General features: G+C 38.8%; 4 long non-coding RNA genes across 4 annotated transcripts; 3 read left to right on the forward strand and 1 right to left on the reverse strand.

Annotated features, from left to right (window-relative positions):
* Positions 1–15,816: 15,816 nt before the first annotated feature.
* Positions 15,817–17,611, forward strand: LOC121896437. Its single transcript, XR_006096000.1, has 4 exons — positions 15,817–15,845; positions 16,689–16,732; positions 17,010–17,163; positions 17,400–17,611. It is a non-coding gene; the product is annotated as an uncharacterized LOC121896437 (long non-coding RNA).
* A 16,804-nt stretch (positions 17,612–34,415) lies between these two features.
* On the forward strand, positions 34,416–35,859 carry LOC121896440. Its single transcript, XR_006096003.1, has 3 exons — positions 34,416–34,609; positions 35,138–35,184; positions 35,544–35,859. It is a non-coding gene; the product is annotated as an uncharacterized LOC121896440 (long non-coding RNA).
* Positions 35,860–39,190: 3,331 nt separating this feature from the next.
* Positions 39,191–46,529, reverse strand: LOC121896439. Its single transcript, XR_006096002.1, has 3 exons — positions 46,364–46,529; positions 44,014–44,139; positions 39,191–39,300 (listed from the first exon to the last, which is right to left on the reverse strand). It is a non-coding gene; the product is annotated as an uncharacterized LOC121896439 (long non-coding RNA).
* Positions 46,530–47,431: 902 nt separating this feature from the next.
* On the forward strand, positions 47,432–49,819 carry LOC121896438. Its single transcript, XR_006096001.1, has 3 exons — positions 47,432–47,524; positions 47,999–48,032; positions 49,451–49,819. It is a non-coding gene; the product is annotated as an uncharacterized LOC121896438 (long non-coding RNA).
* Positions 49,820–72,089: the final 22,270 nt, after the last annotated feature.

Below are 72,089 nucleotides of genomic sequence, written 5' to 3' on the forward strand. Positions count from 1 at the left end.
AAGTATGGAAACATGTCACCATTGTCCCTGTGGCAAAAAGTAAAAGCCCCAAAGTCCTGAATGATTTTACACCAGTAGCTCTCATCTCCCTGGTAACGAAAAACTTTGAGAGGTTAGTCAAAGAGGAGATACTGAAGTAGGTGGAAGGTCAGTTAGACCCACTTCAGTATGCAGGACCATGAAGTAAGGGCAGGCAGAGGTGTTGAGGACACAACTCTAACCCTGTTACATTCTTTAATCCAACATCTGGAGGCCCCTAAAACTCGATACTCAATACTATCCAGCCCTACCTCCTTGCAGAGAAACTCCTCTCTCATTTCAACATTAACTTAAATCTCGTTGGCTGGATAGTGGATTTCTTGACAGATAGATCACAGTGTGTCAGGGTCAAAGGTGTTTTATCCTCCTCATCATTCTCATCCACAGCTTCCCCTCAGGGATGCATACTTTCACCGTTGCTTTCTATCTTGAACACAAATGACTGCAGAAGTAATTATGAAAATAGGAATGTCATAGTGAGTCTTCTAAACAATGATGATGATGATAATGATGATACTGTGCACAGCCTGGTAGTATTATTCACACTACCATCCAGGATAAGGACGCTGAGATTGTGCCTGAGTATAAATACTTGGGAACTATTATTGATAACAGTTTTGAATTCGACACTAATGCTGTCTGCGATGGGGTCCATCAGCGTTTGTTCTTTTTAAGAAAGATGAATTCATTTAAGGTGTATAATGTTAATTATACTGTAATTTAATGACTGTTTTATCAGTGTTTTATTGAATCTGTTCTTACCTATTGCTTTGTTTCCTGGTTTGCTTGCCTCAGTCCTGTCCAGTAAAAACAGGCTGGCAAAGCTTGTTAAAGTGGCCAGTAAGATGATCAAGGTGCAGCAAGCAGAGCTCCAGGACATTTACAGTGAGTGTGTTATCAATAAGGCCCAAAGTATTCTTAACTGTCCTGTCCATCCACTTTATAAGGAGTTCAACCTCCTTCAGAGTGCCTAAAACAAGGACACGGCATGCCAGAGTTTCCTTTAGCCCTGTTGTTATTGACAAGCTTAATTTGCTCAATTGATTTTGTAATTTATTTTGCACTTGCAGTGCATAATACTGGATCTTGTACTGTTGCCACCTTTGTCGGCTGAGGTTTTTCAGTCTCTGGTTCAATATGGTAGGCGTGTCTTTACTTGAGCTGTTGGTTTACTCCAGGATTATTATTTATTATGCTTGTTATTGTCAATGCTTATATGTCTCTGTGTCACCTGATGTGTTTGCCTGCTGTAAACCAAATTTCCTTCAGGATAATAATTTTAAGTTGAAGTTGAGACTGTTGCTCCAGTCACTATTTTTGCTGGGAAGTCTGACAAAATCAACATCAATGAAGATTAATGTCAACAGCATTTATCCTCTTTGTTAACTTTAAAACACACATTGGTAACTTCCTAACTATGGCAAAGATTAACAGCTGGAAGTAGAAGTAATAGTTTTATATGGGGGGTTGTGGCTCAGGAGGTAGAGGGGGTCGTCCACTAATCAGAAGATCAGTGGTTCCATTCCCGGCTCCTCCAGTCTGCATGTCGAAGTGTCCTTGGGCAAGATATTGAACCCCAAACTGCTCCCGAAGGCTGTGCCATCAGTGCATGAGTGTGTGTGTGTGTGAATGAGCATTAGAATTTAGAACAAGCAGGTTGGCACTTTGCATGGCAACCTCTTTCATCAGTGTGTGAATGGGTGAATGTTGGTGTGTAATGTAAAGGTGTTTTGAGTGGCCTGAAGACTAGAAAGGTGCTGTATAAATGCAGTCCATATATATTTTCCTTTCTTTTATCATTTCTTAGACTTTGTTTAGTAACTGTTTTGCCTTTAGTCTTTCGGAGACATCTATAAGCTTTCACCTTCTCACTTACACAGGCTTTTGTTTATTTTGTAATTCATATATGTTAGTGTATCTGCATATATATGTGTGAATGACCATATCATATTTTTATCATTGTACATTATACTGTATGTGCAAAAAAAAACAAAAAACAAACAACAACAAACAAAGAAACAAAAAAAAAACAAAACATAAACATTATTGCGTGGTGGGCTATACTGGCACTCAATGAAAGATAATGAAAATGGTGCTTTTACAGATTTTGGTTCTCTTCAGAACAAACAAAAGGCAGAAAAGGAGTCCTGCACTTTCTTTAAAATCAAAGGTAGGAAAGTCATTTTTCATTAGTATTGAACAATGCATACTATCCCTCTCTTTCCCTCCACATGTACAACGAACGAGACATCGCATAGACACTATGTTTTGCTGGGAGGAACACAGCTTGGACAGAACAGAGCAACCACAAGGTCTGAACAGTGTTGTAGGTTATGAAACAAAGGACTACAACTAATACAGGAGCAAGCAGATCCTATAGCATCAGCATTAGAATATGATACTGTAGTTATACTAAGGACATTCACCTATGTCTCTCATGTAAAACCAGAAACCACGCTGTCATATGCATGTGTATATTTTGCACAGCTGCCATTTAAATACTGTTGGAATCTTATCTGCACTGTTCACTCTATAACCATTTTTACTCCTCTACCATTTTGCTCTTATCAGCAGTTCTACATTTTGTATATTTTGCAGAACTGCTATTTATATGCGGTTTTCAGCTTATCTACTGTTCATCTTACGACCACGTTTACACTTTTGCTCTTTATCAATAGCTTTATTTTTCTTTTATTGTTGTCTCTTGACGTAGATTTTGTAAATTATTAGCTTTTATAATTTCTTATACTTGTGCACTGCCTGGGAGTTTGACATAACATTTCACTATACGTACTCATATGCATATGTGACAAATGAAAATCTCTTGATCTCTTATAAACAGATACAACAAATAAACAGACAAACATTCAAGCAGGAACAGAAAGTCATTTGCAGCACCTTCTCCTCATAATTCAAACACCAGCTCAGTACATCTGACATCTACTGCCAACTGTTATCCTCTGGCCAGCATTGCATTACAGGCTCAAGCTGCACCAGGAGCCCCACCAGCCCTCATCCCTACAGCAGGCAATTTGATTTTAAAGGATAATTCATGTTTATCACCAAGTGGGACTCATTTATATTCATTATCATAACACTGTGTTTACCAAAGAAACGGCAGATCTTGCAACATGGCAGATCAGACTTGTTGTAAACAGTTTATTCAGATGTTACTAATAATCCCTCATTGCCCAGGAAAACTGTGCGCATATAACTATAGTAAGTACAAGTTAATCCTAGCAGTCAGTCCGTAAACTGTGATGGAGGTTTAAAATGTTCAGTTTAATATTTAATCGTTTTAATTTATGATTTGAATAATTGTATTTTTGTGTTGTATTTTTATTTATTTGATCAGTTTTCTAGTGAATTTATGCTGTGGCAGGAGAAGTACTCAAATCTTTCAGTTAAGTAAAAGTAACGATGCTGTGTAAAGCAGTGTAGAAATACTATAAAAGTAAATAAAAGTCCTGCATCAGAAATTTAAAAGTACACAAGTATTAGCATCAAAATATACTCAAAGTACCAAAGGTTAAAGTACCCATTATGTAGAATCATATATATTACTGTATATTATTTGATCCTAATTATGGATGCCTCATGTGTAAACATTTCTTTCATTGCAGCTGGTAAGGGTGGGTCTAATCGTAACTACTTAATATACTGCTGGATAGCTTAATCTATAATATAACTTAATAATTTATCAGTTGATTATATTTTTTATACATAATATGAATCTACAAAGGAATTAAAACTCATATAAATGTAATGGAGTGAAAACTATTTGAAATCTATCTGAAATGTAGTAGAGTAGACGTATAAACGTAGAGTAGAGTAGACGTAGAAATGTAGTAGAGTAGATGTATAAAATAGCATAAAATGAAATGTCGAAAGGCTCACAGAAACCACCTGACTTCCTGTCAACCCTTCAGCAAATGGCTGTGCATTATTGTGCTGCACAGCTGGGCGAGATTATTTAGACAGGTGTCTGTCATGTCCGCTGATCAGTTCAACAAACCAAACCTACCTGAAACATCTCGACCTCGCTGCTCTGCAAACTCCAAGACTGTGTGCATCCAAGAATACAACCACACACAATCAACTTTCAGAAAAATAGCACATAGTGGTTCAACTTAATCCCTGTCTCCACCTCCTTCATCAGTAAGCCTGACCTGTGACCTTTACCTCCTCACCTTGTCATTCACCTCACCTGATCCAGAGCCTACCCTAAACCTTTTTCATGAAATTACTCTAGTAAAGTACAAATACCTCAAAATTGTACTTCAGTACAGTACTTGACTAATGTACTTAGTTACTTTCCTGTTTCCACTGATTTATGTCTTACTGACACTGGTGTGTCAAGAAGGGAGAGAAGTGAAGCTCTGTATTTAAAGCTAGCGTTGCTTTGCTAATATAAGGTCATCAATTACATTAGACTCTTGCAAGCACTTTAAAGATATTAGGGGAAACAAAGGTTTTGCAATAGAGTAGATTGTATTGCAGTTTTTGAGGATTATGACAGGATTGTGTTGTGATGGGGCCAGCAGCCAAGTGCACATTTTTCTGCAGTATATAAATATTTAGATTTTAAATTCCCCCAACACAGGACAAACATATGGCTTTTTATTCTGCTGAGTTACACAAGTCTTTGTCCATTCACTGTAAAAAAGTAAAAAATATACTATTTGTGATACCGGCATGGTCTGTAATTATGTTTCACTAATCAAATATTCATACCAATACACTATGAATCTGCAGATGTGACCATCATCCAAAAGTGAACACCATTGTACGAATCATCACTGTCTGACAGTGTGGACAGGGACTGAACTCATATCCCATCTCCCAACACAACATCAAAACCACAGTCTGGAGAAAAAAAGCCTGTGGTGGTATCTCTATGTTACGACTCACAGTATCCGAAAAGCAAGTCAAAGCACCTACTAGCCTTGAGCCATGAGCCAACAGGGCTTCATCTCCCCATAACTATCGTCTTCGTTTTCTCTTCCAAATATTTGTTCTTCTGATTGTGTATTTTTACCTGTCGGACTTCTTTTTTAGCACTGTCACCATGTTCCCAGATCCCAGTTAACATGGTGAGTACAATGTTATTAGTACTGCTAAGAAAGATGGCCAAAATTACATCTTGAAGACTTGACATGAAGCCACTTTAACTCTTAAATGCACAGTAACAGATTAATGTAAACATAGTTTATGAATTTCATCAAATCATTCCTGTTTATTATTTTTGCTCTATTGGGTCTGTATCTCCTATCTCTGTGTTATTTGTAGTTAATGTGTGTGCATATATTCAGCATGTGCGCGCACACACATGCATCAGAACTTTTTCCGATGGACAAGGAGGTGGGCTGTGTCAACTCCCTGATAAACTTTTTTTTTAAAAATTCATTGGATGTGATACTAATTTGATCTAATGGTTGTATCTTTTATGTTCTGAAAGTTTACAAGCAATATTATTTTAATATGTAGCTCAATCTGCATTATATATGTAATAGGTCACTAACAACCCATGGTATGAAGGAACGTTTGAAAAAACACTGCATTTAAGGGTTAAACCCTTTTAGTCGATTAGTTAACCCCATCACTTCATTGATAATCCCAGCATTTTGTACCATGAAGTAAGCTGTCGTACTACTGTATGTGTAAGATAAAACTGCAGAATAATGTTATGACATGGCTTCATTCACAGCTTTTGTTATATTAATATTCCATTAAGTTAATCTTTACTATGTTTACAAGATCCATCATCTCTAATAACAAACCAAAAATGCAGGACTTGTGAAATCACCTCCAGCCTGCTTACACATACACATGGTTTATGGTCATTTGTGTCTAGTTTGTCTTCAGCGTGTTGGTTGCTGTTAAAGATGTTGCCTTATCCTTCAGCCATTGATGGAGGCTGGAGGATGAGGCAAGGTCTTCACTGTTTGTACAGACCCCATATTCCTTACATTAATATTATCCATGTAAGAGGGTATTCCCTGCAGTGCTGATGTTGAAATGAAAACACACAGATTTGATATTAATGTGCAACAAAACACATGCACTAAGTAAAATATTCAGCACTGCGTTTGATTCCAACCATGTTGGATTATGTAGCATTAGGCTGGGCATGCAAACATTTCCATGGCAGAAAGAAGAAAAGCAAATTCTTTTTTTCCTTCCATGCTTTGTCTCCACTTCCAAAAGAAGGACTGTTAAATTACAGTGCACCCTCCCCACCAACCGCTCTGTGGCCCAGTGCATTGTGGGAAGGAAAAACATCCACAGAGAAAGCTCTGGACAAGGCACTGAGTGGAAGGGTTACCAAATTAACATCCAGTACAAGGCTACTTAAAAGGACAGGGTCCATATGTTCTCCTCACTGCAGTTCCCTACACTCCTACTGCTTCTGCTCTGTCCCCATATGTATTCTCAGTCTGCCTTTTAGGTTCTGGATGGAGCGAAAAGGAAAGACAGAGAATGAATTGTTGTTGGACAGTGGAGTCTGTTATTCCAGCTCACTCTGTTGAAATGTCCCCCCTCCCAGGTTCAGCTGGAGAGAAGCATATATCTACAGTATGTGATTACACCATCTTTTCTACCTTTAACTTTGCACTCGCCGATTTCATTTTTGTTGGATGTGAGACATTGCTCTCGGGGGTACCAAAGAATGCTGGGAGAAAAGATGGATATTATGCTTGAAGGAAACAGTACCTGGTCTCACGCTCCTGCCCTCCAGGGCCGTTTTCATTGGGTTGCCAGTCAAAAGGGACCCCATGCTTGGCCTGAAAAGAAAAGAGGTGTGAGAAAATAGGTGTAAGAGAGAGCAAAGATGGATACTGTATGTGAGGGAGGTAGAATTTTCAAGAGAGGATGTATTTTTCTGCATGCATGAGGCATTGCTGTGCATTCATATCACCAAATCTAGTGAGACATAAATGCTTGAATATTTGAAGGATTATGGTGTGAGTATGTTTCAAACTAAGTGCTTGTCGGGTCGTTGAACAGCATCCAAAACCCCCTCCCCCCCCCACACCTTTCTGATGATGGAGTTGGAGGATGAAGGACGTGTCCAATTTTTAGAACGTTCTGAAACCAACAATGATCAGCCAGATGTGTGGAGGTGTGGTGTGGAAACTAGGCAGAGTTTGAATATCTCTGTCACTTTTTGTGTGCACCAACACACTGCGAGGAGAGACTGTCTGAAAATGTGGGCTGTTCAGGCTATTAAATATTTCCTCACATACAGCCTTCCTCTCACAGGATGAATACATACTTGCACCTCTAAAAGTGTCTTCTATCACTTCAACCAATATCGCAAGTTCAACAGCAAAATACATTCTGTTTTGTGCTCCATTGCAAAACATCAAAACAGCCCGCCATCAGATCTTATTTAGCGGAAAACTCCACTGATCTTCAGTTTGTTTCCAGATGTTGGGGAATACTACTGCATATTTAACAAAAGTTGTATAAAGCCTTTTGTGGCACCAGATGAAGCTGTGAGAAATACAATAAATTGCCTCAAGTGATGTGACTTGAGTCAGCATGAAGAGCAGAAGTGAGGTTATCAGTCCGCTCTTCATCTCCGCAGGAGGCTAGCAGCTCCAGGCTACATTAGCCACTACTAGCACAACACAAAACGTTCAAGTGTCGACAGGCGAGTTGCATCATGGGTAATGTAGGTGTCAGGTTTCGACAAGAATGAAGAATGTATGGAATAAAATATATGATATTTTATATTGATTTTAATTTTTCAACTATCAATTGTGAGTCTGACAATATTATAGGTGTGCAATACTAAATCTGCGGAGTACCCTTTTACGCAAATCAAATGAACTGTGGCAAGGCTCATATACATCTTTGGTCTTAAACATATCAAACAAAACTGGAGGATAACCATATCAAATGAAAGTTGTTGAATACAGAGACAAGTTCAGCATAGAGCTGAGAGATATAAACAATATAAACACTGATCCTCAACAAGAAAATTATAAACTTCAATTAACCCAATCCAAACACAGAGACAACAGTTTTTTCAAACACTAATCATGTTGCAATCTTTTAGAAACAGACAACCCATTTCCTAGAATAGGTACAGTGGGGTGGGCTGAGTTAGCTAAACACACCACATACTGTTGTTTTGATATCAGAAGTCAGATAATGACATGGAAGTTACAAGCACTCCCTTTAAGGAAACTTTTTTTGTGTTGGCACACACAGCGACAGCTCAACAGTCAAAACAGTTAAATGTAAAGAGCTTTGGTGGGTATATACAGTGACATGACATCAGATAGGCAGTGATTACATTTGACAACACAACATAATAAAACACAAATAGCATAATATTTATGTTTTGTATAACTAATAAATTTAAATAGATTTTTTTCTGTTTGCAGCAAACACTACTCTTCAGGTTCTAGTTAAAGGGAATCTTTAAACTCAGTAGATATAGTGACATAATTATATATTGTGATAAATGCAATTGTAAGTTGCATACTGGACCACGACTGGCTCCAACAAGTTGCGATGTCACAAAATCCTGCAGGTACATCCAGATGTTAAACTGAGATTTAAGGTGAGCACAGAGAAACTTTCCCCTCTCAGCAGATGAATGTGAAAACAACATTCTGCACAGAGAAGCTCAAACATCCAACTGAAGGAACAAAAAGAAAAATGTGTTTTTGAGCAGGGGGGGGACTTTAATATCAAGGGTTTGGAGAACGATTGGGTGAGTCAACCTTTATTTTCAGTGTGAGTGTAGAAGGTTTTCAGGCTTCACAACACAAGGATCTAGGGACAAGCATGGTGAGACACATAAAGAGTGAGAATACAGGGTTAAAGATTGACACATGAAGTTGATTCTGCAGCCACTACAAAGTTCCCATCAAATACACCAACTCATTAAACCAGCCCCATGTACTCTCATCTTTTAATTGAACTTCCATATTTCATGAAAATCTTTGAACACTGGCGAATGTGGCATATCCACTGCATGTTTCATGTTTTGGGACTAATCAATACAAGCGTGATTAAAGCTAATGCGCTATATGGAAATTTAGCTTTCAGGGCATTGCAGTCTTGTTATCTCTTACTCTTTCTATACATTCATGCATATGAATTCAGAGAAGGATCAAAGATCTTGAGTCGACCAGAAGACAGGATTATGATGCCAATGTCTTTGGCAATCTTATCAGTAAACTGTCTCCTAATCCTGCTGGGAGTGAAAAGAAACACCCATCCTTTTTACTGTCCCTGCTATCACATGCAGGCTCCTTGTTATGCTAAGGGGAGACTGAAATGTCTCAAGACAGACGCAGTCTAAAAGGCATCCAAAGACAGTCACAAATGATTTCTAAAAAGCTCAATATTATCTGTGAAAAGTCTTTGAATTTCTAAGTAGTCACTGTGGAAACAGCAGTTTTTAATCCTGTGAAATCTCTTCTTTGCCATTATTCTCAACAAACAAAATAGATAATAGTCCACATCCATCTCAACCAAGTGGGAAGGCTGCTCAACTTTGACCATAATGCATTTCACACATGCTTAGTTCTCTCAAGGGGGGAGAAAATGAGACGATTTGTCTACTTTGTTTTCGTTGCCCAGACCATTCGCAAAACCAAACTTGAAATGTCAGCTGTACTTTCAAGACATGCATCAAGACCAATACCGTCATACATATAAATGATATCTGGGTCTGGGCCATTTGCAAAGCTGTCAGCTTGTCCAGGTTTTTGGAGAAAGCCACCTCAGAATGAAGTGTGTGAGGGATAAGGGATTATTATTGTAGAGGAAGGGCTGCAGCCAGGATCCAGCACACTGTTTGGCTCTGGGATGTGGATTCTCTGGACGGACTGAGGAAAGGCGTAGGGTTGCATTCATAGCCAACAGTGATGTCAGCTCATGTTCTGATTTTTCACTCCTATTAGCAAAGAGTTTTCACTGTGGGAGACACACTTGGAATTTTTCTGCTTTGTTGTTTTTGTGCTTAACCTAAATGGCTTAAAAGAACATAACCTTTTGAGCAGTGCTGGGCAAGTTACTTAAAAATTGTAATCAATCAGTCTTATTACTACTTATTAAAAGGTAATTACACTCCAGCAATAGAGGAGTAATTAAATTACTCATTACATTACCTTTTTGCAACCTCAGTTTATAATGAGAATCGTGAAACATTTTTATATTTGACACTGTTGCAGAATGACAGACAAGGGGGACAGGGGTAATATTCATGACTGATGTTCGCAATGCAATTAAGGTGAAATATTTGAATATTACAAGACAGATGTGGCCTTCCTCCTCTCTCAGACCATGTCCACACCTAGCTGGCTAAATTTCTAAACACAGCTTCTCTCAGTTTTGGCCCTTTGTCCAGACATATGGGGAAAAAGCTTTGTAGAAACACTGTCATATCACTGACAAAAGAGATGGTGGCAGTAGTGCGGCATTTCATTGGAAGAGGAAGAAACACAGGGATAATAACAACAATAGTAGATGGCTTCATGCGAGTGTTGTTTTCTTTATCGTCCACTGTGACAGTTTGTTTAGAGTCAAACGTGGCTATCCACCACCTTTCTCTGCTGAAAGTGTTGTAATATGCTTGCAATAAAGTAAATAAACTGTCAGGAAACCGCCATGGAAATGGAAATAGTATACCTTTCTTCTTTGCTGATTTTCTGGCTGACTTGTTTGTCTGTCCTCTGCACATGCCCTGTAGGAGGAGAATTCCCTGTTTTGGCATTTTAATGTGGACGGAGGTATTTGCAGAAAAGAGCTGAAACTCCTGTTTTGGACACATGTTGTTGTTGCTCAAAAATGGCATTTTAGAATTTAGCCGACTTAATGCAGATGTAGTCTCAAACTCAGACTGTCAATGATTTAGTTTTTCATTTATATTAGCCACATTCAGCAGTAATAGGAACACAGCAAACACTGTCCACTGTGGTTGGGACTAGGGTTTAATTTGGAGACTGTCCTCCCATGGAAAACAACAGGATCAGTCATTTCAGCAAGTGCTCCAAAATGCAATATGTTTACATTCAAGTGACAGCGCCCTCTAGCAGCTGTGGTAATAATGACAGGAGCAAAGAAGGAAATCAGGTGACGTTATTATAGAGCGACAAGGTCCACATAGGGAGGAAGTTGGGGTGGTCAACAAAACATCATACTTTAACACGAGAGATCACTGTTTGTTTCCAGTTTTTAACTGCAAGTCAACATTGTTTTTTAATAAACCATGACCACCATTGCCCCCTAACCTTAATCATGTGGTTATTATTGTAACCATGATGACAAAGGTCTCCTAACCTTAAAGTCCCCGTCTACTCAAAAATATGTTTTTCTTCTTGTTCCTACAGTTGGATGTTTGAGCTTCAGTGTGCATAATGATGTATGTGCAGAGTTTGACACTAGAAGTCTGTTTTCACATTCATCTGCTAAAAGTGGAAAGAGAACTGTTCGTCCGATCTACTTCATACCTGGCAGGTGGACTTCTGGATCAAGGACGTGCAATGTCAATGTGTTAAGCTGTTTGGACGAGTGGTTCTCAAGAAATATATAAAAAAAATCCTCATAAACAACATTGATTTGCGTCTTCTTCTGCCTGTGGAATCAATAGAAATACGGACAGCCATTGCAACCCACATTGTGGTCAGAGGGGGGTTACATCCATAGTGATAATGACTTGAAAAAGTTTAAGACCAAAGCTCTATTATTGAACTGTGTACTGTGAATGAAACTTGGCATTTATGTTCAAGACATAGTGCAGGATGTCTCAGGCATGTTTTGAATGGGAACTACAGTTCATCCAATCAACTTCAGCTCAACTCAAAACTGTAGTCTCCAGGTATTCTGCGTGTAGAGAGCATTGGTAAATTGTAGCATCTACCGATAGCCTGCTTGAGAGGCATTTAGGGAACATTGGTAAATTGTAGCGTCTACTGATAGCCTACATATGAGGTGTTTAAGGAACATTGATAAAGTGTAGCGTCTACCAATGAGAGGCGTTTAGGGGATGGGCATTGTTCTCTCTAGGTATTGAGAAATCATCCTGATCTGAACAGGCACGTTTTGAACGGGCTCTGCACTAGTACGCTGGAAATGGACTTTGCAGTGAAGTAGAAGACATCTTGTATCCAACAGTTCAACTTCTGAAATGAAATATGATTGCATATTTCCCTAAACCTAACCAGACCTTCCCACAGTTTTGTCACATCATAAAACATATTTATTTCTCTCCAGAAGGCTCAGACAAATTATTTGGCCCTGCTGAGAGGGGCATCAGATCAGAAAAAGCTTCTATGTGTCATCTGGAGTGCACAGACCAATAACCTATTTTGTCATTTAATTTTGAGGACTTGCTGGTAATTTAGGTTAAATCAGGTCATGGTTAAGCATCACAGAGATGACTGGTTGGAGTTAGGATGATGGCTGAGTTAAGGTTAAATTCTGTGTGAAAGTTATTATAGTGGGGACAGAGGTTGAATCTTATGTTTTACTTTATAAAACACAAGGTTTTGAGTGACAAGCATGTAAAAGCAAAGTTTGGTATGGCTTTCCTCAAAGAACAATTATGGTTACATTTTAAGTAAGTTAGAGGTTATTAGACATCATATGAACTTTATAATGACATTGTGATAATTAGGATACAAAGTCTATATACTTTATTAAAACTTACATAACTGAAAAATAAACACATTTACTAATGAAAAAAGTGTTTTTGTACCTTGTCTATAATGACTCATATTTCAATAACAATAACTAGGACATGCTTTATGCCAGAACTATGCAAATCGCCACATACCTTCTACTTGTCAACCACACTTGTACAAAATTCCAGACTTCAAGGCCTAATCTTATGGGAGCTACGGAGTTTTTAGTTTGTGGTGTCACTGGTGTCCCTGCACCTCTCGACAACGTCTCCAAGTGGCCTAATTGTGTCAATTGCTTTTACTCATTACTTTGTGATGCTAATCCACATACAACTGTCTTAAGCATGGTTGCCGGCAACTCAGTGGATGTTAAGAGGTTAGGGATATTTGTCTGACGATTGTAATGACAAAGTGTTACACCACTTTATAATCTACCTGTAAGCACAAAGCATATTTATCAGCATTTTATAGAAATCTTAAGTTGAAATATTTCATGTTGTTAGCCAGTTCTAGCTCCATTGTACAGTTTCAGATGATTTCAATGTCTCCTTGTACATTCACATGCTCAGATGATATGAGATGAATGTTGTAGAACTTTGAAAACCATAGCAGAGACAGAGATCCATGATGATGATAATTTCATTAAAATTAGGTTAGTATATAACTGAGCTGAACTATGGATCATTTCAGTCATCAGTGGGACTATCCTTCACAGTCTGCAAAGAATGAAGGTTACGATACTGTAGCCCTAGTTCTCTAAGTACAGGAGGAACCCTCTACTGGACGCTATGGGTAATACTCTCTTCCAGTCACATACACGCAATTGCCCACTGAAATTTGCACGTATGTAGCAGGCCAATCAGGACGCGCCTATCGATTTTGTGTGTCCCACACAGTGCAAAAGGCAGCGCCTCGCTGCACTTTCCATCCCGAAACCACTTCAGCAGATGGCGTGGGAGGAGCAGGGTCCCTCGAGGGCTCTCTGTTAGTTGCCGCCCCTCCTACTACTTTATCATCCCAGCCATTTAGGGGAGCATTAGTGGGCCCAACCCAGACCAGTTAACATGGACATGAACTAGGTGAAACCATGGCCTAACCTTGCAGGGGTCACAGTTTATACAACAGACACTCTGCACAACCCATTCCCTGAGTCATCTTAGAACACGGCATTTCACAAGTCTTGAGTCACACCTGCAAGCATAGACCTTGAAAAGTAGCCTGTCTTGTCTAAGACCTAGATCCTCTTGAAAAGGGGTAGACCAAGAAGCTGCCGTGCATATGTTTTTGACACTCAACCCACTGAACAAGGCCCTAGAATACATAGATACTTGGGTACCACATTACTGACAATCCTGTGAACAACACTCATTTTGATATATGATACTCTCTCCTCCACTCTGAGCAACTTGAGGCTAATAAAATGAGCAGGGAGAATATGTGTTTGGGCATGGAGTTTGAGAATCAACCTAACTAGTTTGTTTTGAGAGGTCTGTATCTTCTTTTTAAGGATCTTAGGGATGCTAGTGCAGGCATAATCAAATGGCATTATACAAGTGCCCCCTTAGAAGTAAGATCAGTGACCTGATTTGGCCTTCGCTGAAGTGAGAGGGATGGGAAGTACAGCAAGATGCTGTTTTTTATACTGTGTGGGACACAAGGAATCAGTAGGTTCGTCCTCATTGGCTGGCTACGTACATGCAAATTTCAGTGGGCAAATTTCACACGGATGCAACTAAAATTTGCATCCGTGTGATTGGAGGAGAGTATTACTCATAGAGTCCAGCAGAGGGCGGAGCCTGTGTGAGATAAAACAGAAACAAGTATGATGGATCCAAGTAGTTATATAACATGTTGCTATTCAAAGGGAAAGAAATGAGTAGTATGTGACAGATAGGTTAGCCAGAGTTTTTAGTTGCCAAAAACAGACAATCCCTTAATTTCTTCGGCTCCTGTTTTGTATTTTTGCTTTATCTGTAACCTGAACTTAACAGTAAGGATCTGAATGCCAGCAGAAGTCTGCAGGGGAGGTGTCAGAGGATATGGGACTCTGAGGGTTAGAGGGAGGAGCAACAAAGACACTCCCTGTTCCTAAAGGTTACACAGTCATCATAAAAGGCATTCATGATAGTTGGACCTGTGTGTTATTGCACTGTACACTATAAATCAGATGGAACCTTTAGAATATTAGCACAGGGCATTTCACTCCAACATTGTCTGTATTCTGTAACTGTAACTCTTTATTGTATATTCAATATTAAAGGACTCTAAAGACAGACACATGCAAGACTTAGACAACAGTACTGTGCCTGAATGCATCCTATGTAGACACTGACAGATGACTGAAGCTGCCGTTGCTGCACTAGTCAAGTCAAGTCGATTTTATTTACATACCACCAAATCACAACATTAGTTATCTCAGTGCACTTTTCACATAGAGCAGGTCTAGACCGTATTCTTTATTTTACAGAGACCCAACATTCCCCCTTGAGCAGCACTTGGCAACAGTGGCAAGGAAAAACTCTCCTTTAATGGGAAGAAACCTCAAGCTGGCTGAATTACGTTTTCTAATGTATGACGTATTTGGCAATACATATACTGAACATATGCATTGTAAAAAAATGGCCGTGAAATCCACAGTAATTTACTGTGTTTCTGCAAAGTTAATTACTGTGAATATTTTTACAGTATAGTACTGTGTATTAGGCCTAAAAACACAGTAATCATAATGATACTGTAGAAATCACAGTAGTGAACATACTACTGTAGAAAATCACAGTAGTATTGATACAACTGCAGACACCATTATGTTACTCTATTTAAGGTAGCAGCTTTCCCTTTTGTAAAGAAAGTCACTAATTTGAGGATTATTTTGTAAAACCTTCAAATAAAACCCTCAAATTCATGGTGCAGGTTAAATAATTTAAACATCATTCTTTTCATATGAATTCAAATACTTCAAGATGACCTTGTTTGTTCATGATTCTGCAGGCTGTTACTTTCAGTTTTTAAATTTGTCTCAACGTTTAGCAAGTCATGACAAGCTGTCAGTGAAGTCGTGAGCTGATTGGCTGAGCCAAAGAAAAACATCAGGTAATCTCAAATTTGAACAGTGTCACTGAGTCAGTTTGGGCGCCAAAGGAATTTACTTCACTGCAGACGGTTTGGGATTTAACAGCTCTTTGGTTCACTACATTATTTTTTTTTTACTTTAAAGGATTTTCTTTTTAAGAGTACTCATGTTCTTGTCTGTTTTTGCTGGTGTAAAGTTGTCAGACGGTATCATAGATGGACTTTCTGACCTCCTACAGCTTGCTAACTTTACCAGCTAACATTTAACGTTAACTGCTGAGTCCTCTGAAGTAAAGGACGCAACAAACTCGGAATATTTATAAAGACATTACACCAAGCTAGTTTTTGTAGTTAAATTATTCACATCAATTTCTGGCTGCTCAGAAATGTGCTGTGCTAACATTATTATGTTAGCTAGTGGTCTGTTAGCTCACAGAAATCCATAGTTAACCTGCCTGCATTGTGTTAAACTGAAACAGCTTCATGTTACAAATCTAACTTGTCAACACGCCTTAACATTACAGATGTTAGCTTTATAAATTCTGCCTTCATAGCACATGTGAGAAAACTGTGAAGTCTGTTTAGCCTGTATCACCCCCTGGCTAACTCAACACTGTTACACTAGTTCACTGTGAAAACATCACCCTGTTTTTTTCATCTTTGTAACTTAATAGTTAATTATTCTAACGTTAGGTCTGATAGAGAAGGCAAAATGGTCTGATAGTCTACCGTCTACTACCAAACTGTGTGAAATTACTGTGTTCCAAGTTGTATATGTATTTATGTATGTTTGTGTGTGTGTATATATATATATATATATATATATATATATATATATATATATATATATATATATATATATATATATATCCCAAAGTCATGCACAGCTCTTAATCTTGATGCCTTTCTTCATCTTATTTCTACTCCTCATAGCTGACGATCACTCCTGCTGATCATCCCAGGTCTCACTGTGTAAGGTAAGATTTAAAATCCACAAAGCCAAGTTAGTCAGCGCTTGTGGCAGTTGTTCTTGTTATACTATGTGCCTGTTTTTAGATATTTTATATTTATATTTTATATTTATTTTGGCTTAACCACAAGCACCTCAGCAGTCATCTGCTTAGATCTGTTCTCATGTACTAACTCAAAAACAGTATTTTCTCTGTTGTATAAGTTTCTTAGTTTTCACAGAGAAAACAGTATTTTAAGGTGATAGAATTGTTGTTAATTCAGTGTTTGATTATTACTCATCAGGAGAACCTGAACCTGAGATCCTGTGTATGACTAAATGGATGCTGCTGATGGAGACCTGACTTCACCACCACCTTGGCTGCCATCTTCACATCTTGCTATACATTCACAGTTGAATCAGGAGGAAACAATGACATCGCTGCAGTCTGTTCAGAAGGTATTGCTCATCAACATTTTTACATCACATCCTATTTCTTTTAGATTCATTTTACTTGCATTTTCCCTGTGATTGTTAAGATGTATTTAAAAGTTTGTTACAAAAGGTAATTAAAATCTTGTTAGGTGTAGCCTATTCCACAAAAGCTTACTTTAAGAGTCTTAAAAACATGTGTTTTGATCATAGCTTGGCTATTACACTGACAGTAATGGTAAAACATTGTTTGTCATCTACAGTAGCTGTCATCCAATTTGCTGAAGAGCACAAAGCAGCAGTGGAGGATCAAAGTGAAATCACCCGGCGGCTCCAGACCTGCATCCATTGTAAATAATTGTCATTTAAAGAGTTGGTTCTGTACTCATTTATTGAAATTTAAATGTGGTTTGAAAGTTTACAGCATTATATGAATAACTGTAATCTAATTTACTGCAAAATGTCTGGTGCTGTAATCCATACACAGTAGCATAAAAGTACTGTATTTTATTTTACCGTTATATACAGCTACTGTAAAAGTAGATACAGTACCATTAAATTACTGTTTCATTTTACAATTGCTACTGTAAATAAAATCACAGTAGACTTACTGTAATTTATTTTACAGTAAATAACTGGCAGCAATTGACAAGTAACTTACTGTAAAATGAATTACAGTAAGTTACTTGTCAATTGCTGCCAGTTATTTACTGTAAAAATCACAGTGTTTTACAGTGTGCGTGAAATGTTCAGTGACAATGTAGTTCTTTTTATTTACATCAAAATATCTAATCTTGCAGTACAGTATCCTTGAGTAGAAACTACTACATTAAACTTTTTATTGCAACACTTGAGTAGTACTTGCAAGTCAAGGAAAGATCATGGGCTTGGTTTAATACAGAAAAGATCTGCAAGGACTTGAAGCATAACTTGTCTATTTACATGTACATGAAACAACAATCTTTCAATAACCATAACCAAAGTGATTTTGTTGCCTAAACCTAACCACACGCAGGACTCAGGATGTGAACCCAGATATTTTGTACGTCCACTATCCACCCCGACCTCCTCCCTCTGACTTCAGAGTGATATATAAACGGACCACATCATTCACTCAAAAAAGTGTTACCTGTGAACATTATCCTGGCAGTGGTTATGTTTGCTAATGCAGTGTACTTAGAAAAACAATTTAGTTGTATATAAACAGAATTTCAGTCTACAGCCACACTAGCAACTGTACTTTACTAAGGCACAGCGGTGTTTTAATAAAAATGCAGGTAATATTTGGTAACAAACCAAATTTTTAGGCGACTTGGAATTTTGACCTGATGACAAAATTCAAACACCGAAGTGAGAATTTTAGCTGAATCAACCTGCGTTATACACTAACAAGAGGTGTCACTTCCCTTTAGAAACAATTAATCAATAATATTTAAAATCTCAGCAAAGCTCCTGTGAAAAACAAAGAAAATGGAAAGTATTAAGCGCTGGCTTTAGAATCATGGATTACGTGGGTTACCCAAAGTGCTCAAGAGAGGCCTACTTTTGGAAGAAGGGATATACAGGATTGGTAAGTGCGGGGGTGTTTTCTATATGTGTAATTTTATTTTATTTTTCTGCCTGTGAAACCCAGTCTCGCAGGCTTTGTGCGGCTGTCACATAATGGGGTTTCCTGTCACAAGGCTGTCTGATGCCATTAATTTGCTTCTCCCACAATGTTCTCCGGGGCTACCACATATACACCAAATGCTGTGCTTTTCAATGCTGGCATGTCTCTCTCTCTCTCTCTTTTTCGCTCTCTCTCTCTGTCTCTCTGAAGCATCATCTTTTCAAAGAGCCGGGGCACTGCTGGAGAGCCTTTTAAGAAACCCAGAGCAATGTGGGGGGTGGACGGAGGGTTTCAACCTGCACAGTCTTTCTAAACATACAAGAGGAACAAGGCCTGAGCGTGAATAAATACAGCACAGCCCGGGTTGCTTTCTGAAGAAACTTACCCCTTAGACCTGTCTTGGGAGAAAAAAGGAAAAAAATAGGACTTGGGGAAAAAAAAGGCAAAAGAAAGACAAAGGGTGAGGAGGTATTAGGAGCGCCCCCCGTCAGCCACCTGGAGTTCCTGCAGCCTCTGAGTGCATTCCAAGGATCATGAAAACCAGTGAGAGGGGGTGGAAGAAAGAGAAAGATTTTCATAAAAGAGGAGGCCCAGGAGATACAGTCAACCCCCCGCTGGCCCTACTCTTTTCACTGAATACACAAGACGACAGGGACGGCCTCTCCATCTGAAACAACCCCTGGAGGGTAAAGAAGGAGCACTCCTCTCTTCTTCACAGGTTCTATTGGACATGCGGGCCCGGAGGAGATTGGGAGCGCAGCTACACAGACAGAGAGAGACAAAACAGCGCTATGACTGAAACAAGATAGAAAGAAAAAAAAAAACAGAGGGGCTGTGGAAGAGAGGAGAGATAGTCAAAGAGCTGATCGCTTGCATATAAACATGATATAGGAGGAAGAGACGAGGCTGAGCGGGGGGGGGCAAATGTCACTCATCTTACTGGCTCGACCTTTGTGTGCGCTACCATGTCTCACAAACACACAATACAGTATATACATACGAAAGAGGCCTTCACTGCCACACTGTGCGCTGTTTACTGCTGTTTCAAATAAGCAGCCCACACATGAAACTACAACTTTTCTCTGGCACTTGGCATTGTGGAGGTATTTAATGTTGGTATACTGAAAAAAAACAAAAAAACACATAGCTTAGCTTGCTTGCCTTTGTTTTTTACTCATTGGCTACACTCATTTCCAACAGTATTCAGGTTCAAATGTACTGCATTTATTGTATTATTTTAGACTATTCTTACTAGCATTGATGTACTGAAGTAAGCAGGATTTAGATTCATTTGTAACAGAGTTAGGCGACGGTTGGCTTTCATCTAAATAAAGAACAAAACTAGCACCTATGACCTATGACACCTATGATGTGGATTCTCAGTTGAGGTTTTACTAAGGCTCAGTCCACAAGACCAGAGGATGTACATTTGAATTGTGCCGTTTTGTCCATCCAATGCATGTTGGGACAGGCTCCGGTCTCCTGCATCTAGCAACCCAAAGACCCAAAAAAACGTTCTTAAAGATCCCCTCCGGACATGTTATAAGACTCTGCTAGGAATAATAATTTGTCTGATCTACTCCGTCTCTCTCATGTAAAAATCCAGAATTTTATTTCAAAAGTAAGCTGTTTACTGGACCAAAGCACTGTTGAACCAAAGCGGGGCTAAAACTCTTGTAAATATTGGACTTCAGATTCATCAGGTGGTCAACCTCATGTTCATGTTGCTCTGTGTCTGGATGTGGAAGCTGGTTTTCTAAAACACGACTATAAGAAACTTTGTATGCGGATAGCATCAGGACTGTATTTCTCTAAGGTTGTTTTGTGGTCATTCTGCCCTCTAGTGGCAATAAATTGGATAATAATTAGCTTTAACATGGACATGTACTGCAGCGAAGATCTGCAAATAACCTCATAAATTTTTAAATAATGATGCATTTCTGTGATGCAACAGAATAAAGACGTGTTTTTCAGTGCCTTTAAAAGTGCTTTATAAATAAAATATATTATTATTATTTATTAAGAAACATACAATTTATAGACTTTGATATTTTAAGAGATGTATCAAATTATATTAAAATCACGTTGTTGGTGATTCAAAATTTTAAAATCTATAGTTTCTATAGTATCGCTTCAGAAGAAGGACTTCTGTACATCGTTCTTGAAGACAAGCTATTGAGCCATATCTGTTAACAGTTACACAAGTTCTGACTATCTTCCCTCTCGAGCCTCAGATTAATATTTATATCAGACAGGAGGGAAACCTTTCTTCAGTCCCCTCATCCATCCGTTCTCCTCTTCTTTTTCCTCTGAATAACATACACATGTGTGTATCATCTGCATGTCATTTCAACAAATGTAGAAAACCTTTTGTGGTCTAAGTCCACAATGTGTTCTATGTGTGTGTGTGTTTGCATATGCTCACACACGCTTCATTTCAAGTACACTCTTACATGCTCACACAGTGCTGGAGGACCCTCACACACACTCCACCAGCCTATACAAGAACCCTTTTTTTTGTCTGAATGGTCTAAGTCCCCTTACAGAGCTATGCAATCCCCTCCATATGTTTGCATCCTCCAACTGCACCACACACACACATACACACAATCCCCCATTACGTCACGGTGGAGGTATTCCAGTTGGACCGATGGGGATTAGGAAGTGGAGAGAGCTGAAACTTCTCCAGTAAAACCTCTGCACATCCCGGATCCAGCTTCTTTCACTCCCCCTTCTCATCCCTGCACCTGCTTCTAGTTATTACCACCCCATTCCACCCCCACCCTCCTTTTTGCCAATGTAGGGCCTAAGCTTTTCAAACTTCCAGGACCTATTCAGTAGGTACATCAGTGGTGTGAGGGGGGGGCAGGGTGAACAGCTTACTACCTCTGCTAGTATGCAAGGCTGCATGAGTCATCTTGCTCATGCCATTGTGTGCTTTTATGTTTTGACTTGGTCAGGTATGTTTGCGTGTGAAAAAGATAGCAGAGGCTTTGCTTACTGGTTTACCTCACTGCAAGAGCTGCCTTTGCTTCACTGAGCCCACCTCCAGGAGCAGAGTCTTCCAGTAAGCTACTGAGAATAAAAAGAAGACAACAAAAAAAAAAAAAACAATAACACTTTTACAGTGAAGTGTGGATTGGGCTTACCGGAGCACTCCTGTAAATGAGTCCTATTTTTCTATCTTTGGCCATCAGCAATCAATAGAGCATATCAGTAACTCAGACTGAGCATTGAAGTTGGTTGACATTTGTTATTTCATTCATGCTTCACCATCAGGTCCTGGTTCATCTTGACTACCAGCTGATTACTAACACCACTCAGCACATCCATTATAACCTATTCTGCTGATACACTCATGCCTATGCTGCAGGCTCCCTCCACCATCCCAATCTCCTCCATATGTCCAACTTCATAAGGTTTACTTGATTGAACTGAGGATTACTGAACATGTTGGTGACAACCCGTAATTGCACAGGAAAACTGTGTCTGCACAACTACAGCAAGCAAAGAGGGTCAAAATTGAACCAGAAAGTCATTTTTATAAACTCTAAGTCTGTTTCCTTCCACCTGTTTTTATGTGCATTTTTAATTTGTGCATAAATAAAATGAGTAGAAACACCAGAAATTAAAAAAAGAGTAAAAAGTGTGGCTAACAAGTTTTTACAGTTGGCTGAGGTGATAAAGTGATAAAAAGGAAATGCAACAAAGTGCAATGCAAACAGACTTAAAAAAAACAGAAAATAAAAAATATACACTCAAGATTCCACTGAAGAGATGAAAACATCTGGGGCCAGATGCATAAATGATGCATATGCACAAAAAACATGCATATACCATTTCTGAGGGTGATGTAATGAGGTAAAACATTGTTTATGTTGACTGTGTGATTTAAAAAAAAAAAAAGTTTTACATTTACACAGAGATTTGTAAAACGCCAATCAAAGGCACATATCTAAATGTAACATTGATTAATTACTTTTGTGTGATTAATTTTATCATTATTTTAAATTACATAAGAGTCAACATTTTATTTTCTTTTAATATTCTTTTTATTTTATTCTTAGTTGTGTCATACTTTATAAAGTCAGTTTAGAAATGAGCACTACAAACTACTCATTGGTTACATTTCTGAGATGTCACTGCTGACGACGGCTTACAAGTCTATGTGATGTATTAACGATATGCATGTTATAAAGAGCTGCACAGCCTTGTGTAATGGTTGCAATGGTTGCCCTGGAGGCAACCATTGTTTGGTGATACTGTGGTCATCTCTATAGTTGACTTTCTGGGACTTTGGCAGTTTTAGTGACCTTGGGAAGTTTTTCTACAGTTAAAATTTTTTTCAGGGTGATTCCAACATTATTATAACCTGTACTTTATCACCAGGACACAGTTTTTCTCCACCAGAATTGTATTCTTGATAGTGTGGAGAGACCACTGAGCATTTATACCTTCAGTTTGAGAAATTAAATGGTAATGCTTTATTTTACAGGCCCCTAATTTGCTGGGACTAGAACTTCTACAAAACATAACTGAATGAATGAAAAATCCTACATCCAAGTTATCCAAGTATGTGGCTACTTCTGGTGCCTCATCTGAGCCATGAGGAGGCTGTTGATTATGCTTGCTTTATGTCTTAAAGCAACAGTCAGGAGCCCAAATGAACACTGAAATAGGTTTTCCTTGCCATAATCATTCCTCCTGTTCATACTGACCATTAGAAGATCCCTTCATGATGCTCTTACAATGGAAGTGATGGGGGACAAAATCCACAGTCCTCCTTCTGTGCAAAAAATGTATTTAAAAGTTAATCTGAAGCTAATATGAAGCTTCAGTGTCCAAATGAGTCAAATCAAGTAGATATATTTCAAAGCTACAGTATTTTTAGTGCCAAAGTTCCTCTTTTTGTTACTATACTTCCACCACAGCTCAACAGGCAAACACTGTCCGAGGAAACACAAAGAGGGAATTTGATGCTAAAAAAAAACTGTAAATGTGTCAGATATCCACTTGATATGACTAACTCAGACTGCTGAAGCCTTATATAAGCTCCACATCAACTTTTAACTACATTTTTGCACAAAATTACTGTGTGGACACATTTTGTCCCCCATCATTTACACTGAAAGCACATTCAAAGGGGATCTTTTAATAGTCAGTATGAACAGGAGGAATGATTACAGTGAGGAAAACCTCTCTTACTGTTTTTATTGACACCTGACTGTTGTTTTAAGACACACTTAAAAAATTGTGAACCTTTCCTTTACGAGTAGCTTGAGAAGTTTCTGTGGATGTTTTGGTATGTTTTGGCACATTTTTGCTGTGACTCTGGATTCTATCCATTGTAAATGCTGTGAATTCAGTCAGACCAGTTGCTAATTGTCCATGAATAGCCTGGTTCCAGACCTCTGAATCACTGCCCGCATTTCCAATTTCCACAATTTTTCTCTTCTGGTGTTTTCTACCTTCCTAGAGCTTTTTAAGTGGGATTTAGAATTAACATTCATGAGTAGTCATTGTTCTACTTAGCTACCTAGCTAGATTCATGAAAAACATTATCAGAAAAGTGGCCACAAAAATGACAACAAGCGTGGATGAGATGGACACAGCTGGTCAGAATATGTTTTCTGATTGTCATGGACAGTCTTAAATTAGCTGTTCCCAACAACTGCTTCCCCAGCTTCCATGTCAACTGAAAATAATGTTGGTGGAAGGAATACAGAACTTGCTATTGATTGATTAGGGGAAAAAAACATGACTTTCTCAGACGGAGTGCAGATGGAATCAATTATAATGAATAGAGTCCATGCATAATCTGCATAATTTCTATTAAATTCTTCCAAAAAGCATGTTTAAACAGGATGGCTTTGTATCAGGCCATTGGTGGGTAATGGTTTTGTTGTCTCTTGATAGTCAAGAATTGCATGACTTTGTGCACCCTATGAACTTCTATCTAAACTCTTTTTGTTAGTTCTTAGCCATTAGATCTTTCTCAATAAAGAGTATGTTAGAACTTTTTTCCTTGAGAACTCACTAGTGTAAACTCTTACGAACGGGAGAATGCAGTATACAGTAAATATACTAAAGATCTCAAGGCAAAACTCTGTGACACAACAAAGGTTGTAAAACAAAAATTGTAACAGTTAGGAGACATGCTCATATCCTCCACTACTGACACAGCCTGATGCAAAATACGTGCTGGGATACAAGCACATTCTCATTCCCTTAGAATCTGATTAAAACACAAAGTACCCTTTGGTGTCGCTATGAGACGCACCAGTCTTTCAACTAACTCCAGTGTAAACCCATCCGCGTTATCATTAGACGCCATGAAACTCATGACATCTATATAATGTGAAATTTTCCTTCTTAGTAGGAGGCAGGTTGGTTCAATGGCTAGATAGTTAGATGGCAAAAAGTGGACTTTGCTGCAGCAGACCACTGTTCATCTCCCGTTTCCAACCAAGAGTGTCATGTTTTCAACCGTGACACGGGACAGTTTTTTGTCGTGTTTACTGTTGCCATAACAGCGTTTCAAGTGATCATTTTAACCCAAACCACGATCTTTCCCTAACCCTAACCAAGTGTTTTTTGTTCCTAAACCTAACCAGACCACACCAGCTCTGAGCATATAATATTGCAGATGGGTCTACATTGGATTTAGTTGAAAGCCTGATACAGATGCCAAAGGGTACCTTGGGCCAGATGCAATTGTGTGTGCACAAAGACAAAAATATGCATATGCATTCTTTTCATCAGATTTATTAAGCCGTGCGTAAGCATGGTTCTGCCTTATAAATCTCAGTCATTGAGGAACTGGGCACACGTTCATGAGCCTCATTTCCACTCCCACAATGAGCCACGAATGGATGAAGACGCCCTGAACTGTTTTCATATCAACATGATGCCTGCTCCACCAGTCTGTACAGCTGTCAATGAAACAAACGGAAAATAAAAAGTGCTGTTTCACTGACTCTGTTGCACCGGTGAGATTCTCCAACATCCAGAACAGCTGTCATTACGTGTGACCGTTGCGCACTGCTGTGTGGCTCTTTATAGCGTCCATATTGTTAATTCATTGAATAGACCTGTAAACCACTGTCAGCAGTTATATCACAGAAATGTAATCTATGATTAGTTTATAGCGCTCATATCTAAACCAACTTTACAAAGTATGTCACAACTTAAAAAGGATCAAATTAAAAGAATATTATAATATGTGATATGTGCGGGAATCATTTCATCATTTGTGCATCTGGTCCCTTGTGCATCAGTATCAAACCCGAAGGGGCAATGACAAAGCGGTATTTGACACGCCGGGATGAGAACATGTTGGGGACACCAATTGCGCCAAATTCCACAGAAGTCAGCACACTTTCGACCGTAATTGGCTAAATGAGGACGTTGAATTAGGACAGTATCGGTCCGTGACTGATGACAAAATCCATGAAAACACAAGTACAAGCAAGAATGCTGATTAAGATAGTCTTACTGCTTTTCTTATCAAGTCTGTCTTTTTTTTAATGCAGCTGTTACATTTTCTAATTCTTTGCATGTCAGTCACAAGGACATCCATCATATTTACCATCAAAGGTATTTACAATGTCCTTGATACTAGTGCTATACAAGCTAGGTCTATCTATCTTTGAGTTTCCAGTCACATAAATAAAAAAAATATTTCTACTGCCTTTACAAAATAATACCAGGCAAAGAATGTCACAATTCAGCTTCTTTTTGTAAATCAATATTGCCAAGCAACACAAGTCAATCAAAACTGTCTCTCTGTCCACATCGGGTGAGTTAAAGTCTGGACCTCCTTGAAGACCTCACACCGATAGGCCTCCCTCCCTTTCTTCTGCCTTCTATTCTTCATTATCTAATTCAAGTGTCAATTTTCAGCCGGCGCCTGCGTTGGCCCATTCTTCTGCCATTGTCTCTGCTCGGTGGGGCGGGATGCCTCCCACTTAATCGTTGATCCAATTAATTTAGGGAACCTTTCTTTGCTTCTTTACAAGAATGAAGGCCACTGAATAAAAATGTGCAACAAAAGAAGTAAGTTAACACAGAGCAGTGTCACTGATTGACACCGGTGCCAAAACGCCTGTGTGTTGCCTTTATGCCAGATCGAGTTATGGAAACTTTGCAGAGAAAGGTGGTCTTGATGAAAGAGATGAACATGTCTAATTAACTTGTGTCAAATAAAAGTTTCCAGCTCGACACAAGTGACTCAACCTCCCCACAGCTTTTTATGGTTTTGCCTCCTGGTAGGGCTTTTCAAATGGCAGGAGCTTATTAAACTGATGTCATTTTATCTTTTTTTTTCCTGCAGCACACACCTGGCATCTCTATGCACCATTCTCTATTCTGGGTGAAACACTGGGCTGCACTACAGTAGGTTTGAAACTGCCACACACTGTAGGGGGTGGTAACAAACTTTGCAAGAAAAGGTATTCCAGCACTCGTCAGAATGTAACTATGCACTACTTTGTTAAACTTGGATTGACTTAACCTTCTTGCCTAATTGGTCATATTCCCAATGGTTCATAAAATCTGTGCAGTGTGAGTGGTTGTTGTGAAAAGACTAAATCCATAATAATTAGGATAAGCTCATAATTAGCTGCCAGTAAAGTTACACAGCTGTATACACAGAAAAGTGGAGTGAAGAATCATAGACAGAGCGTTCTCTCTGTAATTCCCGGCTTCATTATTTGATGGAGCAGGCTAATTGGGCGCCAGGGTTGAATTCCTCACAGGGGCAGAAACACATATGAGCAGACTAGACTGAATCAATGGCGGGCCATATCTTCCAGTTCTTCTAAAGGATTAACAAATGGTGTGTGTTTTAATAAATCATGCATCTGGACATGAATAAATCATCGGGCGCTCAGCCTCAGGAGAGATGCCTTCATATCAGTCAAAGGGGAATCAGGACTGAGATGACATGGCTCTCACATGGATGCAGGTGTTACTGATAGGAAGCAAGAAGTGCATACATGATGAAGAAATGGTGAATGTGACTCGGTGTGTGAATGTGGATGAAGGGAAATCATGATATTGACACAACCTTACATTCATGGAAACAATCAGGGCTTCCAGTGTGACTTTCTCTGTTATGTCATGATCAAAACATCCTGGTATGTTTCTGAATATCTCATGTGTGATTGTATATTCTTGTGTGTGAAGCAATATTGTAGGGATGGACAGTATGTTGATGTTATGGTAGCTTTTGAAGGTGCTGTGTGGAGTATTTTACATCAATAAATCATTGCTACATTCTCTTTGAGGGACTACTACAATTACCATAAACAATGGAATCCATGGCCAAAAAGATTGGCATGCTCTGCTGTCCACTGCTTTCATTTTACACATTTACCATGTGTGGGAATCAGGATTTGGGATTTGTAGTTATTTATTTATTTATTTCTGTTAATTCTAGTATTTTTTTTCCAATTAGTGTTGGCAGGTCTGAATAGCCACATTTGAACACTGTATCCAGTTCTCATTGTACATTCATGGATTGAACATGTTTCCCTTTAAATAACTGCGGCTGATCAACAGCAACATAAGCAACTAATTTTTCTAAATCAATTTTTAAGTTAAACTGTTCATTCTGCTTTGAGATTAACCAGAAATTTGCTGAGCAACATGCAAAAACCACGTACATTTCAAAAGCATGAATGACATAATTAGCCAAAGTAGGAATCCAATGTTTGTATAGTCTGTGAATTTATAAATGTACAAAATCTATAGTATATTTACACAGAATATATATAATCATCACTGGGGACTGCCCCAGACAGACTAGTGGCTCTGATTCTGTCAATAACAGTGGACGAACATTATCAAGCAGCCACATTTCACAGGTTTACCTGCTATGGAACAGAATGTAGACCATTATTAAACAAATTTATAAATACAGAAAATATTGTAATTATTTTTTTAAACTCAATTCATTATTATTTCATTTTTTTTTTTTTTTCACAGTGAATGTTTTATTTGAGTTGACTTTTGTTTCATTGTAACAAAATTTACTGTAATATGCCCCAGTGAAAAAAATAGATTCACATAAGAATCGCAATTCTAATCTTTTATGATTCTGAATCGCTTCAAAATGTCAAAAATGAATTTTCTAAATGTTAGTTAATAACGTTATGTTGACGGAATGAAAAAGGCCGAATTCAACTGTGAGGGCAGTGCAGCACCTGGACTGTCTACAGCACGCATATGCTAGACTCAATAAAAACCTTTGTGAGACAAATGTGAAATATATTGTGAATATTTTCTATGCCTTCACTCAGAGACTAATATTAGCAGCGAAACTGCAGAAATAAATGAAATCGTCTGACCAATACAACTTAAACCAACTGTGGGGCGAAGAAAATAATTTGGTGCTCAGTCTGTTTCACCTTAAAAAGCCTGTGTCCATTCAGCATCTTGGACAACGATGGCTGTCTCTGGAACGAACAGTGCAGCAGAGAGGCTGCTCTCCACTGCTGGACATTCAACATTGACCCCCCAGCCCCCTTACTCCAGAGCAAACATACCAACATATGTTTTTACAAAAGACATTTAATCAGTTATGTTGGTCAAAAAAATAAATTGCAGTTACCACTTTTCTGACAGCGACCTTCATCAAGACCATTCATCTTATATTTCATATTGTATTTCAGTGAACTAAGGACACCAATGAATGGTTTGGCACACAGTATACTGGAGTAAGAGACTAAAAATTCATTCCTATTCATTCAACTGACAATCTATTTTGAATTGAGAATCGATTCTGAATTGAATCGGACCCCAAGAATCTGAATCAAATCAAATTGTGGGATTCCCACCCCTAAAAAGTAAAATGAACGATGGCTGATTACCATTTAGCTGCTTCAGTTTAAAGGACCTGGTATCATACTTGCCAGCTCACTGTCACATTGTCATGACTTACTGGGAGACTTGTATTGAACAGAGCCATGTCGTTAATAGTAGGAACACGTGCTATGCTCATGCTATGACAAGTCAAAATGTCTGCTGTGAAACAGGCCTAACAACTCTAGTCAACTTATCATAAATGAAAACAGGCAAATAAACAAAACATCCAGGCCTCCATATTACAAACAGAAAACATCAAGATAATACTATTAAACGACTAATCAATATTTTTTTATATTAACAACAAATTAAAGGAATCTGTATATATGAAATGGGTTGCCCTTAGTGATGAACCCACAGAGAATTATCACCAACCCTGCAGTTTCCTTCAGCTCTAAAGACCTTTTCAGCCTCTTTCAGCTCATTGTTTTGGTTTTCCTGCCCACTACTTTACTGTTTTGGTTCACTCTCACCGCTCTCATCAACCTGGTTTCCAGCAGTATCAGGAAAATCCCTGATAAATCCACTGTTCACTAACTGCCCAAATGTGTATTTTTTAGCTTGTTGTGGAGTTCTGCCCCCAAGTGGCCAAAAAATTATTAATACAGCCTTAATCCACAGACAGCCAAGGTAATCAAATATAATTATACTATTCATGAGAACATTCATTATACAGATTGTACATAGTCAACCTGTATGTTCCTTAGAAATACAGAATTGTGTAGTAAGCATATACTGTTTTCTGCAAAATCTCTGGATGGGAAAGAGTTTGCCAATATGTGATACTGAAGCAATGCTAAATATCAGAAAGTAATGGTAAAATAGGTTCATTTGCAGGAGAACTGACATGTCTCCAGCCTGAGCAAACGTTCAAGCTGGGTTGCTATTTTGTGACCCTTGTGAATGTAATATTTTCAAAGTGATCATTTTGGCCTTTTGCTCATTGGTTGCGCATTGCAAAATGTTGCAATGTCTGTCTGGATAAGTGCCTGTGTATATTTGCGTATATTACGATGCAATTAAAGACATGATTGTAAGTATTTCAGCATGATAACAGCAGCAGTGAAATCCAGAGGAAACCGGACACAGGATTCATCTAATAATGAGTGCAGCCTCTCTCCCCTCTACTGGCAATGTGTCCCTGTGGCTTCCCTATAAGTGGCTGCAGGTGAGTGTGCACAATTACTCCCGTCTTTGCCATTTTGGGGTGAGTGGGCGGATAAACAAGCAGCGTACAGCGCAACTAATTGTTCCATTACATGAAATGGAAAGTGCAGGAGGGGCAATCAAGCAGCTTTGTTGCAAATAACATGCCACAGAAATGTCTCTGTTCCGCCTGATGATGTTTTGAGTTTTGATGGCTGAAAGCCTGCCACCCCACCGATGGTCCACCTGCAGTCTTTGGGAGGAATAGAAAAACATGGATGACGCTTATGCACATATATATATATATATATATATATATATATATATATATGTGTGTGTGTGTGTGTGTGTGTGTGTGTGTGTGCGCATGTGTATGTATGTATATGTATATATACATACGTACATACTCACACACACACACACACACATACATATACATATTTCCCTCTAAATAGGCCAGTAGTGTGACTGCTGCCACTGTACAGTCTAATGGATGCTGCACTCCAGGGGCAGCACTCAATTAGTCTGCCCCTTGTTGTTGGGGCAAACTTGACTGCCACTACAGGTGGCGTGGTCAGCACACCGGCCTCTGCCCCTTCTGCAGAAGAAGCCAGCCATGCAGGAAGAAGCCCAGGGAGAGAGGGAGGAAGAGAGGGAGAGAGAGGCGGTGGCAAGAGGAGAGGGAAAGGGCAGATTAAATTCTAAATAAATATTCTTTGAAATTCAACCCAGCCAATTCATTCTTGAAAGCAACACACCTATCTATTTATCTATCTATCTATACTGGTGAACATGACTACACCTGGAAAGGTTTACTGTCTAAATGAAGTCATGTTCACCCAGACATGCATGCAGTTCTTCAGGAGCAGAAAGCTAGGCAGAAAGCCTTCCTCACACACTGTTAACCGACAGCTCCCTCTCATCGACTTCTGCGTTGCACGTGTCATCCTCGCTATCATGTTGGCCCGGGCCTTCCTCCTCTTCCTCCTCCTCCTCCTCCTCCTCCAGGATATCACCTGCTGCCACAATGTTGTGGAGGATGCAGCAGGCAGCAATCATCTTCAGGGCGAATAGAGGCCGGATCTCCGGGGCCCTCAAGAAGATGGAGTGCCGATGCATTTTCAAGATCCCAAAGGTGCGATCAATAATGTTCCTTGGTTTGCGTGGTACCTGTTGTACCAGGCTTCAACTTGGCCTGTTAATCAAAATTCACGTAGAAAATGTATGGAGTATTTCAAAGTCACCAAAGTAAAAATTTACTGTGTCTCCTGTGTGTATAATTAGACAAAGAGAATGCTCTTACTTGCTACAGGCTGGTGGTATGGTAACATAATAGCAACAGGACACTCCACGATGTTGTGAACAGTCCTGCAAATTGTGGCTAGTCGCATGGCAAAAATGCAGTTACCCTGTACGAGGCTCCACAGGACAGCCAGTAGACTGTGACCAGCACCCCAATTTCATGGCTCTATCCATGGACTTTTTGTGAGGGCAGCAACAGGTCCAGCATGTGGATGCTGCTCCTGGATAGCCTGAAGGTTGGTTTAAAGTCAGCTCCATAAAAGAACAGGGCGAGGATAGACGCATGGTAATGCATTTGTGCGTACCATTATAAGAGACTTTGGTCCTGTTAAAAAAAAGAAATCTCTTTTGAGAAGGTTTTAACATTGTTTATTAATTGTTATTTTTATTATGTATTATATGTATTACTTATTTATGTGGTTTTACTATTTATTTTTTTATTGAACTGTAAATAACTCTAAATATGTCTTATCTGATATGAATTGTTGAAGTCCACCAGAATTAAATTTCCCTCTAACATCTGATCTGTTTGATCAGGTACTTGCTTATGCTTGAGAAGGTTTCTGTTTCTTTCATTACTTGATAGGTAGTGTAAGAGCACACCTATCTTCCCAGATTCTGAGTCAAAAAGTGACTGTAATCTACATCATCACTGTATCATGGACATGGAATGTCCTGTTTGTGTTGAAGTCTGTCCTGGTTAATGTCTAATGATGTACGTGACACAGATGAGGTACAGGTACTTCTTGCATTGATGTTTAGTGATGTTTGTGCACATAACTGTAGAAGGACTGTCACACTGAGTGTAAAACTCTTTATGTTTGAGTACCAAGAAGACAAACAACAGGAATGTATGTGGCTAATCCATTTCAATATTATTAAACTATTAAAAGTATTAAACCTCCCCTGTACTTGCCAGTTTATTAGGTAGGCCCAGATAAAGCTAATGTAGTCTAACATAAAAACCCTGCAATAAATGTTAACGTCAGCAAGGTTTATAATAAGTTTTTTGTGTAATCTGTTTTTGAAAGATGTTTGTCTATCCCATTTATATGAATAAGGATAGACTAAATATTAGAAACACCTCTCAGTATAACCCAGTACAGTTTAACAGCACCACAAACTACAGCTCACACAAAAAATAAATCAACACCTCTCTAATAACGACTTAATACAATATTAAACTGCATTAGTTTTTATGTAGGTGCACCAAGTAAACTGTCAAGTCTACATATAAATGGGTAGACTGTAGGGGTGCAACAGATCACAAAACTCATGGTTTGGATTGGATCACGGATTGGATCATTTTTCAGATCAGCAAAAAAAAAAAACAAAAACAAATATAACTTTGTTTATTCTGCAAAACACTTCAAGCAAGGAACTTTTGCCCATGGTCTTAAATGAAAACAATATTCAAGATGTCCAATGTTTAAATAAAATCTTAAAATATATAAAATATTCAATACTCAATTGTTAAATTAGAGTGCAATATGACGTCTGATACCTTCCTCCTTTAAACATGGTAGTGAATGAAACAACAGTCTGTGTCCACATCATCAAAACTTGATGATAACTTAACAAACATGAACACACGTCTTGTCCTGCAGCTTGTTGAACGAGCCACCAAACATTCATCTGAAAAAAGTGCTGACATCAGTTAGCAGCTAGATGCTAATTAGCTGCTCATCTACAGCACATTGAAGAGCGTGTAAACATACCTGTAGACGTCACTTCAGACCTGTTAGATGCTGGTTTGGTCGTTGCTCTTCAAAATCTGTCTGTCCATGACTTGTAACTTACAGCAGTTTGTTTGCTTTGTCTCCAATAAGACATCAGATTTTGCAGTTAATCTGCGGTTCAAATGTGTGCCAACCCATGGGGGGCGATCTGTATGGATCACGGATCAACTAAGTTCCCTCACACCACAAGTAGACTGGTTAACAAAAAGGCATAATGATTAGACAAACGTACAAAACTAGAGACATGCTAATATGGCATGTCTCAGCTCGATCCTCCACTGCATCCTGGCTCTTTGTCGGATTCATCTCCTCAGTCAGGTAGCCTCCTCTTCAGTTTCTTTATAAAGTGTACCGATGAGAACAGCAACCAGCGCCTGATCCATTTCTACATTATATTTCTATACCACAAAGCAAGTTTAGACTCTTAGCCAGATAACTAAAATATCTTGAAATTTTGTTTATTATTAGCTGAGATTGGTGCTAACAGCTAACTACTTAGAAACATCTCTGTTAACGCAATGCTGTCTCGAGTTCACTTTCATAGTGACTATTTTGCCCTGTGTACCTGCCTGATCACTAACTTTCCTGTCATTACAGATCTTGTCACCCCCATCTGCCCTGCAATCACCTTATTCCCCTCACCTGAGTGCCCCACCCATCTCCTCAACTGGTTCCCATTATCCTCATCAGTCACCCTTCATATACTGGCCTGGTTCCACCTACACCTTACCAGATTGTCTTGTGTTTCTTGCCTAGTCATCCAGCATTCCCCTGCCTGTTTCCTGGCTGAAGATTTTGCTTGTTATCTTTGGTTAGTCTGCCTGGTTTGTGACCCTTGCTTGTTTTTTCTAGACTTGAATTAAAAGACATTGGACTCTGCTACTGTATCTGAGTTTGTGCATATGGGTTCTGAAGTCTGAGTCATTACAGATGCTGTTCAACAAAAACACCAATTACAGCCCCCAAAACAACAAGACTTAAAGATTTGTCACCTATTAATATTTGTAATGTGTGTAGTGTAATGCAGGGGTGGAGTTCATCATCCTGATGGTCTGAATGATGTGTTAGTCCCTCTGTGTTGACATAAAGTTGAATGAAACAGTGTTGGCAAAAACTGAACATTACAACCCTCATGAAGGAAGGATTTATTGAAAGGTTTCTGTATTAGACAGCATCAGGTTTGGTTTGGTCTAGCTAAACTGGCAACTGAAAGTAGTATTTTGACTATATCCACACTAAATCTGTAAACTCAATTTATATGCTAAGATAAATTATGTCCCTTTTGTTTTTCAGAATCATAAAGTCTTATACTTATGCACTATTGATATGTCTTTAACAGGAGCAGGGCAAGGAGCTTCTGTTCAACATGGGACAGATTGGCTTGAGGTACAGTTTGAAATAAAAATGCTGGTAGATTTGGTTTTCATAAAGAGGTTAATATATCATTAACTGATACAAAAATTAGTAGTTGTAGTTAGTAGTTGTAGTTTTTGGAAACAACAAAATAACAAAATGGACCATTTTTCATTTTTTGGCAATATTTATGGAGATTATTAAACACATTTTCAGCTTGTTTTTAGTAATAATACTGAGTCCTGGCACTAAGTGGATGGTGTTATGTGATTCACAAGGTAACCGAGACAAAGAAAGAGCAATATATTTCCTTCTACCTGTATGCAGCCTGCCCATTGAGACATACAGTAAGTTGAGCTATCCCCTTGATAATTTTTCTTCTCTTTGTACAGCTCTGCATAAGAGACACAAAGAGTTCTGGAAATACATCAGATGTCTGAACACCAGACCAGACCCAGACACAGCATCCACTGGAAAGAAGTCACATCATCGACCAGGAGTCTATGGACAGCCAGAGAAAGATCAAGGAGGGTAATGCCAGATCATGTTTGAACTCCACCGTATACAACTAGGTGTTATCATGTAAGAGAAATTGGTCACATGATAAAAAAACTGTTCCATTAAGAAGTGAGCAACTCTTTCCACTGAGAAAGGCCACAAGATGTGGCTGAAAGCTTCAGAAACAACAATTCGGACCTTGTGTTCAGATTTTCGGTTTGTTCTTATTTTTTTGTCTAGTATTTAACATTGAGGTTCCTCATAAGGTTGAGATCTCCCTTCCCTTTCTTCCTTGGCTTCAAAGACAACAGCCAAAGCTCTCAAGCAATTGTTTTTGTCAGACAGGCACTCAAGCAAACCCACTCTTCTTGGTTCGGTGGACACGTGTAAAGTTTTAATATACTGGAACAAAATTTACTTCAATAAGGCTGTTGTGTCTGTTTCAGCAGTATTTGAGCCACATGTGACAGTATGTGACCCTAACCCATTAACTGCCACGACTATTCAGAGTTGAATTAACTGTGTCAATGTTTCAAGACTTGAATAGAGATTGCTTACATGGATAATGCTGAACTGTTTGCATTGAAAAAGAAAATAGTAAGTTTAGAAATTCTGTTATGAGTTATAGCACATAGTCCTGTGCTACATAGAAATGAATGGAAAGCAACTGCTGCCTAGAAGGTAGGAAAAAGTCAAAATACGAGAGACACTGTGGTGTTTGGTAGGCAGTAATGTAACATGAGTTCTAATAGCAGAGAAAAAGTGCAGAAACATTAGTAGTCTTCTAAAGTACACACCCTCCCTGGAGTTTTTTTGCCCTTAATATCTTGTAATCATTTTAACAGAAACCACGATCTTTCCTTGACCCTAACCAAGTGGTTTTTGTGCCTAAACCTGACCAGACCTTAACCACAGCATTGTCACTTCATGAAACATCATTATTTTCAGGGGTGAAAGTAATGAATTACATTCACTCTCATAACTGTGACAACGTTTTTTTGTGTACTTGTACTTTGCTACATTTCAAGTCACATCCATTGAAGAGTAAAACCAAGTCACATGAAAAAGTCCTGAACCCATAAAAAGGCTACAGGCATTTTAATGTGACATGTGAGCTGCTGTTTTTGTGGAGAGAGAGAGGGAGAGAGGCAAAAAACACAGTTCAAAGATATGACTCACGTGCATAAAAGCGGTAACTTTAGACAGTCCTTAACAAACTAATATCCAACCAGGATTTAGATTCTGAAACAAAAGCAAACAACGGCCCTGTTTACACTCACCATTAACTTGTGTCTTCGGTGATCTAATAACAAGTGGACAGCTCGAAGTACAGGTGTGAGCACCCAAGATGCATTAAGAACACATTGAGATCCGATTGTTCAGACCACATTCTGAGTAGGTCTGGGCTGCATGTGGTCACATTCATTTAGCAGTGTGAACGCAGTTTGTCCTGGGCCACATTAAAGGACCACCTACCAAACTGATGTTGTCTATTTGCTGGCAGACGGTACGGGAAGGACATTACTGCCTGCCAGTCTGTGTACCCTCCATCCAAAGCTGTGTTCAACTTATTTGATAACAGGATAAACAAATGCATTATTTTTTTCTGTTTTTTGTGTGAATTTTAAAAAGCTGACATTCACTTCCCATTTTTTCCGTTTTTTCCTGACCCACTGTCGTCTTCAAATTGGCAATTGGATTAGAAATTAAATCAAAACCAGAAAATAACTTGTTTTTCGCTTGTCTGTCTAAGAAAATTTCTCTCAATGGGGAGACGCGTCAAACTCTATATTTATGATATATAAATATAATGTTATATATATGTTCAGATCCGGTGCTAAAGCAAATCAATAGGACAGGCATTTGATTTTTGTGAGGGGGTACACAATGTGTTGTATATTTCTTTATCCTGTCATCAAACAAGTACAGCTTTGGACGGACGGACCCTGACCTCCCACCACTTATTTATGCACATGTCACATTTAATTTTTGCTCGTCAGCTTTATATATTTCATACACTTAATTTCTTTGTCCATAGCACAGACCATATTTCCTTTGTACAGTCAGTATTTCATTACAAGTTTTATATCCCATTTCAAAACTATGACTGTTCCATTCTGTAAATAGATTTAAAAATGTCAATTTAATTTTAATATCACTATTTTTTTTTGTCTAGCTTTGCTCTTCTGTGATGAGTTTCTTGGGAGCAAATGCCAACCACATTCTTTGTATACTTGCATTGGTTAATGAATCAGAATCTAACTGAATGGGCTATGTCATGCTGACATAAAAACCCAAAGAATCATGAAGATACATAAAATCTCCAGGGTTGTGTAAATAGTAGCCTATGAATGAGAACAGCTTGGTCTTTTCAGTCCTAACCCTAACCATCGCACTTCAGGTCTTCCTCCAAGCCTGTAGTAATGCTCTAGACTCTCAGCAGTATTGTAATCTCTTAAGATGACTCATTTTGGTCATAATTTCCACTAAATAAGAAAAACCAACCAAACGAACAAAAAGCTTCATTTTATATATTAAGCCCTCAAAGTGCTCTCTGAAACTAAGCCTGGGATGTCTTCTGTCCATGAAATGGAAAAAATGAAAACTGTTTTGTAGAGATAAACTAAATACATTGTTGGAAAGGTCTCGACCTGGAGAATAACATATGCCAGTGAAGATTCTATATGGCTCTTGCTTTGAAATACTGACATTTGAGCCTTGACCTTGGTACATGTTTGAAGGCTTACAATTCCGCAACAAAAGGGACTACAGACGTGGGACCAACTGTTATCAAGAGCTGTGGACCTCAGCTACCATGTGAGAACAGTCGAGAGGTCAGAGGTTTGCTTCTCTGCTTTTATGAGATCAAAATATAAAAAAGAATAATTGGTTGAAATAAACTATTACCAAATCTCAGTATCATTTATAAAATAATTTTTCTCTCTACTTGGTACAAATCCATTATTGAAATTCTGATTAAAATGCTTCAACAGTGACACCTGCAGGGCAGGCGAGAGGGAAAGGGGCAGTCTGTGTGAAGCGGTGAGAGGAGAACATACTGTAGCATATTAGAAATGTTCATACAGTGGCATATTAGAAAAATTGTTGTAGCAGCCCTGAAGGACTGTTAAGGACTGTTAAGCTTACGGCAAGAATGGATTTCAGTTGTCCAGGCTGGACACACCGCGGACTACGGTGGCATGCGGTGCACTGACATGCTGCTGCTCCGAAGTGAACTCCTCAACAATAGAAAGTTAACAACATAACTTAAATGAAACAACAGGAATTATTATTATTATTATTGTTATTGTGCTTCTCTGTGTCTCTCTCTCCGCTCTCGCCCTCCCTCTTTCTCTCTCAACCCAACCAGTCAAGGTAGATGGGAGAAGGAAGTTTTTCCTCGCTGCTGTCGCCAAGTGCTTGCTCATGGGGAAAGTTGGGTCTCTGTAAAATTAAGAGTATGGTCTAAGATGCCCCATGTGAAACGTGCCCTGAGATAACTTCTGTTGTGATTTGACACTATATAAATAAATAAATTGCTAATGACATCAGACTGTTTAATCAGCAGCTACAAAGTTCTGTTAACAAACAAATAGGATGATCAACTGCCACAAATGCTGTGGGACATCATAACATGGATACTTCATCTCCCTGAAAAAAAGAAGACATCAGATTACGTGAGTGTTGGGCCTTGGCTACAAGTTTGGCTATAAGCAATAATTAATGATTATCAAAGATGGCACATGGCATGCAGACAATATGGCCGACAAAGAGAACCACATAGACAAAGGCCAGACCACGCGGTGTCTTTTAACCACGTGTTGCCAGAAGCAAAGTGTGCTACCATGATTTTAAACCTCTTAACTGTTCAAGGCCAATTGATGTAGGATAAAGGTGTCTGGTTAGGAAGAGGTTAGCTGCATGCAAGGCCTAGTTAATGGGTGTAACATGTGTTAAGCATGCTAACGTTAACTTAGCGGTTTGGCTATTCAATAACCTGAGCATGAACAAGACATCACAACAATACAGTTCAATGAATAACGTTAACCAAATCAATACAAGTACAGTACATTGATTGAGTTAAACAGTCTTGCTTAGCTGTGCTATGCTACACTATATGTTGTGAGGCTATGCCCAGTTATTACCAAGTCCATGGAGGGAGAGAGATGCTTTGTGGCTCCTGCGCTTGTTAAATCAGCCAGCAGACTTGTGTGGTAGTTGCTGGCACTAGATAACTTAGTTACTGAGTCTTAGGCAGGATCTTCTGCCGTAAAGAAAAGAGTTCTGTGTGTGTCTGCTGTGAGCAGGCCACACCAGAGAGCAGAGAGCTGCTCTGTAGCAGCCGTGAAGGGAGACAGAGAGAGGAGAGGGGAACCTCTAGTTTTGTTAACCATGGAAAGAGCCTGATTCATTTGAAATTGATCCACTTTTTAATTGGGTGGTTGTTCAGTCATCTGTTGATGGTTTGTGATTTGCTACTAAGTGTGCAGGTGGTCTACACATCAAGGCAAATTAATGGTTTCCAAACTCTAAGCCAAAAAAAGGTCTTTTGATCTTTGCAACACCACATGTACAAGAAATGACTTTATGACATTATGTAATGTCATTCCTAATTATGCACAACCCAGTTTTTAAGTGTTGCATTCAAATAATGTTAAATGCGGTACATCATTTTCAACTGAAGGATGCTGATCATAAGGAAGCCCTTACCCTTACCCACTGTGGGTACCGGGCATTTTCTCCTGTGTGTAAGTACATAATACTCATTAAAATATAAAGAGCATAACTTTGTATGCAGCATATGACATCCACAGTAGTACATTGTAAAGACATTTATTTAACCTTCATTACTCAAGCCATTTGCTTGTGAGTTTGTTGAGGCCATTTTATTACCCCTGAAGTGTCCTTTTTTATTGTCCAGGCTGCATATTTCCTGTAGATAATGAGGCCACTTTAGAAAGAAATTTTCTTTCTGGATCCGCAATATTTCGGAAGAACAGGGGGTTTCCCCAGTGAGCCCTGCAGCAATCTATTAAGATTACCGAGGATGTGTGTTCTGGCAGTCACGTTACCCTGACCTGCCTATAATGTTATAACCTTTTCTCAAGACTCAGTTCAGTTAGGAGGCACTGTGGCAATACATGCATTATGTACTGAAGGATTGTTTTAGAGTCAGAAAAGATTGGCATCCTGAAAGTTGAAGTACACCAAAATAGCCTAATTTCCAACACAATCAAAAGGAAAGTGAGACAGAAATCCTTCTCATTGAACTTTTGCCAATAAGCATGATTTACCTGTTTGCATGGTCTGAACAGGTTCTTGGCTGTGTTCCTTTCTATAGCTGTGTTCCCTGTTTAGTGGACTACAGTTTATGTTATGTTTGCAATGTTATAATCATATTGTGTCATAATTAGCTGCTATGCTCTAACTGTAACTTTTCTTCATACAGGGGCTTCATAGTCACCACCACTTAGACCTGACAGACATTCCCTGGGAATCCAAAGGTTGTCTCACTAATATGTGCATTTGCAAATAAAAAGGTGTGCAATAAAAGGTATTAAGGAGCATGAAAGTGTGCAAGCCTCTCATATCACTTTCTTATGGTGTTATCAGCCCTGCACATTTCACTGGATGTATGTGTCTACTTTCTCACCTCACTGAGTTATAAGCTAGCACATGTTAATTAATTGTATCTTACATGTATCTTTTTCATTCTCATTACAGTACGCCTGATATTTTACTGTGGAGCTTTGACTTCAACATTGAAAGAAAAATAGAAGACATTATATCAATATGCTATAAGAAACTGAATGCAAATTGAGAAAAACAAAAATAGTAATAAAGCAAATCATTTTTAAAATATTTGTATGAAACAAACATTTGTAAAAAAAAAACAAAACAAAACACTATCTTTGCTTTGCCAAATAACGTATTTGTATTCAGGCACACCCCCACTATCCACCATTCAGAGCTCTACACTCACACTCATTATTTTGTGTGCATCCATTTAGGAAAGTGATGGAAAAGTGACATCTTTCAAGAGGCTTGAGGAGAGTAAAGAAGTGAAAAAGATCACTTATGGTGATCATGGTTACAGTGATCAACTGCTTATATGGATCAAAAGGCTGGGACAGAATCATTCCTATACAAATGCTGTTTAAATGTGGCACCATTATCAGGCCTTGCAGTGCACCTCTGCAGGGTTGTGTGGAGGTGCGGGGTATGGGTGTGTCTATTTGTAACCGCTGTGAAACAATCAGAAAATAACGTTTTATTCTTCTCATTCACCAGCTTTCTCACCACCACTTTTCGCTTCTGTCATCCACTCTCTAGCTCGGTCGACCACTGCTTCTCTGTCTCTCTCTTTCTCTCATCTTTTTTAAAATGAGTCAGGAAACCTCATGCACATTGAAATCACGACAGGAAAAAGAAAGTAATTTTCTCTCAGTGAAAAACATAGTTTCCTGAAGCTTATGACAGTTTTCATAATGACTTCTTTATACCGTTTTATCTTATCAGTGAGAAACAACTATTTTCCCATTACCTGAGAGAAAATTTGAGTGAAGAAGCACAAGAGAAGCTGAAGGACTTCAAGGACAAACTCAGAAGAGCTTTGGAGTCAGAGGAGTTTTTAAAAAGGCTTTGTCTTCACTGACTTGGTCACAGACTCTCCACCTTCTGTATATTGTATCGCAGATCAAACCTGCCTGTTTCATCCTCCCGTTGGAAAGTTTTTTACAAACCTTGTTGACTTTTCTGCTAGTTTTATTTTAATGTTAATATTTTAAAGGTTTGGGTATTGGAATTTTGTTTTTTATTCATAGGGTTGTTCTGTAAGTGTATGTAAAAGATATTGATCCTATTTCAAGTTGTATTTTATACTGTGTGCAATATGTGTTGTTAAAATATTTGGCTTTTAAAAGCTTAAAAATCTTTTCCATTGCAAAGGTTGTTTGATGCAATAAAAATATCGCTGGCTCAGCTGGCCACGCTATTCACCATTCAAAAAAAGTTAAATAATCTCCAGCATTTCCGTTTTTAATATTTGAGTTTTATTGTCCAATTGCAAAAGCATATTCTTAGATACACACATACATACATAAATGGATAGATTGCAGGGTTCTCATGGGTGTTTTCCCCATTTATCAATGATGTTTATGTTTATTATTACTTTTAAAACTAAAAATTACCCATTTGTTAAACTCTCTCCCAATTAACCTCAAAAAGGGAGCTTTAATTCCTTGAGTTATTAAGAGAGAGAGCGTGCTGGTAATTGACAGGTTTTTTTTGTTCCTGAAACAAATAATTTTTAAAATATTTGTATCAATCAAATATTCATTAAAAAACCCCACTACTTGTGCTTTGCCAAATAACATATTTGTATTCAGGCACACCCGTACTATCTATCTATCTATCTATCTATCTATCTATCTATAGCAAGCATAGCCAATGACTATGTTTTTGTAGAGCTGCAGTAGGGGCAGGTAATATAGATATATAAAAGGGAAAAACAAGTTGTTTTCTGGTTGTGGTTTAATTTCTATTCCAACTGCAGATTTAAAGACGAAAACAGGAAAAGCATGTGGATTTCTGTTTTTTAATTCACACAAAAAACAGAAAAAAAGAAAAAAGCATTGTATATTTGTTTATCCTGTTATCAAACAAGTTGAACACAACTTTAGACGGAGGGTACATGGGCCACTTTCTTCTATGTTAAATCTGTTTGGCTACAAAATGAGATTATAGTATGATATAACAGGGTCTGATAGCTGGACTGGTAGCCACATTGGCAAAGTTGCACATTACTGCTGCCAACTGAAATTACAGAACACCAATGTTGCATGGCAGCAGACACAGCAGTAACCACTCACGATCTGAAATCACCTTTAGTCTTATTATTATCATCCAGAAAACCCATAAAAAAATCCCAAAACCATTAATGGATTTATCCTGTGTGTGTGCGTGTGTAAGTTACTCCTCTGTGCTTGTCACACATCCATGAGCATGCTCAGTGAAATCTGCCTGAGATCAAGACTGATTGAGACTATAATAGTTTTCGGATGACTATGCGGTTTTATGGTACAGCGTGCATGATAATAAAGCAGTAACAAAATGTATTTTACAACATAAGATAGCCTAAAGTTGAAACTGAAACAGTGAAATTAGTAAAGCTGATAACATTTTGACAGGCAAATACCTGTTTGATGGCTTATGTAAGTGCATACAAAAGAAATGGAGTTGAATTGATTAGGCATAATATAGCACAGCAGTGGGCTAATTTGAACTTCAGCAACAGTATGTTGCATTTGATCCCAGCAGTGTACTTTGCAGTGGTCTGTGAGTGTCATGACTGGGAGCTTTTACCTGAATTTGCCCAGATGTTCACTTCATTCATTTCATCCATTTGAAAGGAGACGAAAGCAACAAATCCTGGAACTTGGCTTCTCTTTCCTCTCCACACCTATTGGCTGGAGAGCTTCAGTCCCGCTCCTGTGATTGGGAGACATGACAGTTGTGTATTGTCGGTGACATGAACAGGCATAGTGAAAATTCACTGAATCCAAATGTATCCCCCATGAGAGGTATAGTATTAATATTTCACATCATCATGTTGCACTTATTCCCTCTATTTCCTGGGCCTAGGTTTCCTGCAGTGACACTGTGCGAGATTGTTAAAGAAGGTGCTAGAGCCCCGGCACACAGGGCTCTCTCACCTAGTCTAGCACCTCATTTACTTAATGCACACCCCTGGAAGATGTGATTACATTTCCGTGCTGCATTGCACTGCAGGTGTGGACTGTGCAACAAGGCAGAAAATAGCGAGAATGAGTGCTTTTTAGAAATTACGCAATCTGATGAAGGCCGATGGGGTGCCACTTAAAAATAAAGTCATACTTCTGGCTGTTATCTTTCACTCCCTCAATAAGTTGCTTTTCCCTTGATGTTTAGTAGGAGTTTAGGATCCAGTGTTGTTGACTGAGACATGTTGAGCAATATACAGTAAGTGGTAAATGTCATCCATGCTGTCTTTGAATACGAAATATCATAATTCATTCATTTCTTGGGTTGTAATGAAGAGTCTAAAGGACAGATTTCGAGTTTTTCCAATTCTGTCTTAAAACATCAGTCAAGACCCCAAATGAACATTGAAACATGTTTTTCTTGCTGAAATCATTCCTCCTGTTCATACTGACCATTAGAAGATCCCTTCATAATGACCTTACAATGTAATTGATGGGGGACAAAATCCACAGTCCCTCTTTTTGTTACTATACTTTTCAACAGGGAAACACTGTCCGAGGAAACACAAAGAGGGAATTTGATGCTAACAAGACTGTAAATGTGTCAGATATCCACTTGATATGACTAACTCAGACTGCTGAAGACTCATATAAGCTTCACATCAACTTTTAAATGCATTTTTGCATAAAATGTCTGTGTGGAAACACTGAACTTTGGCCCCCATCACTTACACTGAAATCACATTTGAAGGTGATCTTTTAATAGCCAGTATGATTAGCGAGGAAAACCTCTTTCACTGTTCATGTGGGCACCTGACTTCTGTTTTAAGACACACTTGAAAATTTGTGAACCTTGCCTTTAAGTTATAATTAGGTATTTGGGATTGTTTTGTCGAACCACTTTTTGCAAGGATGACCTGTTGTCAAGAATGAACTTTCATGCTTCACTTTCAAGCCAACATGATCAAGATCATGAATGAAATCATACAAGCTTAGGATGGACAATACCTGGGTGGGTATTTTACTGATAGTGATACCAATACCCTCATTAACAGCAACAACGTGAATTACACACTAATATAATCTAGCAGTCTTAAACTAAAACATATTTATGAGTTACCAATGGTAAAATTTCAAAAACCTTCATAGATCAGTGCAAACTTGAGTGTATCAATGATGATTATTACCATCAAAGGAGATTCTCCCTCCTTTCATTGTTCTTGCAGCTTTGTATGCTCTTTCTTGTGATGAATTTGGTGATATTTTTATTACATAAGAAAGAAAAATGATTCAATTAAAACTATGTTTGTGGGTGCTTTACTGTGGCCTGCTGAATGTGGATGTGTTTGTGAGTACATGACTGTGTTGTGTTGCTAGGGGAAACTAATCCAAAGTGGAGTACCACAGGTAGGTCGTTGAGAGAAACAAGATACATTGTTGCCTTTTAACGCTGGTCAGATCTGTGTTCACACTGACTTTTTACAATCAAACTACGAACTGAGAGCATGAAGTCTAATGAACTGACAGGTGGTAACTCATTCACTGAGTGGCAGCAGGTCATGCCTCACGTTATCGAACCTGCTGTGTTTATTTACCCTCTCTGGTGTCACATGGAGTCTACAAAGGATAACTTATTGTGAGCATTATTAGCTGTGAAAAATGATGACCAGGAGGACACAGGACGAGGCATGTTGTACTGTAATATTATGTTTCACTAACTTTTAGATGAAGAACTGCCCAAATACACAGAATAGGACACGAGCACAACACATCTCTGATTCAACTGCTTTTCATTCTGATTTATCAGGGAAAACCAGCTGGCACTGATGTTTACTAGTGTGCCCAAATACAAATACATTACTCGGAAAAGCACAAATAGTGTTTTTTTTTTTTTTTTTTTTACGAATATTTGCTTCATACAAATATTGTAAAAATGATTTCTTTTCAGGAAGAAAAAATAAAACGTCAAATACCAGCGTGCAGGTCTGTTACATCGTTATCTCAGACTCTCCTCTGCTCTGCTGTTACGTGTATCAGCAGGTCACGATTGCGGAGATCTTTTGTTCTTTGGTGTTTCCACCTCCTTCCTCCTCTTACTAGTCATGCACATACACGCTCCTACACACACACACATGTGGTGAGCAGATAACTCGTTAACAGAGCTCAGCTCTGTCCCCAAGTTCACCTTTGGTTAGAGACACGTGTTAAGCTGGCAGATACCTACATGTGCCGTATACCTGCTTGTTGTTTATAGTTGCTTGCTGTGTTTAGTTACTTAAGCAATATTACACGAGAGAGTGTGCTTTACCGTCATTTTGGGCACGACGCTTGCGCTGAGTGCCGTAAAGTGATGAACGGCTTATATGGATCAAAAAGCTTGGGACAGAATCATTCCTATGATGTGATGTGGGGGGGTGTGGATGTATTTATATGTAACCACTGTGAAACAATCAGAAAATAACGTTTTATTCCTCTCATTCACTCTCTCGTTACCACTGCTCGCTCTCCTCATCCACTCTAGGCTCGGTCGACCGCTGCTTCTCTCCTTCTCGCTCTCGTCTTTTTTAAACTGAGTTGGGAAGCCGTGTGCACATTGAAATCATGACGGGAAAAGGAAAGTCATTTTCTCTCAGTGAAAAACAGCTTCCTGAAGCTTATGACAAACTAGATGCAGCAGCGAAACAACAAGCTACAAATGGCGATTAGATGATAAATAAAGAAATTGAGAAAAAGAAAAAAGTTGGCTGACACGTTAACTAACCGCGACCACTTTGTGCTTAATTGTGTAAAATAGCTGAGCTAAAGTCTGTTCATTTGTTCGGAAATATCACTTCAGCATCTCGTTTCATTCATTTCTTTCGATACGGAGTGTAAAATCAGCCCTCCTGTCCGTAAAGCTCAAGTCTAACATTCTCGTGATTGTGTGTTTTTTTCACACCCTGCCAGACTGAGTGACTCCGTAATTGCAGATGGGTGTGGTTATCCACGGGTCTGTAACGCCCAGTTAAAACTGAAAGGTCTGTTTCTTTGTCCGTCTCCTAACCAAGTACATGCACAGTAAAGACAACAGATAACTTTTTCCAGGAGAAGCCAAAAGAATGAATCTTTCATGTTTTGGCTCCTCCAGATTAAAAGTAAGTTTAATTATGTCTCTCTCTCTCTTTCCCAAAGCACTTTCCTCCTCTCGGTCGTTGGCTCTCTCTTTATAAAACTGCGTTGAAATCCAGCTGTTACTGATGTCATTTTCCCTGCTACACTTTGTTTGCACTCTCAGTTAGTGCAATGCAATTCAATATGTGTAGTGTAAAGTGGGGAGTTCATCATCCTGATGGTCTGAATGATGAGACTTTTTTTTAGTCCCTCTGTGTTGACATAAAATTGAGTGAAACAGTTTCAGCAAAAACTGAACATTACAACCCTCATGAATGAAGGATTTATTGAAAGGTTTCTGTATTAGATTATATCAGGTTTAGTGAGGTCTACCTAATAAATTGGCAACTGAAATTGCATCTGTAAACTCAATTTATATGCTAAAATAAATTATGTCCCTTTTGTTTTTCAGAATCATAAATTCTTATACTAATGCACTATTGATGTGTCTTTAACAGGAGCTTCTGTTCAACATGGACAGATTGGCTTGAGGTACAGTTTGAAATAAAAATGCTGATAGATTTGGTTTTTTATAAAGAGTTAATATATCATTAACTGACATATGCATCCTAGGAGGAGCACTGAGTGTAACATTTTTAAAACCTGATGTTTCTGATGACAATAAAATGCAGACTTGTAGTTTTTGGAAACAACAAAATAACAAAATGAACCATTTTTCATTTTTTGGCAATATTTATGGAGATTATTAAACACATTTTCAGCTTGTTTTTAGTAATAATACTGATTCCTGGCACTAAGTGGATGGTGTTATGTGATTCACAAGGTAACTGAGACAAAGAAAGAGCAATATATTTCCTTCTACCTGTGTGCAACCTGCCCATAGAGACATACAGTAGCCCTGTTTACACCTGGTATTAACATGCGTCTCCACATACGTCCTGAGTGACCGCATGTGATCTCACTTCCCCGCTCTATATGCGAATAAACACGGACATCATTTCCGTTTTCAAGACCAAATTTGTTCGTTATTCGTCCAAAGCTGTGTTCAGCTTGTTTGATAACAGGATAAATATTCAGGATATAAATAAATATTCCGTGTCGGGAGAGAGAGAGAGAGAGAGAGAGAGAGAGAGAGAGAGAGAGACGCAGCGATCTCCCCGCAGCTGCATCTCTCCATTCAGAGACACTGTGCACATTTAAGCGTAAGAGACAGCAGCATAACTTCATTGATTATTTAAATCTCCGACACGCCGACAGCAGCAGTCAGGATCTAATGTTAATTAATGTTCTGTGTTCTTCTACACATCCAACAGATCAGCTGTTACACACACAGTCCAGGTTCATACAGTGAAACTGTTTGGAGTGAAGCAGCTATATAAATAACTATAAACTGTAGTTATCAATTAGACGGGACAGAGGAAACTATCCAGCAACGTTTAACTTCTGAAATATGTTTTTAGACAGACAAGTGAAAAATTAATGGTTTAATTTCTGTTCTAACTGTCGATTTGAAGAGGGAAACTCGTTAGGGGAACGAGAAAAACAGGACAAAACGGGAGGTGGATTACGTTTTTAATTCACATGAAAAGCAAAATAATTTGTTTGTCCTGTTATCAAACATGTTGAACAGCTTTGGACAGAGGGTCCTGTGTCTAGTCTGCCGGAAAATAGAGGTCGTCAGTTGAGTGGGCGGTCTTTCAATGTGGCCCAGGATGCACTGCGTTTACACTACTGAAAGAATGTGGCCACATGCGGCCCAGACCACCTCCGAATGTGTTCTGAGTGATCGGATCTCAATCCGTCCTCAATGCGTCTTGGGTGCGTTTACCTTTGTATTTAGAGCTGTCCACTTGTCATCGGATCCACTGAAACGGATGTTAGTGCCAGGTGTGAACAGGGCCAGTAAGTTGAGCTTTTTCTCCTTGATCATTGTTCTTCTCTTTGTACAGCTCTGCATAAGAGACACACAGAGCTCCAGAAACACATCAGATGTCTGAACACCAGACCAGACCCAGACACAGCATCCACTGGAAATAAGTCACATCATCGACCAGGAGTCTACGGAGGATAATGCCAGACCGTGTTTGAACAGAGACAGGAGTTATCAACTTCACCGTATACAACTAGGTGTTATCATGTGAGAGGAATTGGTCACATGTGTGAGATAGATTTGTTTCATAATGATTTGTGTGAACAGATCGACAATCTGTGTGTAAATGTGTAATCTGTGTACATAAAGATCTTCTACAAATACTAAAAAAGATTTGTAAACTCACAAAAATATTTTACAAATATAAAACGGATCCGTAAATACTGAAAATACACAAATTCCACAAATAAAAAAATATCTGTGAATACATTAAATTAATTTGCAAATGAATGAAAAGCATTTGTGAATATCTTCCTAACATTTACAACTTTCCAACAGGCATTTGTGAATTCAGTTCGAAAAAACCTTTGTGTGTCTCAGTTCTACGTGTGTGGATTTGCTTTTTACACACACAGAGTTTTGAAACAAATTTTCTGCTGGTCCGAATGAAAATCCGCTCGTATCACTCGGCCATTACGGAGAGCACTGATCGCCTGCTGATGACGTTGTTTCCGTATTTCAAAGGAAGAGCATGCAGTCTTTAGATGAGCTGTTTTTGTTGTTGTTTTTTTTCAGCGATAAGTAACGTGCATTCATTGTTTTATATTAATACCATATGATTATTTATACCATATGATTATGAACAGCACCAGGATGCTTGTGGGCGACGTTCAGTTCTCTAAAGCGGTGGTTTGGCTGCTTCTTCAGTTGGCAGTTATCAGACACCTCATCCTTCATGTTTGTCATTTATTTTTCAGGTGTTTTCGAAATGTCAAAAAGTAAGACGAAACAAAGTTGCAATTTCAACGTTGATTGGCCTTTCAAAATCGAAACAAAATTCAACAGTGATTCAAAAGTGATCCATGACGTTGATTCACCTGTGAATAAACGTTGATATGCCAGCTGTGATGATTTGCATTAATATGTATATGACACTTATACAGATTGTTAATGAGATGTTTCCTTGGTAGTTCACAGATTAGGTGCACCCATATTATAATGTGCACTATGATAACTAGTGTCTGCTTTGACGTAGGGCATAGATTATGATGTGTCTGTAGTGATTTAGCAGTAAGAGGAAGAGGGATGTTTATACCTTGTTCATACGTTGTATTGATCCGTCACATGTGACAATCTGTACGGACCCAGGTATGTCCGTTAAAGGGGAGTTTTTCCGTAACACTGTCACCAAGTGCTGCTCATGGGGGGAACTGTTGGGTCTCTGTAAATTAGAGAGTACGGTCTAGACCAACGTTATTGGTCACTTGCAATGATGGTCCTGGAGCAACATTAATTATGATGTCATAGGAACCATAAGGTGTCCGTAAGGTGCCTCTGTGTCCCAGCCGTTTCAAACCCTTCCTCAAGCCTTTGGGCCGCACCTCCTCACTTACATATAGCTTGAAAAGCCAAATGGAAAAGATCAATTTAAAATGGTCAAATACCAAATGGTACAAATGCAAAAAAAAATGTATTTAGTTTTTTCTATTCATGTTTTAATCCAAATATTTCCATTTAAGCTTTTGCATTTTAAATTTCACTTTTTTCATTGTCACTTTTCAAATTATCATTTTACATTTTCAATTTACTTTTTCAATGTCCTTCAATTTTCCTTTTAAGTTTAAACATGGCCTGATTATTCCTGGTGGTGCAGTAAAATAATAATTTAAAAATTAATAATAAAAACACTTTAGATTACAGCCCGCAATTTACACCGTAATTATCGAGTGGTTACGGTGTAATCTGTTGTACTAACGGTGTACCAGTGTAGTACGTACCAATACATGTATGTAGGTACAGGGAAACAAGATGTTAAGTTATGGAATAAGGGACTAACAATTTGTGAATTTACAGAGAATTTATAGTTTTATTTAACTACTGGGTACCTATTCTGTTATAACAGGGTATGTGAGACATACTGATCAATAATATGGAACTTAATTTACAGAACAAAACAATTTACTACTTATTCTACAACACTTTGTTTTCATTTTTATTTCAAATCAAAAGTACTAAGTTCTTTATTTCTTTGCCTTTTTTTCTTTTCTCTTGTTGCCTTTCTTTTTCCTTTTGTGGCTCTTCTCCTTCCTCTTCTTCTTCATCTTCTTCTTTTCCTCTTCTGAGGATGACTCAGATACTAAGGAGCAGGAGGAGAGGAAAGAAGCCGGTGCTCAGTTCTCTGTTGTAACATCTAATTTTTTTAGAAATAAAAACAAAGAAACACCAGCTTTCCAGGTGTAAATCTGCAGAGTTACTGATTATGTTCTTGTTCTATAATTTCCCCAAAAATCTCACTGCATACCTTTTTGCTGGAAAGAAACTTCCTAGAAAGGATATTGTTCATACACCAACTAATAATAATGAACCAGTAAACACAAACCTGAACAACCTGGCATCTCCTGAACTATTTGGACTTGAACAAGAAGTGATTTGATAGTTTTTAACAAAGAAAGTTTGCATGAGGAATGATGACACTACGCCAATGGTCAATTATGCATTAAAATGATACAAGCCATAACAATGTCCAATCTAAAGAGACGGAAGTAACTCCTCGATAAGCCATTCCTGAGGACCATATAACTACTGGGAAAATAGAAAGCCATCCTTTGCGGGCAATCTATGTTTTAATAAAATACAATAGTCAATTATTAATATATATACAAGCAAACCAACGAATCAAAAAGAAACTGCTTGTATTATCATATCTAGTTTTCAATGAAGCTTTACTGTTCTGAGATAACTTCTGTTGTGATTTGGCGCTACATAAATAAAACTGAATAGAAAAAATTGAATTGAAATGTTACTAATGTGTAGGACAATGAAAATGGCAAAATTAAGCCTCAATTACTATTATCAGACAAACTTCAATAGCAAACATCTATAAATATATGTGCACTCCCAATAATGAACAGTTGCTGATGTCACACTTCATTTCATTTTACTGATAAGCCATGAATGCAACACTTATGCAGTATGGTGCTAATCACCAACAAAGTAATCAAAACATAATTATTTTTGCTTGTCTGTCTGTCTTACAATAGACTCCAAGTTTTAAAAGCCATTTATTCTATTAAAAGAAAATCCCAGGAATATTTTTCAAAGCATCTGACCCTTTATACTGTATGACAACATGTAACTTAACGAAGCAACAATTCCAGTGGAGCAAACTGGTGTTATGGCCGTGACACATAAATACTGAGGGGTTAAATTTCTCAATTAACTGGGTGAATGGTCAGGACGTTAATTTCAGTGTCTGAAAATAGTTGCCAAGGTAGTAAAACAGCCTTGTCAATCCTACATTTCACTCCAATGTTACCTTTAGTGGACGTGGTGCCGTCTGTGTTTTGACCACGTGTGCCCTCCATGGGGCCCTCATCTGCTCCAACGTTGGTGTCCACCGTACTTTGACAGTGGATGTTTTTGTCTTCTTGGCCTGCTCGTTATTTGGCCAAATGACACAAACATAGTTACATTTTAAATAAGCAACAAATAGGCCAGTTTTGTACCGAAAAAAACATTAAGACTGTAACTTACCGTGTGTCTGTCCTTCAGCAACGAATGCTTTGCTATCAAATAGCAGGAAATAGATTATATGTATAAATTCAGTCCACCAGTGTATGTAGGAAGGCTGAAAGTCCTGGACCAGATTGGGCTGCTTTCCTACAAGCGCAGGGTCAAGGTAGAAGGTCTCCAGGTGGTTGCAGATGGGTATGTTGTCTTTCACGTGCTGCTGAGAAGGAACTTCAACAGTCTCATCGGTGTCTAAAATGGCAGCAGCTTTAAGTGAGTACTTCTCAGCGTTGACCTCAGCAATGAACTGTTGAACATCAGGGAGATCCTTGAGGATGTTGTTGAGGCTCTTGGCCTTAGACTGAACCTCCTTGGCATATTTCAGCAACCTCTCGTACGACACTAGAGCCTCCAGATACTTCTTCACCAGCATATAAGACTCAGTTATAAAGAAATACCTGTAAGTAGGGATGCACGATATTATCCATACGTCATTGATATCGGCCGATATAGGCTCTAAAATGAAATATGAAATATATGAGCGGCTGATTAGTTGCCTTCTCCTCCGCTGCATAACTGTGCTTCCCTCCACGGACTGTTTCACCCTGACGGTCCCGGTCCTTCCTCCGCAGGCTCCACTTCACTCAGCTGCCCGTCAGATCAGCTGCTTCTTCCCACTTTAACCTGAATAACAAACCGGGGCTCGGTGCTCCGGTTGGATCCATGCGGAGAGCCGGGGCTAATGTTAGCTGGGAGTCTCTCTCTCTCTCTCTCTCTTTGTCTGTCTCTCTCTGTCTCGCTCGCTCGACCGCATACTTTATGCACTGAGGTATTCCTTAACAAAGCTACACTACTTGTAAAACACAATTTAGAAAATTAATTAATTAATTAATCCCTGATGCTTAGGCCCGACGGGGGGTCTACACACACACACACACACACATATAAATATATACATACATATATATATACATATACATATATATATATATATATATATATATATATATATATATATATATATATATATATGACCGATAAATTCATATGGATGTATACATAGCTGTGTGGGTATGTTGTCTTTCACCTGCTGCTGAGAAGGAACTTCAACAGTCTCATCAGTGTCTAAAATGGCAGCAGCTTTAAGTGAGTACTTCTCAGCGTTGACCTCAGCAATGAACTGTTGAACATCAGGGAGATCCTTGAGGATGTTGTTGAGGCTCTTGGCCTTAGACTGAACCTCCTTAGCATATTTCAGCAACCTCTCATACAACACTAGAGCCTCCAGATACTTCTTCACCAGCACATAAGACTCAGTTATAAAGAAATACCTGTAAGTAGGGATGCACGATATAATCCGCACGTCATTGGTATCGGCTGATATAGGCTCTAAAATGAAATGAACATTTTCTGCCAATTATGAGAGGCTGATTAGTTGCCTTCTCCTCCGCCGCATAACTGTGCTTCCCTCCACGGACTGTTTCACCCTGACGGTCCCGGTCCTTCCTCCGCAGGCTCCACTTCACTCAGCTGCCCGTCAAACCAGCTGCTTCTTCCCACTTTAACCTGAATAACAAACCGGGGCTCGGTGCTCTGGTTGGATCCATACGGGGAGCCGGAGCTAACGTTAGCTGGGAGTCTCTATGTATATACATACATACACACACACACACACACATATACATATATTATACATATATATATATATATGTGTGTGTGTGTGTGTGTGTGTATGTATGTATGTGTGTGTGTATGTTTGTTTAAGAGGTTTTTGAGGTTATTAGGGTGTGGGTAACTGGCATATTGTTTACCAGCATTTTATCCTTTCAGTTTTGCTCAAGGTCTCAGGGGAAGACATGTAGACATGATTGAACATGGTGTTTGCGGAAGTACTACCTCAATTACAAAGGTTTATGACACTCTTTGCCTCTCCTGCATCACTGCCATTAAATGTCTGGAGAGGAGAAAAAAGATTGGTGATCGACATGCTTTTGTCGTCATCAATGAAAGCAAATTTCATCACAAAAGAAAGGTACAGCAGTACGACAGAGAGAAGATATTAAGACTACTTACAATACAAGAATATTTTTTATAATCTTTTTTTATACTCACGTCCTTCAGTTTCTTGAATAATAACATGAATGTATCTTATGTTTTACTTTGTGGTAGTACAACCATGGACGATTTTGAAGGACATGGAGAAGAACCCATTCATGGGTCTTTGGGATGCTGGAGGTGGAGGCCACACTCCGAAGGCCAATACTGACATTGGTCAGACACCGCTCCAGAAGGAGTCTGCTAGCCATCATATGGAAGTATGCTGTAGGTGGTAGTCATATTCTAAGTGACTGCTGGAGAGCATACAACACTCTGCAGCAGCAGGGTTTCATTCACTCTCAGGTGAACCACAGGAGGTTCTTTGTTCACCCGCAAACAAGTGCGCACACCCAACACCTGGAACGTGCGTGGCACACATACAAAGAAGAGCTGTATCACTACAGGGGCAATTTAAGCAAACAGTCCTTTCAAGGAAGTCTAAAGGTCATTGAGTGGAACTACTGGCTGGGAAAAGAACACAGACATGGACCACTTGGCTGCTTATTTCATGACCTCAGAAAAGACTACAAGGTGTAATATGAATTATCACGATTTTGTCTTTTGTTATTGCTTCAAGGCTTTCCATTATCTTTTTTTCAGACTTTATTTTTTATATTCATAGTGTGTATATATTATACACAAGTTGTTGCTTTGTCCTTTTGAATAAATGTGGTCTGACCAGAAACTGCTTTAATTGAATGTTTCCTCATTAAGGTTATAAAAGGTCATCATTTGATGTATTTCTTGTATATATATCATACATGTTACAAATATCATTCTTAAGTTCAGTTTAGTGTTAGTCTGTGTTCCCCACCTGTTCTAAATGTCTTCATGCTGTGTCTATTCTAAACTTAGTTATTTGCTGTGTAAAATGAGACAGTTGAGCGCTTAAGTTTATTCTGTTGTACTTTTGTCTGAGCCAATGGAAAGACAAATCATTTATATGTGTCAATCTGATCAGCCTTTAGAAGATAGTGTTTGTTCTTAATTTAATATGGTAGCAATGTTATTTTGTGATGCTACTTGGTGCATGCTTGTGTGCTGTCATATATGGTATAAAGATTCTTCCTTGGTTAGTTAAACTTCTGTACAGTAGTATTTAAAGGACTGGCTGAGTGCCAACTGTTCAGGTTAGGGTTGTATCTTTGTCTCCAGGAATATGATGCATTGTACTTCTGATTGTATTAAAGTCACACGACCAAGTCCATCCTTTTGATACAGTCACGTGTAATTTACTGACAAATTTCCCAATGCCTGACAGAATTAGACAACTGTGGGATGAAGATTCTGCAATGTGATGATGTGTCCTCATTCTGCTGAAGTACATTTGGTGATTAATTGATAGAAGATTTAAACTGGGCCACAAAACAAAACATGTCTTTTGTTGTAGCTTGCATGGTGGCTGGTAGTAAACTTTATTTTGAGAAGCCATACTGTGATAAGATTTACTAAATATGTTAAGTGTAAACAATCCCTTGCACCTTAGGAGTCTTCTGACAGAGTGAGTCTTGGGTGTTATTAGATTCAGACTATTAACCAGAGCTGTATTGCATTCTCCTTCATTTTAACACAATTTCTAAATTTAACCTCCTCTATGTCTATATCTGGTAGTTGCTGCTCATGGATACTTAAAGCTAACCTTTCCTATCATGTTCACTGTGGTTGTGACAATAAATGTCCATAGTTCCATGGTGTATTTTAGATTGTACAGGAAGCTATAACATAATGTACTATCGACACCTATTTATAACACAACATACAAAGATGTATGTTAAAAAAAAACAACAACAACAGGCAAATGGATTGACAGACATAAATTCATATGGATGTATACATAGCTGTGTAGGCTGTATTTTGAGGAGGTGTTGTATGGGCCCATGCTTGGTTTGCTATCATTTACAAATGAAAGCACTTTATGTCTTCTGGAGGGGTGGGGGGATTGGATTCCTGTAAGTGTAGTGAAATGAATTATTGTTCAGTATTAAATCGCTGCCATAAACATTACCAAACAGGAAGCGGATCACCTGTCAGTATCTTGTCTCAAATAATTATAAATTTAATTTCTTGCTGGCCTATTTTGTTTGATTGTATTGTCTACATATTACATTTATTCATATATTACTGTTTGTATCATTTTGTATGTATTTAAATATATTGTCATTGTTACACCTCATGCCTATATATCAGACCAGAAGACATGAGAGAAATGAGACTTGCATATGTATTAAGGCAAAGTGGCCCTCTACTGGACGTGTTATTATTATCATTAACTACCTCAGTATCTCAAAGATTAATGGGGTAGGTTTGCAAGTGGTGGGTGAGGTTAGATGGGACAATGAGGACGATGACACACGACACGTAGTCGTCGTTAAGATTCTCGGAGCCAATATAGAGACTGTGATTCCCGTTCTCACTACTACAGACATTGAAGTGCTGAGAGCAGTTAAGGTCTGCGATTCTGTCTGCAATGGTAAGCGGAGTCACAAAGCCATAAATGAGCGTCCAGTAATATAATGCTGAGACGGTCTTCAGACGCCAGCAGTATCCATGACAACATACTGTCACCTGGACCTTTGTTCCGAAGTTAACACACAGATGTACCCTGTAGTTATATAGGCTACCCCCTAAAAACATAAAGGAACAATGTAGTTTGCTTGTTTGTTTGTAATCAGATTTATTACTTGCTGCACAAGTCATCACTCCATCTTCCCTAAAAGGTCCCGATTTTTCAGTTTTGTTGTCATACTATACCCTGTAGTAATAGAATAAGTACCCTGTAGTTAAAAACACCTACTGTATAGGTTCTCTCTAAATTCCTCCCAAACTTCCATATTATTGATCAGTATGTCGCACATACCCTGTTATAATAGAATAGGTACCCAGTAGTTAAAAAAACTAGAATATAAATTTTATGTAAATTGATATGTATTGGTATGTACTATACTGGTACAACAGACCACACTGTAACTACTCGATAGTTACGATGTAAATTGCGGGCTGTAATCTAAAGCGTTACCTAATAATCTTTTTAATTTTCTATTCGGACTTTTAATTTCAATTATGACCAAAAATATCCTCCATAGATACATGCAAAAGACCATCATGGCAGTCAGCTACAGAGGGACAACAGGAAAGAGTCAGCAGGCTGTGGAGACAGGAAAGAAGGTCTCCCGACCCTTTAGGGGGCCCATTACTGCTTAGTATGATGAGTATAGAAGGTGGGGGAGGAGTGATATGGGATATGCGGGCTGAAGAAAGGTTAGAGATCTTCCTTCTGGGACCACAGAACAGCATGAGGGAAGCATTTATCCCTCTGTCTTCCCTTCCTCTCCACCAAGCTGAGATGTAGCTCAGATCATTTGACCTCTCAGCGTGGGCCAAGCAGCCACTAATTAGCAGCAGTCTGTCTGTCTCTCTTTGCATCTCCTTGGCATGATTCATAACTGGAATTAAAATAAGTCTGGAGTGAATGAATAGAATTCTGATCATACCGACACAAAAAAACTGGATTAACATCTGACTGCTGTTGCATTTTATGTCTATGTCTATGTATCATAGGCGCGGGAACATATTTTAACAGGAAACCTGGGCATTTACCATGCAGGGAGGGTCAAATGAATAGAATCTTCTCTTTCTCTCTAAGATCCTTGAGAGAGCAGTCGTCAATCAGTTGTATGATTTTCTACATAACAACAGTTTATTTGAGGATTTCCAGTCAGGATTTAGATGGCATCATAGCACAGAGACAGCACTGGTGAAAGTTACAAATGACCTCCTAACTGCACCGGACATAGGACTTGTTGTTAGATCTTATTTGACACCATTGACCATCACATCCTATTACAGAACTGGAACATTTAATTGGCATCAAAGTAACTGCATTAAGCTGGTTTAAATCCTGTTTATCAGACAGATTTCAGTTTGTACACTTTAATGATGCACACAAAAGTTAGACATGGAGTTCCACCAGGTTCTATGCTTGGACCAATACTATTCACCTTATACATGCTTCCTTTAGGTAATATTATTCGGAAACACTCCATATATTTTCATTGCTATACAGATGATACCCAATTATATTGATCAATGAAGCCAGATGAAACCAATCTCTTGACAAAACTGCAAACATGCCTTAAGAACCAAAAGACCTGGATGACTGTCCTTGTCTTCAACACACCTACCTGACTGAGAGTTGTAGTAAATTATGTTATTCAGTCTGTTATGTAGCTATAACAAAAACCCAAACTGTTATGTAGTTTAATAAAATAAAACAGAAGTTAATATAGACTGATCTGTTCATTTTAATACATTTGTATTAAGTGAAATGTGGTGATATCTTTAACTACATACAGAGCCAGCGGCGCCAGAATGAGTTTTGAAGTGGGGGAACATCCAGCTTTAGATGATGTAATAGTCATTATTTCAGCCATAACTCTAATGTAGCCTATCTCACCTCTTAAACGGTCACATAGTTTAATAATTAATGTTACACAACAGTGTTTGCAGTGCAATGTGTCTCAAGGATAAAACATGACATTACTTTTGCTGAAAAGAAAGTTGGAAAAGAGGCTATGATGAGCCTGCTAACCCGATGTGTTATTCATAAAAAAGGTAGAATATCAAGTTATAATTGACCAGTCTGATGTGTTTAGAGGTGTGTGTGGTTATTCTGCAGAAGCCAGGGGCCAGATGCATAAAACTGCAATAACGTGATGAGTAAAATTTTAGCTCAGTAGTCAGCACAGTCGTCTATGATCTGGGAGACTCTAGTTCAAGACCCGGTGTGGGGACCTCCTTTGTAAGGTAGTTTATTCATGAACACTTATTGTAACACTTAAATTTTCCAAAATTAAAGGTGTAATAAAAACAAAAACAGGATTTTTAAGCCTCTTTCCACTTTTATTTGAATGCAAATACAAATAATTTTGCTGCCTCAACAAATACAGATACAAATACAAATACTGGGCTCTCTGCACATCCCTAGTAATTAATCAATATTTCCTTAATAAATGTGCCTTTGATTGGCATTTTACAAATCAGTGTAAACGCAAAAAAACAATCACACAATCAAGGTGCAGCTGATTATCAACATAAACAAACAATGTTTTACTAAAAGATTTCGTCTCTCACCTTAAAGTTCATCTCCACTTCATCACATCACCCTCAGATTGCTTTAGAAAAAACATGTGTACACCTGGTCTGAAGAATGCGTGAGGTGTGCACATTCTGGAGAAGCTTTTCATACAGTATAAAGCATATACTGTAAGAATCACCCACATTCATTTACAGATCAATACAGATGCTTTAACCACATTAAATGTTATTTTCTGTGCTGATTTTGGTTGGAGATCGTTTAACTGAAATTACTTATTTATATTTTAAGCATTAATCTATTATTGCAGCACATTTACAGCAAATATTTAGTTTGTTCTTCTTGATAAATTCACCAAGTGGTGGCAGAGTGACTTTGTTCCAGAAACAGACGTGGTTCTGAAACGTCTAAGACCCATTTTCCACAAAAACACCAACAACTCGCTTTGCACTGCCTATTTTCGCTCTTGTCTCCTCCTGGCAGTTTACCATGCATGCAGCACTGCGCACCACAATACCACACAGACTGGCAAAGCAAATTTCAAGGTCGGGAAAATACCAAACTGTTTGTGTGCTGCTTGCACTGGTCGTTGCATGAAAAATGGGGCCAAATGTTGTATTTGGTGGTCAAATCATTTGAACTAGTCTGGACTGGCAGCTATAATAGACTACTCACGGTCCTCTGTGTTCTGATTATGATTGGACTTATCAGCCCAACATCTTAGAGTAGGCTTTGACATTATCGCTGTGACCTTAATACCTGGCTTTAGACCTTACCACTTCATAACAGTAACACTGGAAAGTGGGTGGACAAAAACTCTCATTGTCCACCTTATTCCAGCACCAGTGCATACAGCCACAGAGGCAGCACTGTTGGTCCGGTTCATTCAGACAAACTAACATGGCAGCTACAATTGCTGATTTCATCTGTGAGACCAACATTTATTTCCCAAAAGGAATTATATCAAGGGAAGATTATGTACTGTAGATTTAGTCATATCCTTTGAAATTCTGGTTACCTTTTCAGAGCAGAAAAGGTCTTTTTTACAATGTTTAAAATATCTACATCAGCAAACCTTACAATCCAAAGAGTCGAGAACCAGAACCAAATAAAGAAAGTGGTTGGAGAAAACAATCACAGACTGATCACTGTGTTGTATTATGTGTTGATGTACATTTTCTTAGAGCCTCCAAGTCATTGCTATGACAATTTAAAAGACATCAAAAGTTGAAAGTTACTTAATCTAATGTGAGTATAATATAATTCAGGGCCGTAGGTACCACTGACGACAATGAGGTCATGTCCTCTGTATTTTTGGATGCTGTAAGCACAACCATTTAGACAGTGCAATAAATATTTGAATTGCATGTAGTGTAACACTTGCCAGGGATCATTCCTTCAACCTGACCGAAGTAGGATTCTTCAATCGACTCAGCTAGAATTCCTAACCAAGAATGGCTACAAGGAGAGAGGAGGGTCAGGTGGAAGAGAGAGATACCGGAGGAACAGCAGCAAGGAGATGAGGAGAGGAAAAAGAAAAACAAACTGTGATTATTTGGAAGAACAAGTGAGAGAAGAGCTTGAAAGAAGAGGGTGTTTGATGGAAGTGGGAAGAAAGGAAGAAAAAGGCAAAGAGAGAACAAAGGAGGCGGATAATAGCATCAGTGCACAGAAGAGAAAGAAATGAAAACAGAGTCAAATGAACAGGTAGAGTCAGACACACTAGGGTGTAAAAGACCAGAAACATTAAGCATTTATGGAGAAATCAACTGAGCATATTAGCCTCAGTAATATAAAACCCCATTCTGAGCTCAAATTGTAGAATATTAGCTTTGATTATGCACCGTTTCACAAGCGACTCATCATCTCACGAGGGGGTGCACTCATGACAGAAATTGATTGGCTTTATTGACCCAGAAAGCGGGATTAAATAATTAGAAAAAAGCTTTTACAATCCAATATTACTCATGTCTGCATGTCACCCACTCATAATGAAACCAGCCAAAGACGACACATTAAGCCGGAGGGGAGGGAAAAAAAAAAGGAAAAACCAACAAGAGAACACTCGCCCACCACCAATTTTCGGGTTTCATGCATGCAGCTCTTTGAAGTCTCAAGTTTGGCGAATAAACATTGTCTGTTCACTCTTTCAAATGATTTCTGTCTGCAGCATGAAGAAAAAAAAAGGGTTTGAGTTGTCTACCACACTGTGTGGGCTGCTGCTGCCCGTCTCCTCAGCAGCTGAATGTTCTGTTACAGCTGTGTCTTCAACTGAGATTTATTCAGAAATCCATTTAACCCGACATGAAAAGAGCTTTGAAACGTTTCCATTTGTTTGCTATTCTACCGATGAGTTAAAAATATAAGTTTTTCAGTGGACTCCAGGTCCCTGCTGTATGTTCCAAGAAAAAATTACAAATTCTCTGAAAGGGGCAAATGCTACATAATTTCCCATTTCCAGTATCAGCTTGCCAAAGTGTGTAATTACACCTGCAGGCACCTGATTTTCCTGCTCTTACTGTGGCAAGGTGTTCAGGAATAAAAATGTCATTAACTTTGTGGAATAAGAAAACTGAAACTGAACTTTACCTCTTGGTCTTTAGGGTCAGAATATTCTCCCTCAAGTAAAAACAGTTTGACAGGATTGTCATATACCGGAGACACCAACTGCCGTTAGTACACCACATGCGGTGCAAATTGTGCTACACTGGACAAAATCCAATTAATTATAGTTACAGATGGACCTGAATCTCAGGGGTGGTGGGGAGATTCTTGTGCCCCCTGACCGGAGTTCTGCCCCAGGTCACGCACACGCAACTGCACTCCAGACAGAAATGTTCCCTCTAGCATCTGCCTGGCTGATCAGGGAACATAAAACTCAGAGACAACTGCTCTGCTTTTTTATGATTTACTTTTAAGTTTATTAATTTAAAAAAATATATTCTAAAATTAACACAATGATAGATCTTCACAATAAATTCATAATAACCTGTATACTTTGTTTGAGATTCTGTAGCTCTGTGCTACAAATCAAATTTTCTTGCAACTAGCAAAATATGGGATTGATTACAGAACGTTCTTATTATATCAATGCTTACTGACACGTTAATTCTTCTTTAAAAAAGGACTTGATGTCTTAATTCCATTTTTGGGAGGCAGTTTCATCAACAGTAATAAAGTTGTTTGATAAAATGATGTCATGTCTGAGCAATGATCACAAATTAGCTAACACCCTAAAAACAACACCTGAAAAGTAAATATAACTGACTAATGCTAGCTTTGTCTAGTAAAGAACTTTTAAATTCCATGATGTTTGAAACATATGCATATCTGTCACTGTTTATCATAGAACTGTCACAATGATAATATAATAAATAATATAATAATAATATATATATACTTAGTACTGTTTTCCAATACACTGACTACTAGTGGTTGATTGTATACTGTTTTGTCTTCATACAATGTAATTATCACTTATTGTTATTGCACCATTGGTTTCAGTCTTGGTGTCCTACATTTTGGCTGTGATGCCCCAATACATTTGTATTTATCAAAGACCAAAGTGGTCTTGCCCTAAAAATAACTTAATTCCAGGCCTGGAACCCAGTATATCAATGAGCAAAACCCATATGACCAAAAGGCAACCAAAGTAATGTAAATATAAAGGTCAAAATAAGCCCTCTCCCACACAGTCCAATATTCAGAAAACAGAAAAAGTCTGAGGGCATCTGGTGGATAATGGAAACCAAGGAAATGAAAGACAGACTCATAAGAGTATCTCGAGTCAATGACAGAACCATGACAAGCACTCTTTCCAACGGCCACAGCAAAAACACAAACCTACGCAACTCTGCAGAGATCTTCCAGGTAACATAATGTGGAGTTAAAATGACAAGATCGTTGAGGTCGGTACAAATATTAGTAGGGACAGTTCAGCAACACCTTGACAGACATGTCCCGACTGTCCATACCCAAATCTACACCCATGGTGGAAACAAGTAATGAATACAACATTGTCATATCATCACCTTTTAAGTGGATATGTTGAACTAGTTAGCAAACAGTTGCTTATTTCCACATTCAGCAGCTATGGAGCAACATTTTCATTCATGTGGAGTCATGTTTCTGTCCACCTGGTTTTCTCATTTAGCTCTGTTTTTACTCTCTACCAACTCCTGAGGGAAATTTCTGCTAAATGCTCCACTATGTTCACCAGCTAGTCTACAGCCAATAATGGCCAGGGGTGTGTTGACATGAACAAATAAAGGCCGGCCCCAAACCAGGCCAGGGAGGGAAAAAACAAGGATGGATTGAGGCCGTATTCAGACCAAATCAGGTGTTGCTGCGCACTGCTGCAGGGTTGTACGGTGATGTGCGGATGTGTTTATTTGTGCTCTAGAAAGTATCGCTGTGAAACAATTAGATATTTTTTTTATTGATCTGATTCACTGCTTTCTTACCAGCTCCATCTCTTCATTCACTCTCTAGCCCCCTCTCTCTCTTTTTCTCTCGTCTTTTTTGAAAATGAGTTGGGAAACCGACAGCAAAGCCTAACCTTACTTTTAAGGTTATCAAATAAAAAGAAATGTCCGCCCCCCTCCTCTTGGTGCCTGTTATAATGTGACTGCAGTTTGTAGTAATGTACAAGTGCCACAAGATGGCGGTAGCTATAACTGAAGTACCATATAGAACCTGTGCAAGTGTCAGTGACTAGATTTTCCATAACACCGATGCTACAACACTGTAGAGGGTGAACATGGCACCCACCAGACGGAAGTTTGACGTCAAATTCAAAGAGAGAGTTTTGCAATATGCGGAGGAAAATTGAGGAGCAAAAGCTGCAAGACATTTTGACACTGACCCGATAAGAATCAGACACTGGAAAAAACAGAAGCGTGAGCTGCTGTTAGCTGACAAGAGGAGAGCACGGCTAGCTGGAGGTGGGAGGAAGAAAGGTAGCTTGGAGCTTGAGAGACAGCTGATTGATATTTGATATTTGACTGTGCTGTTAACTGGCTGTTAATGTTTATATCCAGCGTAACGTTACCTCAGATTTATTTCGTTTTTAACTGACACTGGCCATATTTCCCCTCCCGTACCTGACCAGTCATACTTCACACAAGTTATATTGAAATGTTTGTGTAATGTTTCACAATAATAGTCGGGAAATGAAGGCTTTTAATTTCAGTAATAGCATAATGCAGTAACAAAAATTTAACAGAGCAAACGGAAGCAGATCAGAAAACAGGGAGGCTTCGTACTAAAATATGAGCAAATATACTTCTCAAATAGAGAGAATAAGGAATAAAGGCCTCTCTCTAATATAAGCCTGCTTCCAATAAAGGCCTGGTACCCTCTGCAGTTGAGGTAAATAAAGGCCCCGGCCAAAAAAATACGGTATATATTATTTAATTTAACAGATAGTCCAAGTGATCCAACAAGGCTGAAGAAAATTCTATCTTTACCAGATAGAAATGTTTTGTTTTTTTCTACAGTATTTAACTAATGAGAAAATTACTTTTTCACAGAATGTTCCTTTAACCTGACATGGGTGGCTATATGAGCCTGCACAGCTCATCCAGGATGTGCTTGGGCACCTCTCTGTCTGACCAGCAACAAGGACGCAGCAGTATTTAATCAAATTAGCCATGCATTTACTGCAGCGTATGCAAGGTCTCCTCATCCTCAGCCATCTGAAGAGCAGTAAAACCCACGCAGGGGAGAGGGCAGGATGGAGGTAACCGCAGTGGGGCTGCAAAGTATCTTAAGTGGTAGAAAAAATCCCATGGCCCATTAATTTTCAAATTAAGCGTTGCCTGCCATCACCCATTCTGTCCTTAGTCATAAAGGGATTGACGTGGAGGTTACTGCCTCCGTCTGTATGTGTCATACCCTTCAGGGCTTGTCTCAATCTGCTCCCTCAGGCTGCTTTTGTCTCTGTGTGTCCTGGTGCTCCAGCCAATTAACATGCCATGTTAGCAAGCATGCACCATGCAGGGCTGAATATGCCCAAACCTGCCTCTCAGATTTCCGTAATTGCACTGTGGCCTCATTATCTCATCTGGCTAAGCAAGTGCTTGTGCAAAAAGGTTGTGTGGAATTGTGTGTGTGTGTGTGTGTGCATGCCGGTGTTTGTGCTTGTTTTTGCTTATGCTGTACATTTAATTACATCAGCTGGTGAAGTCACTGCTGCTGCTCTGCAGGGAGTACCGTTTCCCAAGAAGTACTCTGACCTCCTGTCCAGTAAAAACGCAGAGATGGTTTGCAGTACTGAGTGAGAACTGGCTGACAGCAGCGTGCTTGTGATTCATCCTGGATGCAGAGAGGTGGGCAAATGGTACTGATTGTCTCTTAGCGGTTCATTAAGCGGCAATAAGGTCGAACATTAGCCCCTAACCATATGATATTCATGGCTGCTGATACCACTTAGCCCGGCATCTGCTTCTGCTGCTCTTGTCAGAGTTGATCTTTAAACAAGCCAAATCAATATGCCAAAGATAATCACATGCAACTGGAATCATCATCTGACAGCAGGCTGATAGAATATGTGAATCTGTGTGGGCCTCGCACACACAAAGAGGCCAATTCAAAGGTTACTGTAGGTAAATGTTAGCCTTACTCTATCCACATGTAGGTTCAAAACACTCCTTGAGGAGGCCTTCCAAGCCTATAGAAGACGTCAGGGAAAGATCAGACCACATGTCATCATTAAATCATTAGAAGAGCAGCTGAAGAGAAAAAAGCAGAATAGAGGAATGATGAGAAGAGAGAAGGAGTTAGACAGAATACATATACATATCTGTATATATACATCTGGAGGCCAGGTAGACTGACTTTGATTTATTAGATATACATCCTATAAATCACTAAACTCAGAAATTCAATGCCATATCCCTATGTATTTGAACAAAGGTAGTATAAAATATATTTCATAGTCTTATTTAACTGTTAATTGTTAAAGCAATCATAAAACATTTTGGGAAATACACTTATATGCTTTCTTTTCAAGAGTTAAATGAGAGAATGGATAGCAATCTCATGTCTGAATGTTAGGTACAGAGTCAGGGTGTGGTTAGCCTAGCTTAGCATGAAGACTGGAAGCAAAGGGAAACAGCTAGCCATGGTCAGTCCAAAGTTCAAAAATATACCAACACCTCTCAGTGATTAAACAGTATATCTAGTTTCTTTTACACAGACACAAACAATAATGTAAAAACAACAATTTGTGGTTTCAAGGGAGTTACATGCTGGACCTATTTATTTATTAACACCGAGGTGCAGGGAGTCTTGTTGTCACAGTGAGGTTGTCAGGTGTGGTATAGCTGCACCTGTACAGACACTTACACCAAAATTTGTGCACGTCGTTTGTATAGGCGCAGATTCTTGGAGTGCACAGGAGCTTTCACTCCATGGGGAATACCATCTGGGAAATCATTGGGTACATTTACATGCACACTAATATTCCACTATTATTCAGAATATGACAGTATTCTGAATTTGATACGGGACATGTAAACAGCATATTCTGTTTGGATATTCCAAATAAGGCCTCATTGTAGCATTTTCCAATTAAGACAGGGGAAGGAACAGGGAAGGAGGGGTTTGGTTATTATCCTGACTGACGGTGACGACTCGGTGTGATGCACCAAAAACAGTGTGGTAAACATCATGTGACAACCTACGTACTGGATGTGCCTGTAACTATAAATTTATAATATCAGTCATATCAATATCACTTACAAATATCAGGCAGCAGCTAACTGATGTTTTTCACCTCGCTGGTTTACTTCACTGCCTGCGGAGATCTTGTGATTCCCGTTCCCACTGGAGCAGAGAGAAACCCCGAAAACCCTCAGCATGTAAATGGGAATATTAGTAGAATATTCATCTTTCAATATTGCCTTTTTTGGAATAAGGTCAAAAACCAGAATTGAGATTGTGAGATTGCGCATGTAAACGCAGTCATTTTGAGATGACCATATCGGAGGACTGGTGCATAGCAGGGAATAGGCACAGCAGAGTTTTAGCTGTGAGCTAAATCTGTGTTCATTCCTATATTGCACTTTCTTGCTGACTGAACAGTCTCGTTTAGGTTTTGACCACCAAGGCCTTTCTTACAGTAGCCAACTTTGATATACGGACAGCACTCCCTTGGAAATAATAAGCTATATAGGATAGGAATAGGAATATAGGAATCTCTGGTGTTACTAAAGACGCTGCACAGAAGTCCTGGGTGGATGGATACACTGTTAAAATCTCAAGTAAAGAAATAGTTCCAGGATGTAACTCCCACTAATACCCACAAACCTTGAACCCTTTGTGTCTGTGGAAATAATTAGTATCAAACTTTGTACCCCTTAATCTCAAAATGACACAATAAAAATGAGCAGAACCTCCCCTTTACAACAGCCTGGTATCACCAAATGGTGTATGAATAACAAGCCAATTTCTTAAGTCATTCCACGTGTCAAAGTCAAAGTGATGCATTTCAGATGACATCAATATAATGTGACTTTCTTTTCTTTTATAAGGTGATTTTGGCTTATTAAGAGGAGGCAGGGTTGGGTGGATGGCTAGATATTTGGCAAAAAGTTGCAAAAACAGCAGGAGAGCACTGTTCAAGACCACTAACCAGACATGTTTACCATCACGTCAGGCATTTTACTGCCGTCAAACTGGAAATTTTTACTGCATTTTGTTGATCTTTTAAACCCAAATCGTGATCTTTCCCTAACCAAATGTTATTGTGCCTAAACCTTACCAACAGTGTTAATGACACACAAAAAGCTTAAAATCCAGTGTCAAATGACGAAAACTGTAAAATGCATAGACATGACATGCGAAATGTCCTTAAATGTGGTGTGCTATTTATACACCATCCCATGAGATTATGTTGTTTACAAAGATGATAGTTTTGTCTGTGATCTGTTAAGGATTAGCATCAGTAAATCCACTTTGAAATCATAAAAAAAGAGATGCTCCTTGGTTCATAATCATCAAATTTATGACTTTTTCTCCAATAAAAGTAAGTTAATATTTTTACAGCCACATCCATGCCTTTGTGTGTTAACAAGTGTCGAGAAGCAAACTCAGCAACTCCATGGAGCCAAAAAAGACATTGTTTTCTTTCCCAGAAATGTGACATCACAATTTGAGATCAATCAGAATGATGTCAAAATGCACTGACGCTTGCTGGCTGATACAAAACAATTACACTCATTGAAAATGGGGTTTCAGTATTTTGTTCACTTGGTACTTTCAATATATTGTTTGAAATTAAGACGCAGAATTTTTTTTTTCCATAAAAAGTCTCCTAGAGCATGTATAATACGACATCAACAGAGGCCTCCTGACAGATCATCTTGGATTTTTGCTCCATACTAGATATAAATATTGTCATAGTACCCAACAACTAGTGTGCAAAATCTTTGGCTTGTATCTTCTTTAGTTTCTGGGATATGGAGACTTTAAAAAGGCTGTGTGCAAAAAATGAGTCAATCAATCAATCAATCTTTATTTATATAGCGCCATATCACAACAGAAGTCATCTCAAGGCACTTTTCACATAGAGCAGGTCAAGACCGTACTCTTTAATTTACAGAGACCCAACAGTTCCCCCATGAGCAAGCACTTGGCGACAGCGGTAAGGAAAAACTCCCCTTTAACGGGTAGAAACCTCAAGCAGACCCCGGCTCTTGGTGGGCGGCCATCTGCTTTGACCGGTTGGGTTGAGAGAGAGAAAGAGAGAGGGGAAGGGGGAGGGGGGACAGCAGAAAAACAATGACAACAACAAACAACAACAAGCACAAGCATCAACAGACAGGGAAGGATGCCATCAGGACTGTGAAGAACCGCGAAGGTTCGGCCCGGGAGTCAGGTTTTCCTGTGAGATGAGAAAGCACAAAAAACTCCGGGGAAGAAGCAAAGTTAGTGACATGCATTGCTGTTACATGAATGCATACAGATGGAGAGGAGGAGGAGGAGAGAGGAGCTCAGTGCATCATGGGAAGTCCCCCAGTAGTCTAGGCCTATAGCAGCATAACTAAGGGCTGATCCAAGGCGAGCCTGGTCGGCCCTAACTATAAGCTTTATCAAAAAGGAAAGTTTTAAGCCTACTCTTAAACATAGAGAGGGTGTCTGCACCCCGGACTGAATCCGGTAGATGGTTCCAAAGAAGAGGAGCCTGATAGCTGAAGGCTCTGCCTCCCATTCTACTTTTAAAGACTGTAGGGACCACCAGTAAGCCTGCGTACTGGGAGCGCAGTGTTCTAGTGGGGTAATACGGTATTATGAGCTCTTCAAGATATGATGGTGCCTGACCATTAAGGGCTTTGTAAGTTAGGAGAAGGATTTTAAATTCTATTCTAGATTTTACAGGAAGCCAATGTAGTGAAGCTAAAATGGGAGAAATATGATCTCTTTTTCTAGTTTTAGTCAATACACGTGCAGCTGCGTTCTGGACCAGCTGGAGAGTCTTTAGAGACTTGTTAGGGCAGCCTGATAATAAGGAATTGCAATAATCCAGCCTAGAAGTAACAAATGCGTGAACTAGTTTTTCTGCATCTTTTAGGGACAGGATGTGCCTGATTTTTGAGATATTACGTAAGTGAAAAAAGGCAGTCCTTGAAATTTGATTTATGTGGGAGTTAAAGGACATATCCTGATCAAAGATAACTCCCAGATTCCTTACGGTGGTGCTGGAGGCCAGGGTAATGCCATCCAGAGCAGCTTTGTCATTAGATAATGTGTTCCTAAGGTGTTTAGGGCCAAGCACAATAACTTCAGTTTTATCTGAATTTAGTAGTAGAAAATTGCAGGTCATCCAGGTCTTTATGTCGTTAAGGCATGTTTGGAGTTTAGTTAACTGATTGGGTTCATCTGGCTTCATTGATAAATATAATTGGGTATCGTCTGCGTAACAATGAAAATTTATGGAGTGTTTCCTAATAATGTTACCTAAAGGAAGCATATATAAGGTGAATAGAATTGGTCCAAGTACAGAACCTTGTGGAACTCCGTGTCTAACTTTTGCCTTCACGGAGGATTCATCATTAACATGTACAAACTGAAATCGGTCTGATAAATAAGACTTAAACCAGCTTAATGCAGTTCCTTTAATGCCAATTAAATGTTCCAGTCTCTGCAAAAGGATTTGATGGTCAATTGTGTCAAATGCAGCACTAAGATCTAACAGGACAAGTATAGAGACAAATCCTTTGTCTGATGCAGTTAGGAGGTCATTTGTGACTTTCACCAGTGCTGTTTCTGTGCTATGATGCGCTCTAAATCCTGACTGAAAATCCTCAAATAAACTATTGTTATGTAGAAAGTCACATAACTGATTGGAGACTGCTTTCTCAAGGATCTTGGATAGAAATGGAAGGTTAGATATAGGTCTATAATTGGCTAAAACACCTGAATCCAGAGTAGGCTTTTTAAGAAGAGGTTTAATTACAGCTACTTTAAAGGACTGTGGTACATAGCCTGTTACTAAAGACAGATTGATCATATCTAGTAGAGAAGTGCTCACTAAGGGTAAGGCTTCCTTAAGCAGCCTAGTTGGGATGGGATCTAAGAGACAGGTTGATGGTTTAGCTGAACAAATCATTGAAGTTAGTTCAGACAAGTCTACTGGAGAAAAACAGTCCAAATATATGTCTGGATTTACTGCCGTTACCAAGGTTCCTGTGTTTGGGGAGAGAACGGTGCCTGTTGAGGGCAGGAGATGGTTAATTTTGTCTCTAATAGTTATAATTTTATCATTAAAGAAGCTCATAAAGTCGTTACTACTGAGAGC

Source organism: Thunnus maccoyii, chromosome 4, assembly GCF_910596095.1.
Source record: "Thunnus maccoyii chromosome 4, fThuMac1.1, whole genome shotgun sequence".
NCBI classification, from domain to species: domain Eukaryota; kingdom Metazoa; phylum Chordata; class Actinopteri; order Scombriformes; family Scombridae; genus Thunnus; species Thunnus maccoyii.